General features: G+C 43.6%; 1 protein-coding gene, 1 long non-coding RNA gene and 1 pseudogene across 2 annotated transcripts; 2 read left to right on the top strand and 1 right to left on the bottom strand.

Annotated features, from left to right (window-relative positions):
* Positions 1-47,986: 47,986 nt before the first annotated feature.
* On the bottom strand, positions 47,987-48,809 carry LOC115684388 (peroxiredoxin-2E-2, chloroplastic-like; annotated as a pseudogene).
* Positions 48,810-53,236: 4,427 nt separating this feature from the next.
* On the top strand, positions 53,237-60,701 carry LOC115684370 (sister chromatid cohesion protein PDS5 homolog C-like). Its single transcript, XM_056318917.1, has 13 exons — positions 53,237-53,609; positions 55,324-55,527; positions 55,626-55,807; positions 56,405-56,531; positions 56,612-56,794; positions 57,057-58,049; positions 58,126-58,236; positions 58,590-58,663; positions 58,812-58,863; positions 58,959-59,042; positions 59,132-59,175; positions 59,695-59,772; positions 59,844-60,701. The coding sequence occupies exons 1-13, from the start codon at positions 53,499-53,501 to the stop codon at positions 60,367-60,369; spliced, it is 2,769 nt and encodes a 922-aa protein (XP_056174892.1). The 5' UTR covers positions 53,237-53,498; the 3' UTR covers positions 60,370-60,701.
* A 5,863-nt stretch (positions 60,702-66,564) lies between these two features.
* Positions 66,565-71,008, top strand: LOC130140136 (uncharacterized). The gene is made up of 2 exons (XR_008818133.1): positions 66,565-70,017; positions 70,654-71,008. It is a non-coding gene; the product is annotated as an uncharacterized LOC130140136 (long non-coding RNA).
* The last annotated feature ends 1,081 nt before the right edge of the window (positions 71,009-72,089 follow it).

Below are 72,089 nucleotides of genomic sequence, written 5' to 3'. Positions count from 1 at the left end.
TTCAAAAAATTTAATGGGGTCAATACATAAAAACTAGTGGGTCCCATTGACCTATTCCAAAAATATTAATAGGTACAAACGAATGCGTTTGCCATTAACATGGGGCCAATTGCCCCTACTCCTTTAAACATGGCCTTGCCACTTCTTTTCTCATATTGGTTTAGGAAAATGATACTTTCAAACTTATTAGTATGGAATTTATTACCAACGGTGTAGTTTATAGCATACTTCCGACCAAAAAAAAAAGAGTTTATAGCATGCTACTATTTATAGCCACTCGTTTATCATATTCTTTTGGGATAATTACAAAAGCCATCCTCAATTTCGCTCTTCATTTCGAATATTCTCATCACATGTTAAACCTACATTTTGCATTTCTGCAACTTAAAAAGACCTATTTCTTCTCATGCACACCAAAATCGGGAAAAATATCAAAAAAAGTCCTAAACATATTGCATTGGTACTTTCGACCAAAAAAAATATATTACATTCATACCAATTCAGTTATTAAACATTTCAATTGGATCAATTTAGTCATAAACCTTTACACATTTTGTCAATTGAGTCCATTCGACCAATTTAAGCTAAAATTACTGACGTGGACGTCGGCCATCTTTTGTGGCACGACTGGCGCTAATGTGAATATTTTTTTTTGTAACTTTTTTATTTTTTACAAAAAAAATTAATTTTTTATTAGTTTTTTCTTTTCTTTTTCCTTTTCTTCTCTTTTCCTTCTTTTCTTTTCTTTTTTTCCCCATTGAGGGTGGTGAGGGTAGCGTTGCCATGGCTTAGCCGGCCACAGGCGAAGACAGCCTCGCCGGTGGCTAGCGAGACAATGGCCACGACGGCGAAGGTGATGGTCAGGGCGAGGCGCAAGCTGTTGTGGACAAGGCTGCCCTCTGCTACCACAACCATGGCCTTGCCAATCGCAAGCAAGTCCGCCTTTGCGCACGACCAGCTAGGCCATGGCAAGCCGAGTGAGGGCTTCGCGGCCCTTGTCCAGTGGCCGACGAGCTCCAATGACTGCACCAGCCATAGTGGCAAAAAAAAAAGAAGGAAAAGAGAAGAAAAAAGCAAAGAAAAGATTAATAAAAATTTTGAAAAATATTTAAAATTAAAAAAATGTCACATAAACACCAATGCTGCCACGTATTATGATCAATGTCCACGCTAGCAAATTCTAGGATAAATTAGCCGAATGGACTTAATTGGGAAAACGTGAAAAAATTTAAGACTAAATTGATCCAATTGAAAGGTTTAAAACTGAATTGGTATCAATGTAATAGGTTTAGGACTTTTTTTGTATTTCCCACCAAAATCTACACTCAAAAAATGATGCGGGAGCATCCGATTCTAAGGAACATTCCTGAAGTTCTGATTCGATTCCATCGACGAGCCCAACACAATCAATGATCATTTAGGCCAAAATTGACTTTGGTTATAACTTGCTTCGTTGAGTCAAAGAATTAAGTTGTTAATGACGAGACTATTTACCAAGTTATTGATTAAATAAGTTGTCGATTCTTGACTTAGTCAATTTAGTATCGTTTCACCAATATTAGTTGCTGATTTTATTGTGGATCAACAACATATCGATGAGAGGTTGGTCCAAGCAATTTCCCATGACATTTGCTGACTTATTGAAGTGGTTATCCTCTGGTCAAAGTTGGTGAATGAATTTTGGAAGATGAACTATAAGGCTGAATAGTCAAGATTACAAGTCTCCATGCCATTAATGCATTTTATAGTTACTAGACCTTTAAATAGCTTCCTAGTTCCCATTTCCTTAAATATTTGGGTAGTTCCTGTGTTTTTTTTAATGTTTGGTTATTTCCTATGTCTTAGTCCCTCTATAAAAGAAGGAGAGATCTCTATTGTAAGACATAAAACTTTGATGAATGAAAATACATGAGATTTTATTCTATGTGAGCGAATATCTTTAGAAAGTGGATAATTCCTATATCGATTTCTTTATCCTTGGAGAATTGATTACTCCTTAGTGGTGAACCAAGAAGCGCTGTATCCTCGGCTGGTGGTTTTCCCTTTAGGCCCTAGTGGTGAATTTCTCATATCCCGAAGTTCTCTATCCTTGGCGGGCGGCTTGTTCTATAAGCCTTGGTGGTGAATTTCGTCAATCTCGATCTTCATCCTTGGTTAGTGGCGCATCCTCTATACCTTGGTGATGATTGTAATTACATTTTACCCATCGACATATTTCCCGCAAACACACACCCATCCATACAAGTAATACATAAAGCCCCAATTTCGGAATCACTCGCCCACGTACGCATCAAAAAATGAAATCCAATGTTGAGGATGAGGTGATTTGAAAAAGAAAATGGCAATTTTATAAATTATGTGTAGGTGGGAGATACAACTTAAAAACCAATGCAAAAAATGAGGATGGTAATTGTGGTTTTTGAAATTTGACGAGGATAATTGATATAGGGAGCAAAGTTGAGATGGTATTTTTAAATTTTGTCAATTGTTTTTATAGTTACTCGTGTAAAAAGTATGCATATGAATGGTCAAAATTTTTTATATCTTATGCATATGAATCAACATGTAATGTATCTTTTTGTAGAAAGTATATCCATATGTCCATATACCTACATTGATGCAACAGAGTTATTGAGAAGTTTTAACTTCGCTAACCTTTCGAACCATAAAGAATCGTCGATTTTTTTTTTTATATTTCTGAACAATTAAATTACCCTGATTGTTTACATCACTTTATCGGGAATGATCATTGTCACGCCCCGGACCTTAACTGGCTCGCGACAGCCCTACGACAGTCGTATCGAACGCGACGTCCCAGGACTCGTCGCCGACCCAAATGAAACACCCCACAGATGTACGCAAGCAGGAGCGGATCATGACAACCCAGACGGTAAATAATGACAAAGGGATAGAACTTGCACAGTTCAATAAAGGCATAACATAAACATGACAGTTACTTACAATATTCATTTACGCCATAACAACCCAGGCTACCAACGAATAAACCGCATTCAACAAAAGGGGACGGTGGTTGGATAATCTACTTCACTATACAAAAAGGAGGCATTCAAAAGATGGAATGAAGCATCAAATGCCCAAAGTCATTCCCGGTCTCTGAATTGTACATGACGACTATCCGTCACTCCAAACCTGAAAATATTTAACAATGGGGGATGAGATAAATCTCAATAAGCAGACCCCCACGCAGGACAATGCGTACCCAAACAAGTTTCCACATGCAATCTAACATTCGACGTATTAGAATTCACACAAACATACTTACATCGCCTCAATTCACACGCTAACTCTGCATATTAGTCAATTCACATTAATGCAATAACATCTCATGTACATATCACTATCACTCGAGCACCATACACACGTACGTTCACCCAATTCAATCAAGTACATTACACGTGCGCATCCGTCTAACTTTCTCACAACCCGGGTCAACACTCCACGGGTCCTTTCTCGCCACCCGCATCAACACCCCACAGGTCCTTTCTCTCCACCCGTGTCAACACGCTCTAGGCTGGCAGCCCTCTGATTAATCCGGGCTTTGTCCCGCGTCAACACGCTCTAGGACCTTTCTCACGACCTGGGTCAACACCCCACATGTCCTTTCTCACAACCCGGATCAACACCCTATAGGTTGGCAGCCCTCCGATCGATCCGGACTTAGTCAAGCAAACACACATGTCACTTAATTCAATCAATTTTCACGCCATAGTCAAGCTTCAAGATCATTGAGTCAACTCAACCCACTACTCACACAAACCAACCATACTTAGCACCCAAATTCACTCCCAAGTGCCACAATGAACCGGTCACGCACACAATCACCAACACATCACATTTCCATGTACTTTCCAACCATAGGCTCCACAACATTAGTCCATAATCCCAGCAATTCAATCAGCCAAGAATAGCCACTAATTGGCCTCTAAATCACCACAAATCATTCTACAAATTAGCCATGTTCAAACCACAATTCAGCTATATCCATTAACCACTAAACCAACCCTAATAACCCCTAAACAAGTCTATTAATACCCAATGTACTAGATAAAGTTTAGGGAGTCACTTACGTAAGTTTGGCCCAGGGAAAACCGGCAATGGGCCAAAATGGCCCGATCGGGGTAGCGGCGGCTCTGCGTGGCACGGGCGCAACGAGCACGGTGGCCAGCCACGGCTCAGCACAGCCCTCGGCCACGCCCAGGACTCTCGGCCACGGCTGGGCAAGCGGCCAGGCGAGCGGGCGACGGCTGGGCAGAGCCGGGCGAGCAGCTGGGCAACGCCGGGCAAGCGGCTAGGCTGGCCGGTGAGCGAGCTGGCAGGCGAGACGCGTGGCGGCGAGCTGGTGTTGGGCGGAGACGAGCTCATGGGTGGCTTGGTCGGACCGACGATGGGCGATCATGAGGCGACGGCGGACGAGCAGGCACGTGGCCGGGCTGGCTGGCGACGGCGACAGCATACGACTGATGGGCGGCAATGAGCTCGGCCCGGTGAGCTGCGAGCTGCTGGGCGAGCGAGCCGACGACGGCAACAGCGTCTGGTGGTTGGGTGGTGGCGACGGTGGGGGTGGTGGCTGGTCAAGCAAGCGACGGCGCAAGGTGGACGGTGAGTGGTGGTCGGCAGTGAGCAACAAAGAGAAGGAGTAGAAGCAGCGGCAGCGGAGAGGAAGGAGGAAGAAGAAGAAAAAAAGGAAGAAGAAAGAAGAAAGAAAAAGGAAGAAGAAAAGAAGGAGGAGAGAGAGAGAGAGAGAGAGAGAGAGAGAGAGAGGAGGGGACGTGAGCGTGAGGGGGTGGAGGAGACGTGCATGGGGCAGAGGCGCGGCAGAGGAGAGAGAGAGAGAGAGAGAGAGAGAGAGAGAGAGAGAGAGAGAGAGAGAGAGAGAGAGAGAGAGAGAGAGAGAGTCAAATAAACACTCAAGTGTAAATCCAACGGCCCACAAACGATCTCGCGAGCTTGATCCGACGATCACGAAAAATCCCAAATTATAAATTAAGAAAAGGCCAAAAGACACTAAATAAAACACACTACAATGGAGGTCTACTAGTCCAAATCCGCACTCGATCCAAATTTCACTTTTCACTAATTTCGGGCAATATCTACACTGCCCACAATAATATCGACACCGTCCAATTAAATTTGTCACGAAATTTCGAGAAATTCGACACCCAAGTTCGATTTCTAAATAACGGTCATATTCGATCGAGTGCAATTCTAGCGAAATCTCTAATTTAAAATAACCCAAAAGTGATCAGTTCCGGGCGAGATTTTACTATAAGCATACTGACGAAATACACGCTTTATAAATCCCAAAAAATGAGTCGAAATTCGGAATGTCACAACTCTTTCCTCCTTACAAAAATTTCGTCCTCGAAATTTACAACCCAACCCAATTATTTGAACAAATGGGGGTATTGATGTCACATCAACCCTTCGCTTTCTCATGTCGCACCTTCGGTTCCATGATGCTCCCAAATCACTTTGACCATCGGAATCGTCTTGTTCCGCAACACTCGTTCCATTCTGTCCTCGATCCTTATTGGCCTTTCCACGTACGACACTCTGTCGTGCACGTCTATTTCTTCATAATTCAGTACGTGGGTCGGATTCGGTTCGTATTTCCTTAACATAAACACATGGAACACATTGTGAACTTGGGACAAATTCGGCGGTAGTGCGAGATGATAGGCCAAAGTACCAATTCTCTCTAAGACCTCGAATGGACCCACGTACCTCGAGCTCAACTTCCCTTTCTTGCCAAACCGTGACAATCCTCTCATCGGCGATACTTTGAGGAAAACGTGGTCCCCCAATTTGAAATTCCAAAGACCTACGTCTCCGGTCTGCATAATTTTTTTGGCAGTTCTGAGCGGTCTTAAGCCTTTCCCGAATCACCTTAACTATTTCGACTGATTGCTGAGCTAACTCTGGACCAGTGATGCTTCTCTCACCAACTTCATCCAAATAAACCGGTGTTCTGCAAGCTCTGTCATATAACGCTTCAAATGGTGCCATTCTGATACTCTGCTGATAGCTATTGTTGTAGGCAAACTCAACCAGATGCAACTATTCCTCCCAACTACCCTTAAAATCCAATACACATGCCCGCATCATATCTTCCAAAGTCTGAATCGTCCTTTCAAACTGATCATCCGTTTGGGGATGATAAGCCGTGCTAAACTGTAACTTCGTTCCTAATGCCGTATAAAGACTTTTCCAAAAAGTGGCAGTAAACTTAGGGTCACGGTCTGAAGTAATCGTCACTAGCACTCCGTGAAGACGGACTATTTATCGCACGTATATCTCGACATACCTTTCCAAGGCGAAGTCCTTTCACACCGGTAGAAAATGTGCTGACTTTGTCAATCGGTCGACTACCACCCAAATTGAATCATGACCCCTCTGGCTCCTTGGTAATCCCATTACAAAGTCCATAGTGACGTGTTCCCACTTCCACTCAGGGATTTCCAATGGCAGCAACATTCCACCCGATTTGCAATGTTGTACCTTCACTTGTTGGCATGTTAAACACTTAGCCACGTGCTTGGCTACATCCACTTTCATGCGTTCCACCAATATGCTGTCGCAAGTTCTGATACATCTTTGTGCTATCCGGGTGAATACTGTAATTGTTACGGCGAGCTTTTGACAAAATCTCCTCCTTCAATTCTGCATTACCGGGTATACACAACCGTCCACGAAACTTCATAATCCCATTCTCGGATACCTGAAAGTCCGATTTCCTTTTTGTGACATCCATTTTCAGAATTCTCTTAATCTCCGGGTTCGTCGATTGTAAAGCCTTAATCTTAGTCTGGATTTTCGGTTCAATCCTCAATGTGGCAAGCAGACTTGAGACATGGCTCACTTCAAACTTAAACTCCGAATCCCGAACTCCCTCCAATAGAGTCCATTCCTTAACCATCATATGCGCGATGCTCGATTTTCGGCTCAGTGCATCCGCTACTTTATTAGCTTTTCCAGGGTGATACAAAATATCACAATCATAGTCCTTAAGGAGTTCCATCCAACGACGCTGTCTCATGTTCAATTCCTTTTGTGAGAACAAGTACCTTAAACTTTGATGGTCCGTATAAATCTGAAATTTCTCCCCACACAAGTAGTGTCTCCAATTTTAAGAGCGAAGATAATCGCGGCCAATTCTAAGTTGTGAGTCGGGTAATTTAGCTCGTGCAGTCTCCATTATCGCGATGCGTATGCCACTACTCTTTCGTGTTGCATTAGCACGTATCCCAATCCCTTTAGCAACGTGTCACTGTAGATCTTATATCCTCTCGAACCTGACGGGATTGTCAACACTGGGGCGGTCGTCAATCTCTGCTTTAACTCTTGGAAACTCCTTTCGCACTTATCCGTCCATTCAAACCTCGTCTCCTTCTTTGGTAACCACGTCAACGGTGTTGTTAATATCGAAAACCTTTCCACAAAGCATCTGTAATAACCTGCTAGACCCAAGAAGCTCCGAACCTTGGTTACTGTTGTCGGCCTCGGCCAATTTGTGACGGCTTCGATCTTCGTCGGATCCATTGCAATTCCTTCTCTAGATACTACATGTCCTAAAAACGCTACACGATGAAGCCAGAATTCGCACTTACTGAACTTAGCTTAGAGTGCATGTTCCCTTAGAGTCCGTAGAGCATTTTCCAAATGTAACTCATGCTCGGCGGAACTCTGTGAGTATACCAAGATATCGTCTATGAATTACTAACTGATCCAGAACTTCTTTAAATACCCTATTCATTAAATCCATAAAGGCTACATGGGCGTTAGTCAATCCAAATGGCATCACCATAAACTCGTAGTGCCTATATCTCATTCTGAATGCCATCTTCGGCACGTCCTCCTTCTTAATCCTCAGTTGGTGATAACCCGTCCTCAAGTCGATCTTAGAAAATATCGATGCTCCTTATAATTGATCAAATAGGTCGTCTCTCCTTGGTAGGGGTACTTATTCTTAAGGGTCATATGATTCAACTGTCTGTAGTCGATGCACAACCTCAAAGACCCATCCTTTTTCCTCACGAATAAAAATGTCGCTCCCCATGGAGACACACTCGGGCGAATAAAGCCCTTATCCAACAACTCCTGCATTTGAACCTTTAATTCCTTCAATTCTGACAACAATATTCTATAGGGCGCTTTCGAGATCGGTTTTGTATCGGGGGCTAACTCAACTACAAACTTTACTTCTCTATTAGGTGGCAATCCCGGCAATTCCTGAGGAAAGACATCGGGAAAATTGTGCACCACGGCTATGTCTTCTAACCTCAGCTCTCCAGCTGTCGAATCAACTACATTCGCCAGAAATCCTTAGCACCGCTCGTCTAACAGCTTAGTCACCTCAAGTGATGAGATCCAAGGGATCGAGGTTCCTCCTCGGTTCCCCACAAACTCGAATATAAGGTGTCCAACCGGATTAAATTGGATCACCCTGTTGCTATAGTCCATTACGACTTTCTATTTAACTAACCAGTCCATAACGACAATCACATCAAAGTCATACATAGCTAAAACCGCCAAATCTATCCTTTCTTCCCTATCACCAATCACTATCTTACAATCAGGGCATCCAAACACAATTAGCACTTTATCATTCAACGGAGTAGTCACACAGCATAACTTCAAGCGGTTTCAGCTAAATTCCAGACAATTTAACGAATTGCTCAGATATAAACGAATGCGATGCCCTCGGATCAAATAAAGCATATGCAGCATGATCACAGAGAGAGACCGTACCAGTGATCACGCTAGGCGCGTCCTCAGCTTCCCTTCTCGCCATTTCATATACTCGTTCTTGGGCCGGCGGCCTATTCTGATTGGCTGGCTGGATAGCTTCGAATTGATTTTCATTCCGGAGCGGCAGTGGCAGCAGTGCAGGCAACCCAGCCTATCTGTCATCGGGGCATTTCCTGAACTGATGGCGCATTCCGCCATATATATAACACGCCCTGCCCCTATTTAGGTAAGGTCCATTCCCATGTTTCCCTCCACATAATTGACACGGGGCGTTCTGAAAGCGATTCGGCTTCCCGATATTTCTTTGAACGGGAGGGATAAAAAGATTATTTCCTGTCATAGGTCTCTTCCCAAAACGACGGTTGTCCCAAGCCGAGGCCTGCCGCGATCTAGAGGCGACAGCCCTATCCATCATATCACGCTCAATTGCCTGAGCTTGGTTAAATATCTCATGATAACCCCTAAGATTCAACGATATCATTTGACTGTGAAGGTCCGGCTTCAACCTGTCTTAGAACCTCTTGGCTTTGTCCACTGGGTCCTGTACCATTCTTGGGGCAAACTTGGACAGCCTTGCAAACTCGGCTTCGTACTGATCCACCGACATCTGATCCTGGCGAAGTCTCATGAATTCAGCCAACTTCTGCTCTCGGGCACTTTCCGAGAAATACTTGCCATTGAAGGTCTCGGTAAAAAAAGTCCAAGTCAGGGCAGTACCAGTGGGAAACACTTGACCTATGGTGGCTCTCCACCAATCGTATGCATTTTCCTGAAGCTAGTAGACTGCCAGGGTTACTTTTCCCTCTTCAGTGCATCCCAGCACTTCGAAAGCTTTTTCTAGCTCTTCCACCCATCGAGGTGCAACCTCAGTATTACCTCTACCATCAAACCTCAGAGGTTTCAGCTTCAAAAACTGCTCAACCAGCTTAGACATCGGCATGTTTGCATTTACTTGGCCCTGAGCTTGATGCCCACCATTCCCGTTGTTCCCATTATTTCCATTATTTCCATTGGCTCCATTTGCGGCAGCAACAACGGCCTTAGCAGCAGCGGCAACAGTAGCATTCCGCTCTTCAGTCTGTCTACCCATTAAAATCTCGACTTCTTGTAGTGCCCTCAGAATTCCATCCACTGGGGGATCCTCTGCAACTCTAGCTTGTGGGGCCACATGACCTCGACCTCTTCCTCGACTGCTCATTTTCACTGGGTTCTCACACTCGTCTACCTGCTATAATTCCATTCAGAAATTAGAGACCTAGGCCAACTATACCAGTCTAAAGTCCTAGGCAGTGAATCACAACAACAATTCACTAAGCAGGTAGCCAATCGCATACAACACTCAATCGCAGCCAACATGGTTCGTGCACTTACCTCAAGTCCTGACGCACCTGCACTTCACACATTAATGCATAAAATCACTCAGCAATCAAAATCACACAGTCTGGGGTACGCATGGCACACGAGTTTCCCTAATTGGCTACCCCAAAGTCATCGCTCCTTATCACTCCAGGCTTCGACCAACTTGGATCGAGCTGACCTTGCTCTGATACCAAATCAACGAGGATGTCATGCCCCGGACCCTAATGGGCTTGCGATACCCCTACGATGGTCGTATCGAACGTAACGTCTCAGGACTCGTCGCCGACCCAAACGAAACATCCCACAGACGTACGCAAGCAGGAGCAGATCATGACAACCCAGACGGTAAATAATGACAAAGGGATAGAACTTGCACAATTCAATAAAGGCATAACATAATCATGACAGTTACTTACAATATTCATTTACGCCATAACAACCCAGGCTACTAACGAATAAACCACGTTCAACAAAAGGGGACGGTGGTTGGATAATCTACTTCACTATAGAAAAAGGGGGCATTCAAAAGATGGAATGAAGCATCCAATGCCCAAAGTCATTCCCGATCTCTGAATCGCACATGACGACTATCCGTCACTCCAAACCTGAAAATGTTTAACAACGGGGGATGAGATAAATCTCAATAAATAGACCCCTAAACCCCACATAGGACAATGCGTACCCAGACAAGTTTCCACATGCAATCTAACATTCGACGTACTAGAATTCACACAAACATAACTTACCTCGCCTCAATTCACACGCCAACTCTGCATATTAGTCAATTCACATTAATGCAATAACATCTCATGTACATATCACTATCACTCGAGCACCATACACACGTACGTTCACCCAATTCAATCAAGTACATTACATGTGCGCATCCATCCAACTTTCTCACGACCCGGATCAACACCCCACAGGTCCTTTCTCGCCACCTGCGTTAACACGCTTTAGGCTGGCAGCCCTCCGATCAATCCGGGCTTTGTCTCGCGTCAACACGCTCCAAGACCTTTCTCACAACTCGGGTCAACACCCTATAGGTTGGCAGCCCTCCGATCGATCCGGGCTTAGTCAAGCAAACACACACGTCACTTAATTCAATCAATTTTCACGCCATAGTCAAGCTTCAAGATCATTGAGTCAACTCAACCCACTACTCACACAAACCAACCATACTTAGCACCCAAATTCACTCTCAAGTGCCACAATGAACCGGCCACGCACACAATCACCAACACATCACATTTCCATGTACTTTCCAACCATAGGCTCCACAACATTAGTCCATAATCCCAGCAATTCAATCAGCCAAGAATAGCCACTAATTGGTTTCTAAATCACCACAAATCATTCTACAAATTAGCCATGTTCAAACCACAATTCAGCCATATCCATTAACCACTAAACCAACCCTAATAACCCCTAAACAAGTCTATTAATACCCAATGTACTAGATAAAGTTTAGGGAGTCAATTACGTAAGTTTGGCCCAGGGAAAACCGGCAATGGGCCAAAATGGCCCGATCGGGGTAGCGGCGGCTCGGCGTGGCACGGGACGCGCGGCGGCGAGCTGGTGCTGGGCGGAGAAGAGCTCGCGGGTGGCTTGGTCGACTGGCAACGGGCAGTCGCGAGGCGACGGCGGACGAGCAGGCACGTGGTTGGGCTGGCTGGCGACGGCGACGGCATGCGACTGCTGGGCGGCCACGAGCTGCGAGCAGCTAGTTGGTCTCGCGGCGGCGAGCTGCTGGGCGAGCGAGCCGACGATAGCGACGGCGTCCGGTGGCTAGGCGGTGGCGACGGTGAGGGTGGTGGCTAGTCGAGCAAGCAGCGGCACAAGGTGGACGGCGAGTGGTGGTCGACGGTGAGCAGCAAAGAGAAGGAGCAGAAGCAGCGACGGCGAAGAGGAAGGAGGAAGAAGAAGAAAAAAAGGAAGAAGAAAGAAGAAAGAAAAAGGAAGAAGAAAAGAAGGAGGAGAGAGAGAGAGAGAGGAGGGGACATGAGCGTGAGGGGGGGGGAGGAGACGTGCATGGGGCAGAGGAGAGAGAGAGAGAGAGAGAGAGAGAGAGAGAGAGAGAGAGAGAGAGAGTCAAATAAACACTCAAGTGCAAATCCAACAGCCCACAAACAATCTCGCGAGCTTGATCCGACGACCACGAAAAATCCCAAATTATAAATTAAGAAAAGGCCAAAAGACACAAAATAAAACACACTACGAGGGAGGTCTACTAGTCCAAATCCGCACCCGGTCAAAATTTCACTTTTCACCAATTCCGGGCAATATCGACGCTGGCCACAATAATATCGATACCGTCCAATTAAATTCGTCATGAAATTCAGAGAAATTTGACACTCAAGTTCGGTCTCTAAATAACGGCCAAATTCGATCGAGTGCGATTCTAGCGAAATCTCTAATTTAAAAATAACCCAAGAGTGATCAGTTCCGGGCAAAAGCACACTGACAAAATACACGCTTTATAAATCCCAAAAAATGGGTCGAAATTCGGAATGTCACAATCATTTTTATGATAATAGTAACATTTTCATATTGGTTCAATGAACAAATTATGTTTGCAAAAAGTTATAATTTCCAAGCAAGAATTATCCCAAGCGTAACATCGTGCTCTGTCATTCAGTAATAACAGCAAATTATATCATGCCTTCCTTTCCCTTGGGAAAAAATTGTTATGCATACGGAAATGATGAAAAGAGGAGTTATACAATTATTAGCATGGTTTAACTTTATTACTTGATCACATCTAAATCAGTTGGATCAAGTGAAAAATTGAAATGCCTGCATAATTTATTAATGTTCGTTTTATTTATTTGCAGATACATACAACACAAAATGAGATTCTATTCGATTAACCGTGAAAAGAGTTGCATCACGTTCTCAAATAATTCATTATTTTTGTCACGTTAATATTAGGGTGGTGTTTCTTTGAAACATGTTTATTTTGAAATTGTTATTGATATCGGCAATGCGAATAACACTTCTTGCTCTTTAGAGAAAGTCTATGTCATGAAAGACAGATTAACATATAATGCTTCTTTTTTCAAAGGTCTATATAAATATATATTCCGATAGATATAAATGGAGACAGTTGTATTTCCAATTCCTCCATAACCATTAGAGGTAAACTTAATTATGGGTTTGGTGGCTCAAAAGTTCATCTAGAACTAGCTCAAGTCACAACGTCTCGAGGACTTTTTGGGAGGGTTTGGATAAGGTCATTTAGTGAGAAAGTCTGGCCTGCCAGATAGAGCATGAACCAAGCCTTGCGTGGCCCGAGATTTGTAATTAAAAAGTTTATGATAGGCGGGTTTGAAATAAAAATTTAAGCCCGGCGTGGCCCAATATTTATACATAAAATGTTTATCTCTTTCAAATTGTTTAATATAAAACCATAGTTGATTTAACGGTGAAAATTATTACTTGTTTTTCTTTAGAGAAAGTCTATTAAAATATGGGTTAATGTCATGAAAAACCCCAAACTGGTATACATGTGACAAATTTACCCGAAACTAATTTTTCGACCACCAAAAATCCCAAACTGATACACATGTGATAAATTTACTCCAAACTAATTTTTTGACCACCAAAAACTCTAAACTGGTACACTTGTGACAAATTTACCTTCCTTTAAATTGGATTAATACCACGAAAATCCACGAATTGATCAATCCATGACAAACAGAGGGGTAAAACCCTAAACTGGTACACCCATCAACTGTCACATATCATTTAACTTAGCAATTTGACGATAAAATTTAACGAAAACTAACGGAGGGTAAATTTATCATAGGTGTATCAGTTTGAGGTCTTTCATGTTCAAAAAATTAGTTTCGGATAAATTTGTCACAGTTGTACCTATTTGAGGTTTTTGGTGGTATTAACCATTTTCTCTTATGCTATTCAACATTTAAATGTGAAGTTACTAATGTGTCATGAAAAAGAATAAAATGAACGGAGTATTTCTAAAGTATAAGCCATTTGATGTTCTTGATTAGTATTGCTTGATAATTTGCGTATAGATTAATTGAATTAAAGTGAATGGCCGTGCAAGTTCACCAACTACCTTTTCATAAATTATAAGTACACATTCAACGCATTTCTATCCATCTAATAGTATATTATAAAATATTTTTTTACAGGAATTATAGTATGTTTTCAAATATTTCATACTATGTTTCTTTGTCTCGTTATATTCAAACAAGATCTTTAAACTTATGTTACTGATTTTAAATGTTAACAACAATAACTTATTATTTTCGTACAAACCCACTCGTGTATCTTATATCTACCAATTAAATTATTACTAGATGTTTACCTGCACATTGCACGGATTGTCATACAAAAATATAGTTAAAGTAGAGCATGAGACATTCTATTTTAAATACAGTGTTATCTTAACGCATCATTAGTTGTAAATGATACACATAAAAACCAAATTATCAAAGTATAAAACAACTAATTAGTATAAAAATAAAAATTCACAAAATAATTAAAATATATCGTAAATATTATACTATCTCTAAAATGCTTATAAACAACAAAAGCTTTGTCTACTAACTAATACGGGAAGAATGTTGTAGAAATAATGAAGAGAGATGAGAAGAACGGAGGATAATAAATTAGTGTATATATGTCTATCTGTTTTTGTGGAGAAAGAACCAAAATCTGTTCTTCCAATGTGGAGAGTTCTAGTTTTAACAATCTACAATTGTAGATGGCTCACTTAGAGGCAACACTTGAAAGAAGATTTGGTTATAATTTATTTATATAGATGTTTCTTTTGAGAGGAAATATATATTTACGCCACTATACAATAGAATGTACATGACCACCGAATTTTTTTCTTTTTTCTTTTTAGCTTTTCCTTCATATATAGAATGACCGAATTATCAATATTTCAACAATCACTCTATATCACACAGTTACTGTGACTTTCCGAATTTCAACCCATTTTTGGGATTTATAAAATGTGTATTTCGTCAGTGTGCTTATAGTATCAATATTTCAACAATCACTCTATATCATACAGTTACTGTGACTTTCCGAATTTCGACACATTTTTTGGATTTATAAAATGTGTATTTCGTCAGTGTGCTTATAGTAGAATCTCGCCCGGAACTGATAACTCTTGGGTTATTTATAAATTAGAGATTTCGCTAGAATTGCACTCGATCGAATTTGGCCGTTATTTAGAGCCTGAACTTTGGTGTCGAATTTCTCGGAGTTTCGTGACGAATTTAATTGGACAGTGTCGATATTATTGTGGCCAGCGTCGATATTGCCCGAGATTAGTGAAAAGTGAAATTTGGACCGGATGCGGATTTGGACTAGTAGACCTCCCTCGTAGTGTGTTTTATTTAGTGTTTTGGCCCCTTAATCCTAATTTATAATTAGGATTTTTCGTGGGCCGTTGGATCATTTTCAGGTTTGAACGCGGGCCGTCAGATTGCACTCGAGTGCGATATTTGACTTTTGTCCCTTCTCTCTCTCTCTCACCGGTCACCTCCCCCCCTGCGCACGTCCACTCCCCCCCTTCTCCATGCAACTCTCTCTCTCCTCCTTTTTCTTTTCTTTTCTTTTCTTCTTCTCTTCTTCTTCTTCTTCCTCTCTTCCACCCCGCCGCTGCTCCTGCTTCTTGCCCGACCACCGCGCGCGCCCAGCCGCAGCTCGCTGGCCGTCCGCCTTGCGCCACCGCGTGCCTAGCCGCCAAGGCCGCTGTCCGTCCCGCCGTCCGCCCCCGTGCTAACTGCCCCTCTCCCTCTTTCCCCTCCATGTTGCACGCGGGCAGCAAGCTCGCCCGTCGCGTCGCTATGCCAGCTCGTCGGGACCAGCCCAGCCGCCACGACCATCCGCCTCAGCCGCCCCGACCACCGCTGTCACCCCAGCTGCTCCGACGACGACGTAGCTGCCCCCTGTTCCGGCCGAGCTTGTCGCCGCCCAGCAGCAGCACGCCTTCGCCTCGCGACCGCCGCACGACCAGCTCGCCACCGCTCACCGTCCGCCCGTCGCTGTCGTAGTCGCCGTCGCCATCGTTCGTCGCCGCCGCTGTCGCTTGTCGCCGCCGCAGTGCCGCCCAGCTAGCTGGCCAGCCAGGCCACTCACCCAGCTCGCCGGTCGCCTGCTCGGGCCGTGGCCGAGCACGCCTGGCCGCCATCCCGGCCGTGGCCGGACAGCCCAGCCATTGCCCCTGCCCGTGCCGAGCTCGCCCAGCCGTCGCCCATCACCCAGGCCGTTGCCCCGCCTGTGGCCGAGAGCCGTGCCGAGCGTCCCAGCCATGGCCGAGCGCCTTGCCGGGCACTGTGCCCGTCGCGCCTTCGCCCACGCCGAGTCGTTACTGTTCACCGTGCCATTTTGGCCCCTTGCCGATTTTTCCCAGGCTAAATTTAGGTAAGTGACTTCCTAAACCCTACTTAGTATAATGGGTATTATTTAGACTTGTTTAGGGTGTGATTAGTATCAGTTTAGTGGCTAAACTTGGAATAGGATTGTTATGTGAATGTGATTAATTGTTAGATTAAATTTTGGTGATTGTGTGGCTTAATTAGTGGCTGATTTATGTGGGTTCAATGACCGGATTGTCGTGGCGTTTGTGGGTGAAATTGAGGCTTGAATGTGGCCGACTTGAATGTCGGATTGGTAGGCTAATGTGGTGAGTTCGTGAATTGAATTTGAATAGTACGACGGGTTAGAATGGCGAATTGTGTTGTGGTCGTTTGGAATTGGTTGTGTGATATTTGATTATGTGAAAGACGTGGAAATTGATTGAATTATTGGGCGTGTGTGTTTGCTTGAACAAGCTCGGATCGATCGAAGGGCTGGCAACCTGTAGGGTGTTGACCCAGGTTGTGAGAAAGGACCTGTGGGGTGTTGACCCGGGTCGTGAGAAAGGTCTTGGAGCGTGTTGACGCGAGACAAAGCTCGGATTGATCGGAGGGCTGACCTGTGGGGTGTTGACCCGGGTCGTGAGAAAGTTGGATGGATGCGCGTGTGTATTGTACTGGATGGAATTGGGTGAACGTACGTGTGTATGGTGCTTGAATGATTGTGATACGTACATGAGATGTTATTGCATTAATATGAATTGACTAATATGCAGAGTGGGCACTTGGTTTATGGCGAGGTAAGCTTGATTGTGTGGATTCGATTGTGTTGGCTGTTAGATCGCATGTTAGACTCGTCTGGGTATGCATTGGCCTAGGTGGGGTATAGGTTGTCTGCTTATTGAGGTTTATTCTCATAGTTGATTTATAAACCATTTCAGACCCTCGACCCAGAACTTGACCATGCCGTCTCGGCTTTTTGGAATACCCGTGCATATCGATCACATGGTGACGGAGTATTCGGTAGGGGAGACCATGGTGTACTATAGGCATGCTAGTGTGGTGTACGTAGACGTGGGCTCCGTGAACTGGAAACCCATGGTGTTTTTGGCTTGGCTGTATCGAGAGAATGACGGGGAATTGGTGGGACCGATAGAAGGATTTGATGTTCCCCAAGGAGGCTTAGTAGCAGGACTTGGGGACTGGGACCCAATGGAAGTTGTCCCTCTCAACAGTAAAGTCATCGATCCGGAGTTCGTCCTTGAAAACCCTGACCTGGAGCCGGAACCTGTGGTCGAGCCCTCTGAGTCCGAGTCCGAAGGAGAGCCCATGGAGCTGGAGCCCGAAGAAGAGCCGATCGAGATCGAAGCTGATGCGGAGTCCGAGTCTTCAGGGTCTGATCCTGATTGGGCACCGTAGGGGCGTCTGGGTGTCGGGCTTAGAAGCCTTTTTAGTATAGCCCTTTTTGTGCAGATAGCTAGCCTACCCTACCACCTATCCATTTTTGATGATGAAGGTGGATGCTGACCCTAGAAGCCTATTGTATGAATTTTATGGTCTCAAACTAATGAGATGAGTTTATTGATTTGTGCAAGTACTACCCCTTTTATCATTGTTTATTGTCTGGGTTGTTTGATTTTCGCTTCCGCTTGCGTTTGTCTTCGTGTGATTCGTTTGGGTCGGCGACGCGTCCTGAGACGTCGCGTTCATTACGACCGTCGAAGGGATGTCACGAGCTCGTTCGGGTTCGGGGCGTAACAGTTACCATCACACCTTAAAACTACTAAAATCTTATGTATGGTAACTATTTCCATTGCCCCCATTTTATGGAACTAATGATTGGCTATGTTGACAAAGATTTTGGATTTGCTCACGATGATTTGGTTTTGTTTCCACTTTTCCGGTCATTATGAATACGTTTTTTAAATATTATATCTTCCGTTATTTAAATCACATGTCTTCATCACTTGTGTAACTAAAAATGAATAACTAAATATCAATCGTGATTTATCATTCATTGAATAATTGATCCAAGTATAATATTTGTTATTTTGTACATAAGGTATATAAGTAAAGCATTTCAATTTAAGGACGTACTTAAATGATTGGACCATGTAAACTAAAAACAACTTTTCGTGAATTTAGCAATTATAATTTTCTCATACAAAGAGAGCAAGACCAGCATTGTCAATTTATATTGACAAAGCCAACCAATCAACATCATTTACATATCCGTGTCACATTTATCCAAGCTAATTTTCCGATTACAAAATATCCTAAACTGATAGTCCCAAATTAGTTTTTTTGTCACAGAAAATCCAAATTGGTACACTTGTATCCAATTTAACATCCATTAGTTTTTGTTCAATATTCCCATCAAATTGCCAATGTAAAAACACGAGTGGGAAACAATTCATATGATAAGTGTGTGATGTGGATCCGATATAGAAATTCAACGTAAATGAGTCTCCCAGAAACGTTGTTTTGGGGAAATTAGTGTAGGAGAAATGTGATATGGGTGTACTAGTTTTGGATTTTTTATGGTATTAACCCTAAAAAATATGATGCATTTTTATATGTAAAGGACACACATGCATTTATATAGAAGCAATCGTCTGCTGTACTATTTTTGCTTGATTGCATGTAGATCGGTTGGATCAAGGGAAAATTTGAAATGACAGCATCATTTATTAATATTATTTGTATTTATATGTAATAAGATTCTGATTTATTAACTGTAGACAGAGTAGTATTGCGTTTTCAAAGAGTTCATCATGCTTATCATATCAATTTCACGGTAATATCTCTTTCGGATATTTTATTTAGAAATTATTTTTGATTTAGTGATGAAAATTATTACTTGCTTTTCTTTAGAGAAGGATTAAGATTGCCTCTTTTTTAAAAGTCTATCCATTTCTTGATGCATACAAATAAATACATACGATTTTAGTAAAGTTTTCAAATAACTCATTCAATAATTGGTTTTTGCAAAAATGGTATATATATATATATATATATATATATATATATATATATATATATATATTATGAATTTGGAAATTGTGTTTTTAAGAAGGAAGTAATTGTTTTTGTCCAATTTTTAATGACAAAACCATAGAATCTGCACGATGTAGATTTAGAAGAATATTGACCACAAATGTTGAGGATGAATACTTCTATTTCTATTATACTATTCAACAATCAATTATAGGAAGACTTTCTTTTCTCTCGTCCAGAAATTACCAAGCTGTTATGTGAAAAAGAAAAAAAAGTATTTCTACTCAAAGTATGAACCACAAAATATTCATGACTATTGTTGCTTGATAATTTACAAATATATAATTCAATATCATTTTTTTTATTCTCTCATCAATTTTTAGATAAACCCTCGCTCTCGCTTGGGCTAGCAAGGCCAAGGGTCGCCCTCACTTGACGCTAAAGAGGGTGGCCCTTGTCCAAGGTCGGCGGAGGTCGCCGGTGATGGCAGGGGAGGAAAGAGGGAAAAAAAGCAAAAAAGAAAAAAAGAGTAAAACAATCGAAAAATTAAAAATATATATACTGTCACGCCCCGAACCCCAACGGACTCGCGACACCCCTCGAAGGTCGTATTGAACGCGACGTCCCAGGATGCGTCGCCGACCCAAACGAAACACGTGAAGACAAACGCAAGCGGAAACGGAAATCAAACAACCCAGACAATAAACAATGACAAAAGGGTAGTACTTGTACAAATCAATAAACTCATATCATTAGCTTGAAACCATAAAATTCATACATTAGGCTCCTAGGGTTAGCATCCACCTTTATCATCAAAAAAGGACAGGTGGCGGGGTAGGCTAGTTAGCTGCACAAAAAGGGCTCTACCAAAAAGCTTCTAAGCCCGGCACCCTAACGCTCTTACGGTGTCCAATCGGAATCAGACCCCGTAGACTCCGATTCCGTATCAGCTTCGATCTCAATCGGCTCTTCTTCGGGCTCTAACTCCATCGGCTCTCCTTCGGGCTCGGACTCAGAGGGTTCAACTACAGGTTCCGGCTCCGGGTCAGACTCTATCGGCTCCGGTTCCGAGCCAGGGTTTTCAGGGACGAACTCCGGATTGATGACTTCACCGTCGGGAGGGACAACTTCCATTGGGTCCCAGTCCCCAGGTCCTGCCACTAAACCTCCTTGGGGAACGTCAAATCCTTGTATTGGGCCCACAAATTCTACGTTATTCTCTCGATACAGTAGAGCCAAAAACACCATAGGTTTCCAGTTCACGGAGCCCACATCTATATACACCACACTAGCATGCCTATAGTACACCATGTTCTCCTCACCGGATACTCCGTCACCATGTGATCGATATGCAAAGGTATCCCAAAAAGCCGAGACGGCATGATGAAGGTCTAGGCCGAGGGTCTGAAATGGTTTATAATTCAATTATGAGAATAAATCTCAATAAGCAAACAACCTAAGCCCCACCTAGGCCAATGCGTACCCAGACGAGTTTAACATGTGATCTAACAGCCAACACAATCGAATCCACACAAACATACTTACCTCGCCTTAAAACAAGTGCCAACTCTGTATATTAGTTAAATCACCATAATGCAATAATAACTCAAGAACATAACATAAACACTCGAGCGCCATATACACACACATTCACCTAATTCAACCAAGCACATTTCGCAAACGCATGTCCAGCCACTTTCCACGACCCGCGTCAACACGCCTCAGGTCCATTCTCACAGCTCACGTCAACATGCCTCAGGCTCAGTCCTCTGATCAATCCGGGCTCAGTCCTGCGTAACCACGCCTCAGGACATTTCTCTCGACCCGCGTAACCACGCCTCATGTCATTTCTTGCCTTTCTAGCCACACCTGCGTAACCACGCCTCAGGTTGGCAGCTCTTCGATCAATCCGGGCTCGATCCCGCGTAACCACGCCTCGGGACATTTCTCTTGACCCGCGTAACCACATCTCAGGTCATTTCTTGCCTTTCTAGCCACACCCGCGTAACCACGCCTCAGGTTGGTAGCCCTCCAATCAATCCGGGCTGAATCCCGCGTAACCACGCCTCAGGACATTTCTCATACACATACACCACAACACAATTCGTCATTCTAACACGTCATAATTTCCAAACTTAATTCATGCTCCCCACATTAGCCCACTAACCCGACATTCAAGTCGACACATTCAAACATCAATTTCACCCACAAACGCCACGACAGCCCAATCATCAAACCCATCTCAATCAGTCAATAATTTAGCCACAACTCACCACAATTTAATCCACCAACTAGCCACTAAACCGATACTAATCAAAACCTAAACAAGTCTAATAATACCCATTATACTAAGTAAGGTTTAGGGAGTCACTTACCTAAGTTTGGCCCGGGGAAAAATCGGCTAGGGGCCAAAATGGCCCGGTGGAACAGTGACGGGCTCGGCGCGGCACGGGCACAACAGGCACGGTGGCCGGCCACGGCTCGGCACAGCCCTCGGCCATGCTCGGGGCTCTCGGCCACTGTCGAGCGAGCGGCCTAGGCGGACGGGCGACAGCTGGGCAACGACGGGCGAGCGGCTAGGCTGCTCGGCCATGGCTGGGACGGTGGCCAGGCGCTCGAGCGACGAGCTCGGCCACGACTGGGGCAGTCCGGCCACGGCAGGGACAGCTAGGCGTGCTAGGCCATGGCCCAGGCAGGCGGTTGGCGAGCCAGGCGAGTGGCCGGGTTGGCTGGTGCGCTAGCCGGCCGGCTAGCTGGGTGGCACGACGGTGGCGGCGACAACGGCGGCAACGGGCTCGGCCAAGCGAGCAGGAAAGCGGCCGGCGAGCTGGGCTGTACGACGACGACGGCGACGGGACGAGCGGCTGCTGGGCAGCGACGACGATAGGCTTGGCTAGAACAGGGGGCGAAGCAAAGGCAGCCGCGTCGTCACCGGAGCAGCAAGGGCAACGGCGGCCTGAGGGGGACTGCGGGGGCGGTGGTGGCGAGGCGGCAGAGATCGAGGGCGGCACGGCGGCGTTGTAGGCGGCTGGGCGAGGCCGGACGGGTGATGGCTGGCGGCTCGGCAGCGCCGGACCACGGCGGACACGGTGGCGAGCTGGTCGCCCGCGCGCAAAGGGTAGGGAATGAAGGGGAAAGGCAGTCGGGTCGGGGAAGATGGCTGGATGGACGGCGAGGCAGCTGGGCGAGCGGCGGCGCCAGGCGGACAGTCGACGACGGTCGAGCGCGGCGAGCGGCGGTCAACAAAGGGGGGGCAGGAGCAGCGGCGAGGGAAGGAAAAGAAAAGAGGAAGAAGAAGAAGGAAAGAAAAGAAGAAAAGGAGGAGAGAGAGAGAGAGAGAGAGAGAGAGAGAGAGAGAGAGAGAGAGAGAGAGGGAACTCTGCATGGGGAAGAGGGGGGAGGGGACGTGCACAGGGGGGGATGTGACCGGGGGGAAAGAGAGAGAGAGAGAGAGAGAGAGAGAGAGAGAGAGAGAGAGAGAGGGAAAAGTCAAACACTCGAGTGCAATCCAACGGCCCACGTTCAAACTCGAAATCGATTCGACAGTCCACGAAAAACCCTAATTATAAATTAGGAAAAAGGCCAAAAGACACTAAATAAAAACATACTACGATGGAGGTCTATTAGTCCAAATCCGCATCCAGTCCAAATTTCACTTTTCGCTAATCCCGGACAATATCGACGCTGGCCACAATAATATCGACACCGTCCAATTAAATTCGTCACGAAACTCCGAGAAATTCGACGTTAAAGTTCGGGCTCTAAATAATGGCCAAATTCAATCGAGTGCGATTTTAGCAAAATCTCAAATTTAAAATAACCCGAGAGTGATCAATTCTGGGCGAGATTTAACTATAAGTGCACTGACGAAATACACGTTTTATAAATCCCAAAAATGGGTCGGAATTCGGAATGTCACAACTCTTCACCCCTTACAAAAATTTCGTCCTCGAAATTTACAACCCAACCCAATTGTTCGAACAAATGGGGGTATTGATGTCGCATCAACTCTTCGCTTTCCCATGTCGCACCCTCCGTTTCATGATGCTCCCAAATTACTTTGACCATCGAAATTGTCTTGTTCTGCAATACTCGTTCCATTCTGTCCTCGATTCTTACTGGCCTTTCCACGTACGACACTCTGTCGTCCACGTCTATTACTTCATAATTCAGCACGTGGGTCGGATTCGGTTCGTATTTCCTTAACATAGACACGTGGAACACATTGTGAACTTGGGACAAATTCGGCGGTAGTGCGAGACGATAGGCCAAAGTACCAATTCTCTCTAAGACCTCGAATGGACCCACGTACCTCGGGCTCAACTTCCCTTTCTTGCCAAACCGTGACAATCCCCTCATCGGCGATACTTTGAGGAAAACGTGGTCCCCCACTTGAAATTCCAAATGCCTACGTCTCCGGTCTGCATAATTCTTTTGGCGGCTCTAAGCGGTCTTAAGCCTGTCCTGAATCACCTTGACTGTTTCGACTGACTGCTGAACTAACTCTGGACCTGTGATGCTCCTCTCACCAACTTCATCCCAACATACCGGCGTTCTGCAAGCTCTGCCATACAGTGCTTCAAATGGTGCCATTCTGATACTTTGCTGATAGCTATTGTTATAGGCAAACTCAATCAGATGCAACTGTTCCTCCCAGTTACCCTTAAAATCCAATACACATGCCCACAGTATATCTTCCAAAGTCTGAATCGTCCTTTTAGACTGGCCATCCGTTTGGGGATGATAGGCCGTGTTAAACTGTAACTTTGTTCCTAATGCCGTATGAAGACTTTTCCAAAAAGCGGCAGTAAACTTAGGATCACGGTCTGAAGTAATCGTCACTGGCACTTTGTAAAGACGGACTATTTGTCGCACGTATATCTTGGCATACCTTTCCAAGGCGAAGTCCTTTCGCACAGGCAGAAAATATGCTGACTTTGTCAATCGATCGACTATCACCCAAATTGAATCATGACCCCTCTGACTCCTCGGTAATCCCATTACAAAGTCCATTGTGATGTGTTCCCACTTCCATTCGGGAATTTCCAATGGCTGCAATATTCTACCAGGCTTGCAATGTTGTGCCTTCACTTGCTAACATGTTAAACACTTGGCCACGTGCTTGACTACATCCACTTTTATGCCGTTCCACCAATAATGCTGTCGCAAGTTCTGATACATCTTCGTACTACCCGGGTGAATACTATAATTACTACGGTGTGCTTCAGACAAAATCTCCTCCTTATGTTCTGCATCATTGGGCACACACAACTGTCCACGGAATTTCAGAATCTCATCCTCGGATACCTGAAAATCCGATTTCCTTTTTGTGACATCCATACCCAGAATCTTCTGAATCTCCGGGTTTGTCGATTGTAAAACCTTAATCTTAGTCTGGATTTCCGATTCAATCCTTAATGTTGCAAGCAGACTTCAGACTTGAGACATGACTCACTTCAAACTTAAACTCCGAATCCCAAACTCCCTCCAATAGAGTCCATTCCTTGATCATCACATGCACGATACTCGATTTCCGGCTCAGTGCATCCGCTACTTTATTAGCTTTTCCGGGGTGGTACAGAATATCGCAGTTATAGTCCTTAAGGAGTTTCATCCAACGACGCTGTCTCATGTTCAATTCCTTTTGGGAGAATAAGTACCTTAAACTTTGATGGTCCGTATAAATCTGAAATTTTTCCCCACACAAGTAGTGTCTCCAAATCTTAAGGGCAAAGATAATTGCTGCTAATTCCAAGTCGTGAGTCGGATAATTCAGCTTATGCGGTCTCAATTGTCGCGATGCGCATGCCACTACTCTTCCGTGCTGCATTAGCACGCATCCCAATCCCCTTAGCGACGCGTCACTGTAGATTTCACATCCTCCCGGACCTGACGGGATTGTCAATACTGGTGCGGTCGTCAACCTCTACTTTAACTCCTAGAAACTCCTTTTGCACTTATCCGTCCATTCAAACCTCGTTTCTTTCTTTAGTAAACGTGTCAACGGTGTCGCTAATGCCGAAAACCTTTCCACAAAGCATTGGTAATAACCTGCTAGACCCAAGAAGCTCCGAACCTCGGTTACTGTTGTCGATCTCGGCCAATTCGTGATGGTTTCAATCTTTGTCGGATCCACTGCAATTTCTTCCCCGGATACCACATGTCCTAGGAAGGCCACTCGATGAAGCCAGAATTCGCACTTGCTGAACTTAGCGTAGAGTGTATGTTCCCTTAAAGTCCGTAGAACCTTTTCCAAATGTAACTCGTGTTCGACGGAACTCTTCAAATATACCAGGATATCGTCTATGAATACGATTACAAACTGATCCAGAAATTCTTTAAATACCCTATTCATTAAATCCATGAAGGCTACTGGGGCGTTAGTCAATCCAAACGACATTACCGTAAATTCATAGTGCCAGTATCTCGTCCTGAATGCCGTCTTCGGCACGTCCTCCTTCTTAATCCTCAGTTGGTGATAACCCGTCCTCAAGTCAATCTTAGAAAATATCAATGCTCCTTACAGCTAATCAAACAGGTCGTCTATCCTTGGTAGTGGGTACTTATTCTTAATGGTCACCTGATTTAACTGTCTGTAGTCAATGCACAACCTCAAGGACCTATCCTTCTTTCTCACGAATAGCATTGGTGCTCCCCATGGAGACGCACTCGGGCGAATAAAGCCCTTATCCAGTAACTCTTGCATCTGAACCTTCAATTCCTTCAACTCTGACAACGACATCCTAGAGGGCGCTTTCGAGATTGACTTCGTATCGAGGTCCAACTCGACTACAAACTCCACTTCTCTATCGGGTGGCAATCCCGGCAATTCCTGAGGAAAGACATCAGGTAAATTGCGCACCACGGCTATGTCTTCTTGCCTCAGCTCTCCAGCCGTCGAATCAACTACATTCGCTAGAAATCCTTGGCACCCTTCGCCTAATAGCTTCGTCACCTCAAGTGACGAGATCCAAGGGATCGAGGTTCCCCCTCGGTTTCCCACAAACTCGAATCTAGGATGTCTAACTAGATTAAATTGGATCACTCTGCTACTACAGTCCATTATCGCTTTCTGTTTAACTAATCAGTCATACCAACAATCACATTGAAGTCATACATAGCTAAAATCGCCAAATCTATCCTTTCTTCCCTATTACCAATCACTATCTTACAATCAGGGCATCCAAACGCAATCAACACTTTATCACTCAACGGAGTAGTCACACACAGCATAACTTCAAGCAGTTTCGGCTCAATTCCAGACAATTTAACGAACTGCTCAGATATAAACGAATGCGACGCCCCCGGATCAAATAAAGCATATGCAGCATGATCACAGAGAGAAACCGTACCTGTGACCACGCCGGGCGCGTCCTTAGCTTCCCTCCTCGCCATTACATATACTCGTCCTTAGGCCGGCGGCCTATTCTGATTGGCCGGTTGGATAGCTCCGAACTAATTTCCATTTCGGGGGGGGCGGTGGCAGTAGTGCAAGTGACCTAGCCTGCCTGTTGTTGGGACAGTCCCTCATCTTATGGCCCCTTTCGCCACATTTAAAACACGCTCCGTCCCTATTTGGGCAAGGCCCATTTCCATGTTTCTCTCCACATAATCGACACGGGGCGTTCTGAAAGCGATTCGGCTTCCCGATACTTCTTTGAACAGGAGGGACAAAACAATTATTTCCCGTCATAGGTCTCTTCCCAAAACGACGGTTGTCCCAAGCCGGGACTTGCCGCGATCTAGAGGTGGCAGCCCGATCCATCAAATCACGCTCAATTGCCTGAGCTCGGTCATAAATCTCATGATATCCTCTCAAGTTCAGTAAGATCATCTGACTGCGGAGGTCCGGCTTCAGTCCCTCTCGGAAGCTCCTGACTTTGTCCACTGGGTCCTCTACCATTCTTGGGGCAAACTTGGACAGCCTTGCGAACTCGGCCTCATACTGATCCACCGACATCTGATCCTGGCAAAGTCTCATGAATTCAGCCAACTTCTGTTCTCGGGCACTTTCCGAGAAATACTTGCCATCAAAGGTTTAGGTAAAAACAGTTCAAGTCGAGGCAGTACCAGCGGGAAACACTTGACCTCTTGTGGCTCTCCACCAATCGCTTGCATTTTCTTGAAGCTGGTAGGCTGCCAGGGTTACTTTCTTCTCTTCAGTGCATCCCAGTACGTCGAAAGTTTTTTCTAACTCTTCCACCCATTGAGGTGTAGCCTCAGTATTACCTCTACCATCAAACCTCGGAGGTTTCAGCTTCAAAAACTGCTCAACCAGCTTAGACATCGGCCTGTTTGCCTGTACTTGGCCCTGAGCGGGGTGCCCACCATTCCTGTGGTTCCCATTGTTTCCATTATTCCTATTGGCTCTGTTGGCAGCGGCAACAGCGGCCTCAATAGCAGCATCGACAGTAGCATTCCGCTCTTCAGTCTGTCTACCCATTAAAATCTCGACTTCTTGTAGTGCCCTCAAAATTCCATCAACCCGGGGATCCTCCACAACTCCAGCTTACGGGGCCACGCGACCTTGACCTCGACCTCGACCTCTTCCTCGGCTACTCATTCTCATAGGATCTCACGCTCTCCTACCTACTATAATTCCATTCAGGAATTAGAGACCTAGGCCAACTATACCAATCTAAAGCCCTAGGCAGTGAATTACAACAACAATTCACTAAGCAGGCAGCCAATCACATACGGCACTCAATCGCAACCAACAAGGTTCGTGTACTTACCTCAAGTCCTGACTCATCTGCACTCCACACATTATTGCATAGCATCACTCAGCAATCACAATCACACAGTCTGGGGTACGCATGGCACACGAGTCTCCCTAACTGGCTACCCCAAAGTCATCGCTCTTTATCACTCCAGGCTTCGACCAACTTGGATCGAGCTGACCTTACTCTGATACCAAATCAACTGGGGATGTCACGCCCCGAACCCCAACGGACTCGTGACACCCCTCGAAGGTTGTATTGAACGTGACATCCCAGGACGGGTCGCCAACCCAAACGAAACACGTAAAGACAAACGCAAGAGGAAAAGGAAATCAAACAACCCAGACAATAAACAATAAACTCATAGCATTAGCTTCTAATGGACAAATCAATAAACTCATATCATTAGCTTGAGACCATAAAATTCATACATTAGGCTCCTAGGGTTAGCATCCACCGTCATCATTAAAAAGGGACAGGTGGCGGGGTAGGCTAGCTAGCTGCACAAAAAGGGCTCTACCAAAAAGCTTCTAAGCCCGGCACCCAAACGCTCCTACGGTGCCCAATCGAAATCAGACCTCGTAGACTCTAACTCCGTATCAGCTTCGATCTCGATCGGCTCTTCTTCAGGCTCCAACTCCATGGGCTCTCCTTCGGGCTCGGACTCAGAGGGTTCAACTACAGGTTCCGGCTACGAGTCAGACTTTATCGGCTCCGGTTCCGGGTCAGGGTTTTCAGGGACGAACTCCGGATTGATGATTTCACCGTCGAGAGGGACAACTTCCATTGGGTCCCAGTCCCCAAGTCCTGCCACTAAACCTCCTTGGGGAATGTCAAATCCTTGTATCGGGCCCACCAATTCTCCGTTATTCTCTCGATACAGCCAAGCTAAAAACACAATGGGTTTCCAGTTCACGGAGCCCGCGTCTACATACACCACACTAGCATGCCTATAGTACACCATGTTCTCCCCCACCGGATACTCCGTCACCATGTGACCGATATGCAAGGGTAGCCCAAAAAGTCGAGACGGCATGATCAAGGTCTGGGCCGGGGGTCTGAAATGGTTTATAATTCAACTATGAGAATAAATCTCAACAAGCAGACAACCTAAGCCCCACCTAGGCCAAAGCGTACCCAGACGAGTCTAACATGCGATCTAACAGCCAACACAATCGAATCCACACAAACATACTTACCTCGCCTTAAAACAAGTGCCAACTCTGCATATTAGTTAAATCACCATAATGCAATAATAACTCAAGAACATAACATAAACACTCGAGCGCCATATACATGCACATTCACCCAATTCAACCAAGCACATTTCGCATGCGTGTCCAGCCACTTTCCACGACCCGCGTCAACACGCCTCAGGTCCATTCTCACAGCCCGAGTCAACAAGTCTCAGGTTCAGCCCTCTGATCAATCCGGGCTCAGTCCTGCGTAACCACGCCTCAGGACATTTCTCTCGACCCGCGTAACCACGCCTCAGGTCATTTCTTGCCTTTCTAGCCACACACGCGTAACCACGCCTCAGGTTGGTAGCTCTCCGATCAATTCGGGCTCGGTCCCGCGTAACCACGCCTCAGGACATTTCTCTCAACCCGCGTAACCACGTCTCAAGTCATTTCTTGCCTTTCTAGCCACACCCGCGTAACCACGCCTCAAGTTGGCAACCCTCCGATCAATCCGGGCTTAGTCTCGCGTAACCACGCATCAGGACATTTCTCATGCACATACACCTTAACACAATTCGCCATTCTAACACGTCATAATTTCCAAACTCAATTCATGCTCCCCACATTAGCCCACCAACCCGACATTCAAGTCGGCACATTCAAAGATCAATTTCACCCACAAATGCCACGACAGCCCAATCATCAAACCCATCTCAATCAGTCAATAATTTAGTCACAACTCACCACAATTAATCCACCAACTAGCCACTAAACCGATACTAATCAAACCCTAAACAAGTCTAATAATACGCATTATACTAAGTAAGGTTTAGGAAGTCACTTACCTAAGTTTGGCCTGGGGAAAAACCGGCTAGGGGCCAAAATGGCCCGGTGGAACAGTCACGGGCTCGGCGCGGCATGGGCGCAACGGGCACGGTGACCGGCCACAGCTCGGCACAGCCTTCGGCCACGCCCGGGGCTCTCGGCCACGGCTGGGACGGCGGCCAGGCGCTTAAGCAACGGGCTCGGCCACGGCCGGGGCAATCCGACCACAATAGGGATGGCCAGGCATGCTCGGCCACGGCCCGGGCAGGCAGCCGGCAAGCTGGGCAAGCGGCCGGGCTACCTGGTGCGCGAGTCGGTCGGCTAGCTGGGCGGCACGGCAGTGGCGGCGACGATGGCGGCAACGGGCTCGGCCAGGCGAGCATGAGAGTGGCCGGCGAGCTGGGCTGCACGGTGACGACGGCGACGGGACGAGCGGCTGCTGGGCAGCGATGACAACAGGCTCAGCCAGAATAGGGGGCGAAGCAGAGGGAGCCGCGTCGTCGTCGGAGCAGCAGAGGCGACGGCGGCCTAGGGGGGAAAGCTGGGGCGGTAGTGGCGAGCCGGCGGTGGTCGGGGGAGGTACGGCGGCGTTACAGGTGGCTGGACGAGGCCGGACGGGTGGCAGCTGGCGGCTTGGCAACGCCGGACCACGGTGGATGCGGCAGCGAGCTGGTCGCCCCCGCGCGAAGGGAAGGGAATGAATGGGAAACGCAATCAGGTCGGGGGAGACGGCTTGACGAACGGCGCGGCGGCTCGTCGAGCGGCTGCGCCAGGCGGATGGTCGGCGACGGTCGGGCGCGGCGAGCGGCTATAAACAAAGGGGGGGGGCAGGAGCAGCGGCAAGGGAAGGAAAAGAAGAGAGGAAAAAGAAGAAGAAGGAAAGAAAAGAAGAAAAGGAGGAGGGAGAGAGAGGGAAGTCTGCATGGGGAAGAGGGGGGGGACGTGCGCAGGAAGGATGTGACCGGGGGGAGAGAGAGAGAGAAAGAGAGAGAGAGAGAGAGAGAGAGAGAGAGAGAGAGAAAAAAGTCAAACACTCGAGTGCAATCCAACGACCCACGTTCAAACCCGAAATCGATCCGACAGTCCACGAAAAACCCTAATTATAAATTAGGAAAAAGGCCAAAAGACACTAAATAAAAACACACAACGAGGGAGGTCTACTAGTTCAAATCTGCACCCGGTCCAAATTTCACTTTTCACTAATCCCGGGCAATATCGATGCTGGCCACAATAATATCGACACCGTCCAATTAAATTCGTCACGAAACTCTGAGAAATTCGACGCCAAAGTTCGGGCTCAAAATAACGACCAAATTCGATCGAGTACGATTTTAGCGAAATCTCAAATTTAAAATAACCCGAGAGTGATCAGTTCTGGGTGAGATTTAACTATAAGCGCACTGACGAAATACACGTTTTATAAATCCAAAAAATGGGTCGAAATTCGGAATGTCACATATACTTTAATTTTTTTTACTAAAATGCCCCTTCTCCGATGGTCGGAATAGTCATCGGCTGGCCAAAGTCATTATTTGAGATGATTTGGCCACTTCAGACCCTTATTTGAAATAATGGCCACTTTAGACCCTTATTTGAGAAAATAAAGGGCACTTCAAGCCCTTATTTGGAATTTTCCCTTGGAAGATTCATGTTGTTGATAATTCTTTTTGGGGCTTAACTATTCTACCCAGCATTATTAACATCAATAAATTGTGAGGGACTAACAATACACCATGTTAAAATGGATTGACTTTGGAATAGTGGTGGTGGATGGGATGATCCGACCTCGACAGAGCATCATTCGAAGCATTAATGATAAGTGGCTTGATCACATCCGACATGTGACTCAGAATATAACTTAGCCATATCATTTTGCTGTTGTTCGAGCAATTTTCTCATGTTAGAGAGCATGTTCGAATTTAGAGCAACATCCCTTAATTGCTCTCCAGTAATATGCCTGGGAAGATCATCCTCTTCGCGTTAATTTTCTTCTATCGCCCTTCTAGCGACTAAGGACTTTAAATCTATAGCAACATCATTTTCAGATTGTGATACTAGATTATTGTTGCCACCAACATTATTGGACTATTGTTGATTTATGGAGTTTGCCATCATAGTCTCCTTAAATTATTTTGACTTACTCAAACTACGTAGAACAAATGAACTTTCGATATTTGAATAGTCATCACATCACACACCATCACATTAAAATTACTCAATCTTACGATTATGAGAATGCTTTCAATTGATTTGACGGATAGTCCACTTTTTCATAAAGGGACATATTCACGTTTTTAGTAACCAAAATCCAAAAAAAAAAATCATAAAGAGAAATTAACATTAATTTAAATCCCTTAAATGAAAATCTGGCAACCAAAAAATAAAGGGTTAATACCATGAAATACCCCAAACTGGTACACCTATGACAAATTTACCCAAAACTATTTTTTTTTACCACAAAAAACCCAAACTGGTACACCTGTGACAATTTTATCCCAAACTAATTTTTTTACTACAAAAAACCCAAAACTAGTACACTTTTGAGAATTTTACCCCAAACTAATTTTTTGATCATAAAAAATCCCAAACTGGTACACCTGTGACAAATTTACCCTCCATTAGTTTCTGTTAAATTTTACTGTCAAATTGCTAAGTTTGATGACACGTAGTAGTTAACGAGTATACCGGCTTGGGGTTTTACCTCTCTGTTTATCACAAGTTTACCAATTTGTGATTTTTCGTTATGATAATCCAATTTAACGGATACTGACGGAGGGTAAATTTATCACAAATGTACCAGTTTGGGGTTTTTGATGGTCAAAATATTAGTTTGGGGTAAAATTGTTATAGGTGTACCAGTTTGGGATTTTTTGTTGTTAAAAAAATAGTTTAGGATAAATTTGTCACATGTATACCGGTTTGGGATTTTTTGTGGTTAAAAAAATAGTTCGGGGTAAATTTGTTACATGTGTACCAGTTTGGGATTTTTTGTAGTTAAAAAAATAGTTCGGGGTAAATTTGTCACATGTGTACCAGTTTGGGATTTTTAGTGATCAAAAAATTAATTCGGGATAAAATTGTAGCAAGTGTACCAGTTTAGCGTTTTTCGTGGTATTAACCCAAAAATAAAACCTTCCTTCTGAAGAGTCTATCCATTTTTCTATCTATGCATAGAAATAAGGACAGTTGTATTTCCAATTCTTCAACAATTATTACAAAGTTTTTCAATTCAACTCAAACACATGAATTTAGTCAAATTTTCAAGTAACTCAATAAATAATTGGCTTTTATAGAAATAGTGTACATATATATGAATTTGGAAATTGTGTTTCTAAGAAGGAAGTAACCATTCTTATCCAATTTTCAATGACAAGCCCATGTAACCTACAATATGAAGAATTAGAAAAATATTAACAATCAAAATTGAGTTCGAATATTTATATGTCCATTGTACTATCAAACAAGCAGCTGTAGGAATACTTTTTTTTCTCTTGTCTAGAAATTACGAATGTACTATGAAAAAAAACGAAATGATAAAGTATTTCCACTCTAAGTATAAACCATAAAATATTAGTAATTGTCATTTGCTTGATAATACACAAATATAGATTAATTGAAATTCGAAATGCCCGTGAAAGTTCACCTATTAGTTTGCAATTTATGTTTACATACATATGCAATGCATTCTATCCATTCAATAAATATTTTACACAATACTTTTCGACAGATTAAAATATTTTCTTAAGTAATTCAATGTTATTTTTTTATTATCTCATTATTTTTTAGATAACTTCCGTTTTAAGATTATTCACATTGAAACAACTGAATTTAACGGTAAAAACCGTTAACTAATCATTTTTCGGAGGAACTACCCATGTGTAGAAAGTTATGAATTAATACACAATGTTTCCTTTAAGAAGACATACTTCCATACACTGACATATAAATATGCGTCCCGCGATCATCGTTAAAATTTTAATTCTTTTAACTTACTCCAACTGAGTAGGACAGGCAGACTTTCGATATTCGAACAGTCATCACACCACACACCACTAACATCATAACCAACTTTCTCGATTATAGTAAGAACCATTTTGAGTTGATTCGACCAACAGTTTACTTTTGCATAACAGGCATATTTTACGAATTCAGCAACCAAAATCCTCATTTTTCAATGACAAACCCATATAATCTACACGATAAAGAATTTGAAGAATATTGACAACCAAAATTGAGAACAGATATTTCTATTTCTATTATAGTATTGAACAAGCATTTATATAAAGAATTTTTTTTCTCTTGTCTAGAAATTAACAATTACTATGAAAGAAAGAAAGAATAAAATATTTCTACTCAAAGTATAAAACACAGAATTAGTAATTGTCATTTGTTTGATAATTCACAAATATAGATTAATTTAAATTTGAAATGCATGTGTAAGTTCACCTCTTATTTTTTTTCATTTATATCTATGTACATATGCAATGCAATCTATCCGTTCAATAAATATTTTACACAATATTTTCGGACAAATTATAAATTTTCTTAAGTAATTCAATATTATTTTTTTAGTGTCTCCTTTCTTTTGAGATAAGTTCTGTTTTCAACTTATTCACTTCGAAATAAATGATTTTAACAGTAAAACTGTTAACTTATTATTTTTTAGAAGAATTATCCATGTGTAGTAAGTTATGAATTAACATATAATTTTTCCTTCGACAAAAAAAACATCCGTACGCCGATAGATAAGCATACCACGATCACCATTAAATTTTAATAGTTGTAGCTTACTCAAACTACGTAGAACAGGCGGACTTTCATTATTTGAACAGTTATCACACCACTACACCAAAATTACTCAATCTTACGATTATGGTAACGCTTTCAATTGATTTGATGAATAGTCCACTTTTGCCTAAAGGGACATATTCACAAATTAAGTAACCAAAATCTAAACAAAAATTCATAAAGAGAATTTATTAAATTAAATCCCTTAAATGAAAATCTAGCAACCCAAAAATGAAAACCCTCCTTTTGAAAAGTCTATCGATGTTTCTATGCATAGAAATAAAGACAGTTGTATTTCCAATTCTTCAACAATTATTGTAAAGTTCTTCAATTCAACTCCAACATACAATTTTAGTCAAATTTTCAAGTAACTCAATAAATAATTGGCTTTTGCAAAAATGGTATATATGTTTATGAATTTGGAAATTGTGATTCTAAGATGAAGTAATCATTCTTATCCAATTTCTAATGACAAATCCATATAATCTACGAGATAAAGAATTTGAAGAATATTGACAATCAAAGTTGAAGACAAATATTTCTATGTTTATTATACAATTGAACATTCAAATGTTAGAAGAATCTTCTTGTCTTGTTTAGGAATTACCAATCTACTATGAAAAGAAAAAGAAAAAGAATAGAGTATTCTACCCCAAGTATAAACCACAGAATATTAGTAATTGTTATTTGCTTGATAATTCGCAAATATAGATTAATTGAAATTCGAAATGCCCATGCAAGTTCACGTCTTTGTTTTTCATTTATATTCATATACATACACAATGCAATCTATCCGTTCAATAGATATTTCACACAATTTTTTTTGGACAAACTATAATATTTTCTTAAGTAATTTAATGTTATTTTTTTTTATTGTCCTATTATTTTTCAGATAAGTTCTGTTTTAAACTTTTTCACTTTGAAATGACTGAATCTAATGATAAAGACTGTTAACCAATCATTTTGCGGAGTAATTACCCATGTGTAGTAAGTCATGAATTAACACCTAATGTTTCCTTTGGAAAGACTTACGTCCATATGCCGAAATGTAAATAAGCGTCCCACGGTCACCATTAAAATTTTAATTTTCTTAACTTATTCGACCTACACAAAATAGGTGGACTTTCGATATTTGAACAATCATCATACCATGCACCGCCATATTAGAACTACCCAATCTCCCGAATATGGTAAGAACTAAGGGTGTTAATGGGTTGGGTCGGGTCGGGCTTTCTTGATACCCGACCCGACCCGAAACCTACAGGGTCATACTTGACCCGCCCAGACCCACCCAGGACCGTGTTCACCGTACACCCCAAGGCCCGGGGCCGAGCCGGGTCGGGTCGGGCCGGGCTTTGGGTTTTTTTTTTGCGACTGTGAATCGCAATTCGCAATGCGATTCCCAGCACCAGAACACCCGTTGACTCTTATACTGCTGAACTCAGGAACTGACATCCCGAATTTCGGCCCATTTTTGGGATTTATAAAACGCGTAATTTGTCAGTGTGCTTATAGTAAAATCTCGCCCGGGAACTGATCACTCCCGGTTATCATTTTAAATTAGAGATTTCGCTAGAATCGCACTCGATCAAATTTGGCCGTTATTTGGACCCCGAACTTGGCAGTCGATTTCCGGGAGTTTCGGGACAAAATAAATTGGACGGTGTCAATATTATGGTAGCCAACGTTGAGATTGTCAGGAATGATGGAAAAATGGGAGTTTTTGACCACGTGCGAATTTGGACTAGTAGGCCTCCCTCGTTATAATTTGGTCTAATTAATTTGGCCTTTGTCCCTTTTTATGTGCGAGGCTTATTTTGGATCGGTAGACCATTTTCGATTTTTAATTTGGGCCATCAGATCGCATTTAATATTTGAATGAAGTTTATTTTCTTTTATTTCTCTCCCTCTCTCTCTCCTCCGCGCACACGCTCCCTCCCCCTTCTGACCGCGCACGTTCCCTCTCACTCTTTCTCTCTCTCTCTCTCTCTCTCTCTCTCTCTCTCTCTCTCTTCTCTCCTCTCTGCCGCACGCAACCCCCCTGCAGAAGTCCACTCACGCCCATTCTCCCCCCTCCTCTGACACCCTCTCTCCTCTCTCTCTTCTTCTTCTTCCTTCTTCTTCTCTTTCTTCTTCCTTTCTTATTTTCTCGCTTCGGTCTTCTTCCTCCCCGACGAGTCGCGTGTGGACTCCGCTCCGCCCGACGCCGTCCCGCTCGTCGCCACCGCGCTCGCCGCCACCGCGCGTCGCCCGACCGTTGCGGCACCACTGTCGCCGCCACCATAGAAGCCCCCACTCTCTCTCCTCCTCCCGCCGACCGGGTCTCGCTTCACCTTTGCCCGGCTCGCCGACCTGGGCACGCCGGACCGCCGCGTGCCTCGCCGTCGCCGGCCAGCTCGACCGCTACGCCGCGCCCGCGCCCGCCGCCCGATCGTCGCCTTCTCTCTCCTCGCTCGCGCGCAGCAGCCGAGCTCGCCTCGCGCCTTTCGCGCCCGACCGCGCCGCTTTTCCGGCTCGCCGCCGGCCCCGCCGTCGCCGCGCTCCGTCTTCGCCGCCGCCGCGTGTTCCACCACAAACAACCGGCAAGCCCCTTCCCTCCCCTTTCTCTCTCTCTCTCGGTTTGGCCGTGAGAGGCCTTGAGCCGGAGGAGCTCCGCCGCCGCCGCCACCGTTCCGGCGCGGATCCGTCGCCTCGCCCGTGGCTGTCCGCCGTTCCATTTCTCTCTCTATCTCTCGACCGCGCCCTCTCTCTCCCTCTCTAGGCCGTGGATTAGCTTAGACCGTCGCCGTCGCTCGCGTTGTTCGCCGGAGCCGCCGCCGCCGTTACTGTTCCGGCGAGGGACCGCCGCTATCCAGCCGCCATTACCACGTGTTCAGCTCGGTTTGAAGCTTAGGACATCCGGTGAGTTTGACCCTAAGCCCTAATTAGGACAATTTGCATTTCTAGATGGGTTTTAGGGGTTAATTAGGGTATTTTAGGGGTTAAATTGTGGAGGTTGTTAGAGGCTGATATGGTGGCTGATTTCGAGGCTTAGTGTGATGATTTAATTGAGATTTAGAGGCCCGTATTGTGCTGTGAGTCGGCTGGGCATAGGCGCCTTAATTTGGGCGAAAATGTGAATTTGGCGGGTGCAAATTGAGGACCGAGTGGAGGCCGCTATGGGCTGATTTTTGTGGCCCGTTTGGTGACCGAGAATGATGATTTAATTGAGGTTTAGTGGACTATAGTGTGCTGTGATGTGGCGAGGCATAGGTGCCGTGATTTGGACGGAATTGTGGATTTAGCGGGTGAAATTGGGAGACCGAATGGTGGCTGTCTTGGTGGCTATTTTACGGGCTTAGTGCGACAATTTAGTTGAGATTTAGTGACCCGCGAGGTGCCGTGAGATGGCTGGACAGATTGGTTCGGAGTGGTCCAAGTTTGGAGTAAGTTCGGGCTTTAAATATGGATTTTAGTGCGCGCCTCATTTGATCTTTGTGGTGGCTGATTAGAATGATGGTTTGGGGAGTTTAATGGGGCATTTTGAAGATATTTATTGGCCTAGACATTGCGGTATAGTGGCTGGCCACGACAGGATTTGATTTAGGCGAGGCGTGATCAATTTGAAGTTTAATTGTGCAATTACCGGGAATGATCGCATTGATCAATTGACTAGCTAAATGAGCCTTGTTGTGATTGATTTTAGGATGCCATGTTGCTTGTTTAGTGGGACTAAGAATGGAATAGCTTGGCGGGCCTCGAATGCGAGGGTTCTTGTATCCCGGTTGTGTGGATTGTGCATGGATTGTGTGTCAAGTTGATGCCATGACTGATTTGAATTGATTGTCTGATTGGGCATGTTGATTTATGAAATTGAATATGCGTGGTGCAAATGCGCATGATTGCATCATGATTTGAGTAAGTGGTGCGGTGCAAGTGAATGCCCGAGTGTGAAGTTTATGGCCATGAGTTTGCATCACGAGCATTGGCACGTCATGTGCATTTACAAGTGTGCTCGAGTGACATGTGCATTGTGATCACCTAAAATGCCCTGATACGTTTAACGCGGGGTTCAGATGAAAATTGGTGCTTGTGAATGTGTGATCACAATAAACCCTGATGCGTTTTACGCGGGGTAGTGAACCCGTCCTGAGGCGTTTAACGCGGGACGATGCCCGGATTGCCGGAAGACGGCCAACCTGATGCGTTTACGCGGGTTCGGTCCGTATATGGAGATCGGTGTTGCGCCTGATGCGTTTACGCGGGCTAGAGACACTGGGCCTGATGCGTTTACGCGGGCCAGGAAGTGTTGGATAGTGATAGACCTGATGCGTTTTACGCGGGTCGGACCTGATGCGTTTAACGCGGGTCGGAGGAGAAATTGATAAATGGCAAGTATGCTAGAGTGCAAGCGTGCAAAAATGCATTGATGAGGCGTGAGCACGCGTATGAGCACGAGCATAAGCATGACATGCGTTGTGACCAAATGATGTGTACATGTGCTGCGACTGGGTCCTATGTTTTATGCTTGAACTGTAAGTGCCTAACATTCAGGGCAAGGTGAGTGTTGGATTTGGGCCCGAGGGCCTAAGTCAATTATGATTTGCTTGGGGTGTTGATTTAGTACTCGTCAGGAGGTGCACTTTAGCCTAATTTAGGTTTAGGGAATTACTCGCTGAGATTTATTCTCACTGTTGTTGAAACCCAATTTTTCAGACCCCTAGCCTTGAGGATGGCAGGCGTATTGAAACGTTTTGGGAGGAGCCCCGGCTAGATATAGTGTTTGATCGCCTAGCCACGTACCCGCTTTTGATTTTTGAGTGTGGGCTGTATATGAATATTGTATATGTTTCCCAATGTCAAAACAAGTGTATATTTATCCGTCTTGGTTGTTGTATGGCTATCCTTGGTTAGGTGTATTTTAATGTACGGGTGGTTTTAATTACTTCCGCATGTGCTTTAAATCTCTGTGTTGGGTGTTGGGTCGGCGACGCGTCCTGGGACGTCGCACACGAATCGACCTTTGCGAGGGATGTGGCGCGCCGAGCAGTGCGGGGCGTGACATCCCCGTTTGATTTGGTATCAGAGCAAGGTCAGCTCGGTCCAATTAGGTCGAAGCTTGGAGTGATAAGGAGCGGTGACCTTGGGTAGCCAGTAGGGTGACCTCGTGTGCTGTGTACCTCCTGACTGCTTGTGTTTGATTGAGTGCTTGTTTTAGTTGATCGTAAAGTGCAGGTGCGGCAGGACCCGAGGTAAGTACGCGAATCTCCTTGGTTGAGATGTCGTGCTATTGTGTAAGATCGCATGCTGGTTGCTTGACTGCTGTTGTGTATACCTGCCTAGGACCTTAGACCGGTTTAGCTTGGTTTAGGTCTCTAATTCCTGAATGGGATTATAGCAGGTAAGTGAGTGGTGTGACCTTGTGAGTTTGAGTAGTTGAAGTTGAGGTCGAGGTAAAGGTCAAGGTCGAGGTCGAGGTCGCATAGGTCTGCAAGCTGGAGTTGCAGAGGATCCCAGAGTGGATGGAATTCTGAAGGCACATGAGGAGGTTGGAATTTTAATGGGAATGATGGGAACCAAGGTTGAGAGTAAGTTAATGCAGTTAGATAGACGCAATAGCTAGTTGAGCAATTTTCGAAATTGAAACCTCCGCAGTTTGATGGGAAAAGTGACTCCGAGGCTACATCACTTTGGATCTAAGGGTTGGAAAAAGGCTTTGCAGTGTTGGGGGATGCTTTGGTAGGGGACTTCAATGGGAAGTAATTTTCGGAGAGTGCACAAGAACAGAAAAAGACAGAGTTCCTCCTAGATGTCAGTCGATCAGTACGAGGTCAAGTTTGTAAGGCTATCTAAGTATGCACCAAGGATGGTCAAGGACCATGTGGATAGGACAAAGAGGTTCGGGGATGGATTGAAATCGGAACTTTGCAATCAATTAGTACTCTTGAGTTTTAAGGGATTTCAATGAGCTGTGTGAGACGGCTCAATGGGTAAAATGGATATGAGTGAAATGGCTGCTGCTTTGGGACCGCGGTACGCGCCGGTTAGGGACAATAGGAACTTGGGAAAAAGGTCTATGATAGAGAATATGAGACTTGTCCGTCCGGTAAGAAAGAACTGTGGAGAGCCGAACTACTACTCCGACGCCGTATGTAGGTCTTGTGGAAAAAGGCATAGAAATAGTCATTGTCAAGGTATAAGTGAAGCATGTTGTGGATGTGGACAGCAAGGTCATCGAGTGAGAAATTGCTGAACCGATAGATTAGACCACTGATGCAATCACAGTGATCGCAGGTAGGACATTAAGCGAGAGCTGCCCTGAAGATCAATCAGAATCGGCTAAGGATCTAAGGAAAAGTATATGTTTTGGCTGAGAAGGAAGCGAAGGATGTGCCGTGAAAGTCGGTATGCGTTACGAGGTGATATTGGGTGCAATAGGAGATGAATTTGAAGTTATCGCTTGAGTGGTCACGAGAGACTTATAATTAATTTTATGGTGAATAGGCGCAATCGGTCTAAGGATATATGGATTACTGCTGATATTCTTGGACGAGTTTGGAAAGATGAGTATTGCTTAGAAATTTCAGATTTTGTAAAGGATCGATGTGATTCGTTTTTGGGAGACTGTTGGATTGGAATTGGATGGATTGAGCTTGGCCTTGAAGTATAGAAAGATAATGATTTGGTGGCTAACTAGTCGGTTGAGGAACCAAGGCTAAAGGACATAAACGAGATGTGTAATCTTCCCGATGTCTTTCCTCAGGGATTGCTGGGATTGCCACCTGAAAGGGAAGTGGAGTTTGTGGTTGAATTAACCCTAGGGACTGAGCCAATCTCGAAGCCGCTCTATAGGATGTCGCTGTCAGAGTTGAAAGAACTTAAGGTTCAGATGCAAGAATTGCTAGACAAAGGTTTTATCCGACCGAGAGCGTCTCCATGGGGAGCGCCAGTCCTGTTCGTCAGGAAGAAGGACGGGTCGTTGAGGCTGTGTATCGATTACCGTCAGCTGAGTCAAGTGACAGTCAAGAATAAGTATCCCTCCCAAGGATTGACAACCTGTTCGACCAATTGCAGGGAGCCTCGGTATTTTCTAAGATCGACCTAAGGACAGGGCATCATCAGTTAAGGATCCAAAAGGAGGTTATCCCAAAGACGGCATTCAGGACGAAGTATGGATATTATGAGTTCACGGTAATGCCGTTTGGACTAACTAATGCCCTGCTGCTTTCATGGACTTAATGAACTGAGTATCCAAGGAATTCTTAGACCAGTTCGTCATTGTCTTCATCGATGATATCCTAGTGTATTCAAAGAGTCCCGAGGAACATGAGGCACATTTGGAAAAGGTTTTAAGGATGCTAAGAGAGCATGCACTGTATGTTAAGTTTAGCAAGTGCGAATTTTGACTGAATCGGGTAGCGTTTGTCGGACATATAATTTCCGGAGAAGGAATCTCCGTGGATCCGGCAAAGATTGAAGCAGTGATGGATTGGCCGAGACCGACAATAGTTACTGAGGTGCGGAGCTTCCTAGGACTGACAGGGTATTATCGACGATTTGTGGAAGGATTCTCAGCGATAGCCACTTCATTGATGATGTTGCTTAAGAAGGAAAACGAAATTCCGATGGACGGAAAAGCGCAAAGAGAGTTTTCAGGAATTGAATATGAGCCCAAGGCGTTGGATGGAGTTGCTAAAGGACTATGATTGTGATATATTATATTATCCCGGAAAGGCCAATCGGGTAGCGGATGCCTTGAGTCGGAAATCGAGCATCGCGCAATTGTTGGTCAAAGAGTGGATTTTATTGGAGAGATCGCGGCATTCAGAATTTAAGTTCGAGGTAGGACACCTCTCTAGTCTGATGGCGACATTAAGGATTGAACCGGAAGTGCAAGCCAAGATTAAGGCGTTGCAGTCTACAGACCCTGAGATTCAGAAGATTTTGGAGATGGATGGCACTAAGAGGAAACCGGACTTCCAAGTGTCCGAGGACGGAATTCTTAAGTTTCGAGGACGTTATGTGTGCCCGATGATTGGGGACTTAAGGAAGAGATTTTGTCGGAGGCTCACGGGAGCAATTATAGCATTCACCCGGCAAGACTAAGATGTACCGTAATCTCCGACAAGCCTACGGTGGAATGGAATGAAAGTGGACGTGGCCAAGCATGTGGCCAAGTGTTTGACGTGCCAACAAGTGAAGGCACAGCATTGTAAACCTGGCGGAATGTTGCAGCCGTTGGGAATCCCATAATGGAAATGGAAGTACATTACAATGGATTTTGTAACGGGACTGCCAAGAAGCCAGAGGGGACACGACTCTATATGGGTGATAGTGGATAGGTTGACCAAGTCAGCGCACTTCCTGGCGGTGCGAAAGGACTTCGAGTTAGAAAGGCTGGCAGAGCTATATGTACGACAAGTTGTTCGTCTTCATGGGGTACCGGTGTCAATCACTTCAGACCGTGATCCCCGATTTACTGCGAATTTTTGGAAAAGTATGCAATCGACCATGGGGACTAAGTTGCAATTCAGTACGGCCTATCATCCGCAGACGGATGGCCAGTTTGAGAGGACTATTCAGACTTTGGAGGACATGCTGAGAGCATGTGAGTTAGATTTTTCAAGACAAGTGGGAAGAACAGTTACATTTGGTGGAATTTGCCTACAATAACAGTTTTCAGCAGAGTGTCGGGATGGCACCGTTTGAGGCACTATATGGCAGGGTGTGCAGAACACCATTGTGTTGGGATGAAGTGGGGGAAAGAAGTATAATGAGTTTATTCGGCAATCGGTGGAAACAGTAAAGGTTATCCGGGAAAGGTTGAGAACTGCTCAGAGCCGTCAAAAGAACTATGTGGACCGGAGACGTAGGCCTTTGGAGTTTCAAGTAGGGGATCACGTTTCTCTCGAGGTATCGCCGATGAGAGGACTGTCTCGGTTTGACAAGAAAGGGAAACTAAGTCCAAGATATGTAGACCCATATGAGATTTTGGAAAGGATTGGATCGTTAGCATACTGCCTAGCCTTACCACCGAAATTGTCACAAATTCATATCATCTTCCACGTGTCGATGTTAAGGAAGTATGAACCAGACCCGACCCATGAGCTGAATCATGAAGTAATGGACGTGGACGACAGGGTGTCGTACGTGGAAAAGGCAGTTAGGATCGAAGATAGAATAGAGAGAGTGTTGTGAAACAAGAAATTTCCATAGCCAAGGTAATTTGGAAACACCATGGGATTGAAAATGCGACGTGGGAAAGTGAGGAGCTGATGCGACACCAGTACCCCCATTTGTTTGGATAACTGGGTTGGATTGTAAATTTCGAGGACGAAATTTTTGTAAGGGGGGAAGAGTTGTGACATCCCGAATTTCGGCCCATTTTTGGGATTTATAAAACGCGTAATTTGTCAGTGTGCTTATAGTAAAATCTCGCCCGGGAACTGATCACTCCCGGTTATCATTTTAAATTAGAGATTTCGCTAGAATCGCACTCGATCAAATTTGGCCGTTATTTGGACCCCGAACTTGGCAGTCGATTTCCGGGAGTTTCGGGACAAAATAAATTGGACGGTGTCAATATTATGGTAGCCAACGTTGAGATTGTCAGGAATGATGGAAAAATGGGAGTTTTTGACCACGTGCGAATTTGGACTAGTAGGCCTCCCTCGTTATAATTTGGTCTAATTAATTTGGCCTTTGTCCCTTTTTATGTGCGAGGCTTATTTTGGATCGGTAGACCATTTTCGGTTTTTAATTTGGGCCATCAGATCGCATTTAATATTTGAATGAAGTTTATTTTCTTTTATTTCTCTCCCTCTCTCTCTCCTCCGCGCACACGCTCCCCCCCCTTCTGACCGCGCACGTTCCCTCTCACTCTTTCTCTCTCTCTCTCTCTCTCTCTCTCTCTCTCTCTCTCTCCTCTCCCGCACGCAACCCCCCGCGTAAGTCCACTCACGCCCATTCTCCCCTCCTCCTACACCCTCTCTCCTCTCTCTCTCTCTTCTTCCTTCTTCTCTCTTTCTTCTTCCTTTCTTATTTTCTCGCCTCGGTCTTCTTCCTCCCCGACGAGTCGCGTCCTGGACTCCGCTCCGCCCGACGCCGTCCCGTTCGTCGCCAGCCACCGCTCGTCGCCACCGCGCGCCGCCCGACCGTTGCCGGCACCTGTCCGCCGCCGCCACCATAGAAGCCCCCACTCTCTCCCTCCTCCCGGCCGACTGGGTCTCGCTTCACCTTTGCCCACTCGCCGACCGCCCGGGCACGCCGGACCGCCGCGTGCCTCGCCGTCGCCGGCCAGCTCGACCGCCACGCCGCGCCGTCCGCCCGGCCGCCGCCCGATCGTCGCCTTCTCCTCCTCTCGCGCGCGCAGCTGGCAGAGCTCGCCTCTGTTGCCTTTCGCGCCCGACCGCCGCTGTTTTCCGGCTCGCCGCCGGCCCGCGTCGCCGCGCCGCCTCCGCTGCTTGCCGATCGCCGCCGTGTTCCACCACAAACAACCGGCAAGCCCCCTTCCCTCCCCTTTCTCTCTCTCTCTCTCGGTTTGGCCGTGAGAGGCCTTGAGCCGGAGGAGCTCCGCCGCCGCCGTCACTGTTCCGGCGCGGATCCGTCGCCTCGCCCGGCTGTCCAGCCGTTCCATTTCTCTCTCTATCTCTGACCGCGCCCCTCTCTCTCCCTCTCTAGGCCGTGGATTAGCTTAGACCGTCGCCGTCGCTCGCGTTGTTCGCCGGAGCCGCCGCCGCCGTTACTGTTCCGGCGAGGGACCGCCGCTGTCCAGCCGCCATTACCACGTGTTCAGCTCGGTTTGAAGCTTAGGACATCCGGTGAGTTTGACCCTAAGCCCTAATTAGGACAATTTGCATTTCTAGATGGGTTTTAGGGGTTAATTAGGGTATTTTAGGGGTTAAATTGTGGAGGTTGTTAGAGGCTGATATGGTGGCTGATTTCGAGGCTTAGTGTGATGATTTAATTGAGATTTAGAGGCCCGTATTGTGCTGTGAGTCGGCTGGGCATAGGCGCCTTAATTTGGGCGAAAATGTGAATTTGGCGGGTGCAAATTGAGGACCGAGTGGAGGCCGCTATGGGCTGATTTTTGTGGCCCGTTTGGTGACCGAGAATGATGATTTAATTGAGGTTTAGTGGACTATAGTGTGCTGTGATGTGGCGAGGCATAGGTGCCGTGATTTGGACGGAATTGTGGATTTAGCGGGTGAAATTGGGAGACCGAATGGTGGCTGTCTTGGTGGCTATTTTACGGGCTTAGTGCGACAATTTAGTTGAGATTTAGTGACCCGCGAGGTGCCGTGAGATGGCTGGACAGATTGGTTCGGAGTGGTCCAAGTTTGGAGTAAGTTCGGGCTTTAAATATGGATTTTAGTGCGCGCCTCATTTGATCTTTGTGGTGGCTGATTAGAATGATGGTTTGGGGAGTTTAATGGGGCATTTTGAAGATATTTATTGGCCTAGACATTGCGGTATAGTGGCTGGCCACGACAGGATTTGATTTAGGCGAGGCGTGATCAATTTGAAGTTTAATTGTGCAATTACCGGGAATGATCGCATTGATCAATTGACTAGCTAAATGAGCCTTGTTGTGATTGATTTTAGGATGCCATGTTGCTTGTTTAGCGGGACTAAGAATGGAATAGCTTGGCGGGCCTCGAATGCGAGGGTTCTTGTTATCCCGGTTGTGTGGATTGTGCATGGATTGTGTGTCAAGTTGATGCCATGACTGATTTGAATTGATTGTCTGATTGGGCATGTTGATTTATGAAATTGAATATGCGTGGTGCAAATGCGCATGATTGCATCATGATTTGAGTAAGTGGTGCGGTGCAAGTGAATGCCCGAGTGTGAAGTTTATGGCCATGAGTTTGCATCACGAGCATTGGCACGTCATGTGCATTTACAAGTGTGCTCGAGTGACATGTGCATTGTGATCACCTAAAATGCCCTGATGCGTTTAACGCGGGGTTCAGATGAAAATTGGTGCTTGTGAATGTGTGATCACAATAAACCCTGATGCGTTTTACGCGGGGTAGTGAACCCGTCCTGAGGCGTTTAACGCGGGACGATGCCCGGATTGCCGAAGACGGCCAACCCGATGCGTTTACGCGGTTCGGTCCGTATATGGAGATCGGTGTTGCGCCCGATGCGTTTACGCGGGCTAGAGACTTGGGCACGATGCGTTTACGCGGGCCGAGGAAGTGTTGGATAGTGATAGACCTGATGCGTTTTACGCGGGTCGGACCTGATGCGTTTAACGCGGGTCGGAGGAGAAATTGATAAATGGCAAGTATGCTAGAGTGCAAGCGTGCGAAAATGCATTGATGAGGCGTGAGCACGCGTATGAGCACGAGCATAAGCATGACATGCGTTGTGACCAAATGATGTGTACATGTCTTTGCGACCGGGTCCTATGTTTTATGCTTGAACTGTAAGTGCCTAACCCGGGGCAAGGTGAGTGTTGGATTTGGGCCCGAGGGCCTAAGTCAATTATGATTTGCTTGGGGTGTTGATTTAGTACTCGTCAGGAGGTGCACTTTAGCCTAATTTAGGTTTAGGGAATTACTCGCTGAGATTTATTCTCACTGTTGTTGAAACCCAATTTTTCAGACCCCCAGCCTTGAGGATGGCAGGCGTATTGAAACGTTTTGGGAGGAGCCCCGGCTAGATATAGTGTTTGATCGCCGAGCCACGTACCCGCTTTTGATTTTTGAGTGTGGGCTGTATATGAATATTATATATGTTTCCCAATGTCAAAACAAGTGTATATTTATCCGTGCTGGTTGTTGTATGGCTATCCTTGGTTAGGTGTATTTTAATGTACGGGTGGTTTTAATTACTTCCGCATGTGCTTTAAATCTCTGTGTTGGGTGTTGGGTCGGCGACGCGTCCTGGGACGTCGCACACGAATCGACCTTTGCGAGGGATGTGGCGCGCCGAGCAGTGCGGGGCGTGACAGGAACAACATCATCATCCTCATCATCATCCTCACGAAATCAATACAAAAGAAAGGCAACATCTTGGAATCCCAGAAGCAAAATCCCTGTTCATTGTGTCTGCATCAAACCGCAGTTCCAACTCCATCTCAATTTATTAGGCACAAGTCAGGAACGAAAACTTCATCAAGCTCAAAACCTAACAAGAACCTCACCCCTCAACACCAGCCAACGACAGCCAAGTTCAAAGCCCCAAAAAGAAAAGAAAAAAAATGGAAACTTGAAAGCATCTACAGGACTTTGAGCATATCCTTGGCACCACTGAAGGTGAAGGCCCCGCCTTCCTCCAGGTTGAGCACCTTCACGAAGCCGTCCTTTGCGAGCAGCGCGTACCGCCGCGACCGCACCCCGAGCCCCACCAGCTGGTCGTTCAGGTCGAGCTCGCACCCGATTGCCCTCGTGAAGTCCCCGTTCCCGTCCGACAGCAGCATGACATCGTCGCCGATGCCCAGGTTCTCCTTCCACGCCCGCATCACGAAAGCATCGTTCACGGAGATGCAGGCGATGTTGCCCACGCCCTTGGCCTTCGGCTCCCGGGCGCACGCACGAACCCCGGCAGTGCTTCACGCGAGCGGTCGGGGTGAAGGCCCGGGACGGCGAAGAGGATCGACTTCTTCCGGCGGTGAGGCGGAGAGACGGTGGTGGTCCGGGCTCGCCGGCGGGGTCGAAGTAGGTGAGGGTGGCGTCGGGGAGCCTGTCGCCCACGGAGATGGCGGCGCGGGTGGCGGCGGTGGAGAGGCGGAGGGGCTTGCCGGGGGACCGGCGGCAGGGGACGGCGAGGGGGGAGGAGCGGCGGCGTAGCGCCAGAGAGGGGAGAGAGAAGGGAAGAGAGACTGAGAGAGGGAGATGGGTCGGCCCAGAGTGTCAATGGGCCGACCCCCCAACCCTAATGAAACCCCAAATTTTAGGGCCATATTTGAATAAAATTAAGGCCCGACCCCAAAATACCCCAAATTTTAGGGTTGGACCGGGCCGGCGCGGGTCGAGCCGGGCCGGCGCGAGTTTGATTGACACCCCTAGTAAGAACCCTTTTGAGTCGATTCGACGAACGGTCCACTCTTTGCATAAACGGGCATATTATGTGAATCCAGCAACCAAAATCTATTTTTCAATGACAAACCCATATAATGTACACGATAAAGGATTAGAAGAATATTGACAACAAAAGTTGAGGACAAATATTTCTATTTCTATTATACTATTGAACGAGCATTTATATAAAGAATATTTTTTATCTTGTCTAGAAATTAACAACTACTATGAAAAAAAAGAAAAAGAATAAGGTATTTCTACTCAAAGTATAAACCACAGAATTAGTAATTGTTATTTGTTTGATAATTAACGAATGTAGATTAATTGAAATTTGAAATGCCCGTGTAAGTTCACCTCTTATATTTTTCATTTATATTTATGTACATATGCAATGCCATCTATCCGTTCAATAAATATTTTACACAATATTTTTGGAAAATATATTTTCTTAATTAATTCAATATTATTATTTATTGTCTCATTAATTTTAAAATAAGTTCCGTTTTAAACTTATTCACTTCAAAATAACTGATTTTAATGGTTTTTTGTTTAGGACTGTAGTAAGTTATGAATTAACATATAACATTTCTTTTAGGAAAAAAACGTCTGTGCGCCGACAAATAAGCATACTACGATCACCGTTAAATTTTTATTTTTTTTAAAAACTCAAATTACGTAGAACAGGCGAATTTTCGATATTTGAACAGTCATCACACCACTATATCACAACTACTCAATCTTACGATTATGGTAACGCTTTCAATTGATTTGACGAATAGTCCACTTTTTTGCCAAAAGGGACATATTCACAAATTAAGTAACCAAAATCCAATTTTTTTTTCATAAAGAGACTTTATTAATTTAAATCCCTTAAATGAAAATATGGCAACCCAAAAATAAAAACCCACCTTTTGAAAAGTCTATCCATATTTCTATGCATAGAAATAAAGACAGTTGTATTTCCAATTCTTCAACAATTATTGCAAAGTTCTTCAATTCAACTCAAGCATACGATTTTAGTCACATTTTCAAGTAACTCAATAAATAATTGGCTTTTGCGGAAAATGGTATATATGTTCATGAATTTGGAAATTGTGTTTCTAAGAAAGAAGTAATGATTCTTATTCAATTTCTAATGGCAAATCCATATAATCTACGCGATGAAGAATTTGAAGAATATTGATAATCAAAGTTTAGGACGAATATTTCTATGTCTAATGAACTATTGAACAATCAATTGTAAGAAGATTTTTTTTTCTCTTGTTTGGAAATTACCAATGTACTATGAAAAAATAGAAAGGATAGAGTATTTCTACTCCAAGTATAAACCATAGAATATTAGTAGTTATCATTTGCTTGATAATTCGCAAATGTAGATTAATTGAAATTCAAAATGCCCGTGCAAGTTCACGTCTTTGTTTTTCATTTATATTCATATACATATGCAATGCAATCTATTCGTTCAAGAGATACTTCACACAACTTTTTTGGACACACCAGAATATTTTCTTAAGTAATTCAATGTTATTTTTTTTTATTGTCTCATTATTTTTTAGATGAGTTCCGTTTTAAACTTACTCACTTTGAAATATCTAAAAATTTAACGGTAAAAACCGTTAACTAATCATTAGTCGGAGGAACTATCGATGTGTAGTAAGTTATAAATTAACACACGATGTTTCCTTCGGGAAGACATACGTCCATATGCCAACACATAAATAAGTGTCCCGTGCTCATCATTAAAATTTTTAATTCTTTTAAGTTACTCGAATGGTGTAAAACAGGCGGACTTTCGATATTCAAATAGTCATCACACCACACATCGTCAACATCAAAACCAACTCAATTTCCCGATTATGGTAAGAACCCTTTTGAGTTGATTCGACGAAGTCCACTTTTGCATAAACGGGCATATTTTGCGAATTAAGCAACCGAAATCCCTATTTTTCAATGACAAACCCATATAATGTACATGATAAAGGATTAGAAGAATATTGACAATCAAAGTTGAGGAAAATATTTCTATTTCTATTGTAGTATTGAACAAGCATTTATATAAAGAATTTTTTTCTCTTGTCTAAAAATTAACAATTACTATGAAAATAAGAAAGAATAAAGTATTTCTACTCAAAATATAAATCGCATTTGCTTGATAATTCACAAATATAGCTTAATTTAAATTTGAAATGTTCGTGTAAGTTCACCTCTTATTTTTTTCATTTATATCTACGTACATATGCAATGCAATCTATCCGATCAATAAATATTTTACATAATATTTTCGGACATATTACAATATTTTCTTAAGTAATTCAATATTATTTTTTTATTGTCTTATTTCTTTAAGATAAGTTCCGTTTTAAACTTATTCACTTCGAAATAAATGATTTTAACGGTAAAGCTATTTTTTTTTTGGGTCAGTAACGGTAAAATTGTTAACTTATCATTTTTTTGGAGAAACTATCCATGTGTAGTAAGTTATGAATTAACATATAATGTTTCCTTTGGGAAGAAAAACATCCGTACGCCGACAAATAAGGGTACCACGATCACCATTAAATTTTAATTTTTTTTAAGTTACTCAAACTACATAGAGTAGACGGACTTTCAATATTTGAACAATCATTACACCACATACCACCACATCAAAACTATTCAATCTTAATGGTAACGCTTTCAATTGATTTGACAAATAGTCCACTTTTGCCTAAAGGGACATATTCACAAATTAAGTAACCAAAATCCAAAAAAAAATTCGTAAAGAGAATTTATTAAATTAAATCCTTTAAATGAAAATCTAGCAACCCAAAAATGAAAACCCTTCTTTTGAAAAGTCCATCGATATTTCTATGCATAGAAATAAAGACAACCGTATTTCCAATTTTTTTAACAATTATTGTAAAGTTCTTCAATTCAACTCCAGCATACCCATCTTAGTGAAATTTTCAAGTAACTCAATAAATAATTGGCTTTTGCGAAAAATGGTATATATGTTTATGAATTTGGAAATTGGGTTTCTAAGAAGGAAGTAATCATTCTTACCCAATTTCTAATGACAAATCCATATAATCTACGTGATGAAGAATTTGAAGAATATTGACAATCAAAGTTGAAGACGAATATTTCTATGTGTATTGTACTATTGAACAATCAATTGTAAGAAGATTATTGAATTAACAATGTACTATGAAAAAAAGAAGAAGAAAGAATACAACATTTCTACTCCAAGTATAAACCACAAAATATTAGTAATTGTCATTTGCTTGATAATTCGCAAATATAGATTAATTGAAATTTAAAATGCCCGTGCAAGTTCACGTCTTTGTTTTTCATTTATATTCATATATACATGCAATGCGATGTATCCGTTCAATGGATATTTCACACAATTTTTTTTGAACAAGCCGTTATATTTTCTCATGTAATTCAATGCTATTTTTTTATGGTCCCATTTTTTTTTTCAGATAAGTTCCGTTTTAAACTTATTTACTTTGAAACAACCGAATTTAACGGTAAAAACCGTTAACCAATCATTTTCCGGAGGAACTTACCCATGTCCAGTAAATCATGAATTAACGCACAACATTTCCTTTGGGGAAGACATACGTTCCGTACGCCGACAAGTAAATAAGCGTCCCGCGATCACCGTTAAAAATTATAATTTTCTTAACTTAACAGCCGGACTTTCAATATTCGAACAGTCACCGCACCACATTAGAACTACCCAATCCCCCGAATATGGTAACAGCTCCTTTCAACTCGATCCGGCGAACGGTTCACTCTGTGCAAAAATGGGCATGTCCGACGAATTCAGCAACCAAAATCCCCCACCTGCTCTTTTTCGAAAGGGGAAACCCGCATTAAATTCCAACCCATGAAATGGAAGAACCCCCCCGGGGCAATATAGAAAGGGCAAAATCCGGGGCAGGGAAAAACAGCTGGGCATCGATCCGACGGCCAGGAACCCCCCCACCCGGGTCGATCCAACGGCGGACGCGAGCCCCCCGATTCAACTCCAGTTCATAGAGCCCGGCGGAATCCGTCGCCTGGCCTCGGTGGATTCACCTATAAAAGCCCACCCAAACAGTGCCTCCAAACACTCACATTAAAAAAATCCCTCCCCCCCAAAAAAAAAAAACAAGGGCAAAAAAAAAAGAAAAGAATCCTGCTGAATTTCGCTCGCCGAAAAAGAGAGGAGGAGAAAAAAAAAATCGAAAAAGAAAAAACCCTAAAACTCCCCCCTGCAACTCGACAGCTCTCTCTCTCTCTCTCTACCCCCTGCTCGTGGTGCGAAAATCTGGTTCTTGCTCCTTCGTCTTCGTCGTCGTCGTCTTCACTCGATTTCCGATTCGCTTGCCCTCTGCTGTGCGCGCGCGTGTTCTCTAGGGTTCCGGCGGCGGGTGCGGGCGGCGGCGGCGGCGGCGGCTCGCGAGGTCGATGTGAAGATCGGCCCTTCGGGAAGGGAGCGGGTGTCGGAGTTCGCGTGTGGGAGGGAGGGCACGGGGTGTCGTCATGTCGTCGTCGTCGTCCGATAAGGAGCTGGAGGAGCAGCTCGCGGAGGCCGGGAGGAAGCTGCTGCTGGAGCCGCAGGCCCCCGTCGACGAGCTCCTCCCCCTTCTCGACGTAAGCTCTCCTTCCCTTTTCGTCCCCCGTTCTGATTGTTGTCCCGCTCCCCCCTTCTTTCTCGTTTTGTTGTTCGGTGGAACGGGTAATTGGTTGGTTCCGCGGCGAATGTCGCGCGTGGTTTGATCTGCGGGCGGCGTGGCGGCTGCTGTGGGCGGTGCTAGGGCTTTTCCCTGGGGGATACGGTTCGTCTTCGTTTGGCTCGGTTAGGTTTTTTTCCCGGTCGTGCATGGTGCGGTCGGCGTGCATTGGGTCGAGAGTGCGTTGATTCGGAGCCGTTCGGGGGGCGGTGATTGCGCGGCGGGGGGGTGGGGGGGGAGGACTTCAATTGTATGGGGATTGTGGGTTATCGATCATGTTCCTGCCGTTCGTGTGTGAAAATATCTTTCTTGCTTCTTGGAACCTTGGGTGAATGTGGGTTCTCGCTCGTTGCGCAATCTGGTTGCTTTTTTGCGAGAGCTGCATGGTGTTGCTGAGATGGATCTGTCGATAATTGCTGTTTGTTAGGGGCGACACGTGTTCGTAGTTGCATGGATGTGTTGTTGCAGTAAGTGAAGGTTGAATCGAGAGGCAATACATGTTGGTAGTTGCACGGATGTTTTGTTATGGTAAGAGAAGGTTGAATTGAGAGGCAATACGTGTTCGTAGTTGCATGGATGTGTCGTTACAGTAAGAGAAGGTAGAATTGAGTAACCCCTCGTTCTTTTGGTAGGGTAGCCGTTATGACCGTTGATATCGTTGAAGAGGTGTCTGTTGTGAATTCTACTTGTATTTATCGCTGTCAGTTGATTATTTCCTTTTGTATCGATATTTACATTAGGATAAGGTCGAAATTGCTAATCCTTGCGTTGTTGTCGCGTGGCCACTATGACCGTTAAGGCCGTTGGAGAGGTGTCTATTGTGGATTTGTTTCTGTCAATTGATTGTTTCCCGTTATATTTCAATTTATTTCATTAAGAGAGAAGGTTGAATAGAGTAATCCTTGTTTTTTTAGGTAGGAGGCCGTTATGACGTTAGTATCTTTTGTGATTTCAATTTGAGCTTTCCGTAATACGTTGAATAGGTGCCCTTTTGAACTCACTTGAATTTATTGCTGCCAGTTGATATTTTCCTTCGACTTGAGTATTTATGACGAGTTTTTAAGGAAGAATTTTAAGGAATATGTCGATTCAGTAAATGTACGCTTGACTACGGTCCAAAGTACGGACAGCTTACCCAGTTGTTTGATCTTTTCCTTATTCGGAAATTTGCATGTTGATTTTGGTAACCACAAACACGTAAGAATTGGTATTTTGCGTATCTTTGCGTCAATTGATTGCTGATTTTTTCCGCATTGCTTTGGTATTTCGGCAACTTTGAATTTATGATTGGCTATTTGCATGTTTCTTGGAAATTCTAACCGATCTTCTCATTCTGTTTTTGCTTGGCCGTGAAGTTATTTCTTTCCTATTCGTACATCCTCCAATAAGGTGATCGAGTGTTTGATTGTTGTCTTAGGAAACTTATATTCTCTATTTAGCGTTGCCCTTATGTTTGCGTCCATGTCCTTTGTTTTTGAACTTTCTGCGTGCTTCTACGAAGGATAGAAAAGAGTTTATACGGTAGATGGTGCTTTACATATTTTCATGTTGTTCATATTGCGCATGACTATTAGAGTGGATGGTACTATTAACTACTAATTCACCTTTATTTTGCTTTTGCCTGGCAAATGAAGCGAGTTGAAACTTGTCTCTCAAGAGTAGAACAATCCCCAAGCAAATCAATGCAAAAGGCGCTTTCTCCGTCGCAAAAGGCATTAGTGGCTAATAGACTTTTCAGGCACTCAGATGTTGATGTTAAAGTTGCTGTTGCCTCATGCATTAGCGAGATAACAAGGATTAGTGCACCGGAGGCTCCTTATGATGATGACCAAATGAAGGTAATGACCGATCTTATATTAATGATGTTCCTGGATCATTGTGGCCAAATGTTTGGTGACCTAACCTTTAAGCTGTTTTAATTTGAATCTGGCAACAGGAAGTTTTTCAGTTGATCGTGTCATCCTTTCAAAATCTATCTGATAAGTCGAGCCGATCATATGTGAAAAGGGCCTCAATTTTGGAAACTGTCGCAAAGGTCAGGTCCTGCGTTGTAATGCTGGACCTCGAGTGCGATACTCTGATACTTGAAATGTTCGAGCATTTCTTAAAGGAAATAAGGTACGTCAATGCCTGATCCAGGCTTCATGGATAGTTGGGCATAGCTGGTCCTCCACTGTCTTCCTTTTTCTTTTATGGATTTGAATGATCATTTTCCAAGGTGGCATCTGTATAATCTCGCATAATGAATTCTTACTTGTGCCGACTTTGAATCATATTTGCTTAGGAGTTTGTGTCCTTTAGCAATTAAAGTTAGTTCATTTTGGTTGTGAAGGTACCACAAAAGTTTGATTGCAGTTGTGTGTATTGACAACTTGATGTGTCTTATCGGCTTTTTGTCTTTTCTTCTCGTTTCAGTCCTTTGGTTTTCAGTTGTCTCACTTTCCGTTCTATGATGTCTGTTTGGCATATTTATTGTTCAGTATCTGTGTCGGATGCCATTTGTGTGCTTGGAGGAAGTTTTGGATCTATTTGTTATTGAATTAATTGAGTGCATTGGGTGTCCCTATATCCCGATGGGGATTCCAGAATTAGCCTTTTTGGTTTGTATCTTGCAGATTATAAAATTATTGGCGTTCCTTTGGTGGTTTTAATTTCACCTAATATAACAGCATCTATACTTATGTGTTTAACTAATGTTCAACGAACAACGTTCAGGGAGTACCATCCAGAAAATGTCTTTGCATCAATGGAGACAATTATGACACTGGTTATAGAAGAAAGTGAAGATATTTCACCAGAGCTTCTCTCCCCGGTCTTGGCCAGTGTAAAAAAGGACAATGAGGTAAACGTCTTTTCAAGCCAGCTAGATCTCTTGCTTTATTGATGATTCTCCATAACATTATAAATCACACTATTTTTCAGGATGTGCTTCCTATTGCAAAGAAGCTCGGGGAGAAAGTGCTTGAGAAGTGTGCCGTGAAACTGAGACCTTACCTGGCCCAAGCATTGAAATCGTCTGGTGTTGTTTTAGATGATTATAGTAAAGTAATTGCTTCCATATGTCAAGACACAAATGGTGGAGTTGAGCAAACTGATATCCAGGATGTAAGTGAATATAAGTTCCACCTTTAATTTTGGCTGTGTTTGGTTTGTAAGATGTTCTCAGTTTTCATTTTCACGTTAAATGAGAATTTAAATGGTTCTCCATTTTGATTTTCATGAACCCACGAGATGATCTACTCTCCATCTTCAACAAGATATTCCGATATCTATATTTAGTTGCATCTCTTTGTTTTCTTTCTTTCTGTTCTGGCTTGGTGACATTATTCGCATAAATTCTTTTAACGTCCGATTTATGCTTGTTTAGATGGAAAAAGAGAGGTTAGCTGAAGAGCCTTCAACTCAAGATGTTCCTGCACCCGGCGAATCTTCAAAGACAGTTGTGAACAACGGATCTACCCAGCTGGGCAAAGATGATTCTATGGTGGATCCCGTGTCATTGAAGAAGGAAGAAGACGGTAAGGAGAGTGCATCCAAAACTGCTGATGCATCTAGCAATGGTGACCTTGATAAATTGGACAATGAGAAGGCACAGAAAGAAGAATCCAAGCCAGAACAAGCTACCAAGAGAAGAGGTAGGAGAACCAATATTTCATCTAAATCTGTGAAGTCCTCCAACATTTCTCGGGTTGATGATAAGGATGCTGAAAATGTCAAAGACGCTGAGAAAGAACCTGGCAATGATGCTCCAAGTCTGCCACTCGAAGACCTGAAATGTGAGGCAAAATTGCCATCACAAAGTGAAAAGGAGGGTGCCTCTGAGCCATCTACGGATAAAGTGGCTGATGATGAATCCAAAGATGATGTGCCCAAAGATGATGAATCCAAAGATGATGTGCCCAAAGATGATGAATCCAATGTCTCTGCTTTGCCTACCTTAACTAAGGAGATACCTGATGACAGTCAGCCCCAGGAGGCTGGATCACCGAAGGATAAAGAGGATTCGGCTGAAGAGGTGAAACCATCCTCTGTTGACATTTCCAAAAAGGAATCTGCAGAAACAGCTGGTCTTCTAGTAGAAACAGATACGAAAGGAGTGGATGATAGCGCTGATGATATGTCCAGCAAGGAGAGAACCATAACAATAGAGGAAACATCCAAGGAAACATCCAAAGAAGATGATGCGACCAGTGGATCGGATGTAAAAATGTTGAAGCAGTCAGAGAAGAAAGTGAATGCAAGCACCAGCGGTGGGGAAGGTACCTCTAGAAAGAAGCCAGAGGACAGAAGGAAGCTCGCCAAAAGTAGATTGGCTTCTGAGAAGAATGTCAAGAAATCTGCTGGGAAATATGATAAAAAGGTACTTCCACATTGAAATTTGTCTATAATATAAATATTCCTTCACTTGTTTAGTGATGAATATTTTTGCCTATCAGGGAACTCCTTCCTCCCCTAAGGTGGTGAAAAGACCAGTTAAAGATGAGAAGTACCTGGGTGAGACCTCTAAGGACAATTTCAAGAGGAAGCGTAGTTCAGGCAAAGAGGAGGTATGATATGCACTCTGTCCAACTATCTATTTTACATTTTCAACCTTTTCTTGTTTTGCATTTGCAAGTCTTAGAATTGAAGGGCTTGATTAGAGAAGAACTTAAGGAGGAAGTTAGAATCTTAAGCGATAAGAACCATCTATTTGATGGTTCTGATCTTTGTCCTTTCTCCCACCATCTCTGCAAGCTTGTGTTGTACTTAAAGTGGATAGTAGAAGTGCGTATTACTCATTCCTCCCCCAGCTCTACACCACTCCCGGCACTAAAAAGAAAATAGAAAGACTATTCCATAGGATGAAAATCCAGGGTTCTTAGTGACATGATTACTGATTGGTTGGTCATTGGTGTCCCAGGATTCTGAAGCTAAGACTAATGGAGAGGATCTGGTGGGTTCGAAGATTAAAGTTTGGTGGCCTCTTGATAAACAGTACGTATAGATTTTCTGTAGTCTTTCCCTGTGTGCCTGTTCTATTTTGCTAAGTCAAATATTTTAAGTGCTGGCTCTACATCTAACCAAACCGAAAGCCGGTTCTTGTGGTCTCAGTTTTGCTTCTGACTATTTCATAACCTTTCAGGTACTATGAAGGTGTCATTGAGGCTTTTGATAATGTGCAAAAGAAGCATAAGGTGAGATGGCAGTTATGGTTATTACATGCTCTTTTCCTCTAGTATTAGAAGTTGGGGCATTATGTCCAGAAAATTACACCTGCATGCTTTTACAGGTTCTTTATGAGGACGGTGATGTTGAGATATTAAATCTTGAGGCAGAGAAATGGAAGTTAGTTGAAGGCGATTCTGGAGATAAGGTGGGTGCTACTGGATTCAATAACATTAACCTTGTAACCTCAATGTTGTTATTTCTTATGGATAACTGAGTGATGGTTTCTCTCCACAGGGCCAAGCTGCTGATCGTGATAGTTCGGATGCTTCGCCAGAAATGTATGTCTCTTTATTTTTTCCCGACTTCTTGTTTGAGGAAATGATACATTTGACATCATGGAAATTTTTATTTGGTGGAAAATTCTTAATTTAGAGTTTATTTTGGGAAGGCTGCTTCAATATTTTTGAAATCGATACATCTGTAGGATACACGGAACATCCGACTTTCTAGTCTGAATTCGGGGCAGATTTTCTTGTAGTTCATGAATATATTATTCTCCCTTTAAAGCTTTTGGGGCATTCCTTTTTTAAGTGAAGATTTTAGGGAGTTGTCTCTTGTTTTTGGAGATGGATGCCATTGTCTGTTTTAATGCTCTTCTGAAGGACTTTATTAAGATATCTTTTCAGCATGGATAGGTTGTGGCACTTAGATCTCTATATTTGCTTCCCCTGATGTGTGATTGCTGTATCTCATACACATTGTACCGTGTTTTTATTCTTCACTTGATTCCATTCTCCTTTGTACATTCTATAATAGTAGATAGTGTTGTACTGATATCATCTGGTTGCTTCATTCAGGCCTCTTAAGAAAAAGGCGAAAGTGAAGCCTGGGCTGGCTTCAGCAAAGAAAGTGAAGATCGATATGTCGCCCAAGAAGTAAGTTAAATTTTAGATAGACTATTATTGTCCTTGGTTCGTTACATGACTGTTTGACTTTTAATTGCTAGGAGTGGAGGTGCTTCTTCTGGCAAGTCCAAAGCTTCTGCTGCTACAACATCTGGTCACAAGTCTAGGGATGGCAGGAAAACAGATGGCAATGTTGAGAAAGACCGAACCCCTAAAAGTTCTGGTAAGGCAACTTTGAAAACGTCTGGGAAATCCAAGGATACTGAACTCATGACTCTCAAAACCGGCAAATCGAAAGCCAATGATGCCAGTGCAAGAAGTGTTTCGACTAAGTCTGACCGAGAAATCCAGAAAAGTGACAAGTCCATGCGAGCCGATAAGAGTACTTCCAAGGGGAAAGGTCCGAGAAGCCTTGGCAAGGCTAATACCAGTAGTTTCGGAAAGCTCAAACTGGGTTCGGCCAAGCCAAAAGAGGATGAAAGTGAGGATGAAGATTCAGAGGAGACACCTGAAGTCCCTCTAAGTAAGAAAGCAAGGCTGTTGGAGTCTTCAAAGGCGCTGTCAGAGTCTTTGAAATCGCAGGGAGGCAAGTCGAGTACTGGGAAAAAGCGTCGAAAAGGAGCTTAAAATCTGAAAGGGGGGCCTTTGCTGTCTGAATAGAAGGTGTTTTCTCCTTGAGGCACCGGTCCATCTCTCTGGAACTCGTAGGATTTTGCATGTTTGTGGATCTTCCCGAGCTGTGCAGTATTTAAGCAAACAATTCTCTTGGTGGTAGTTAATATTATGGCCAGCATTATATTCAGATAATCTAGATCATTAGCGGTTGTAGAGGGTTAGCTTAGTTTTCCTTTTGCTGTTAGAGAGGAATGCTGTTGTTGGAACTTGACTGCAGAGCGCATTGCTTAGCTTTGTTTCCTTTTGGAAAAAAATGGGGTTATTTACAGATGGCATTAGCTTCATGTTGGTCGACTTAAAGAGGCTTTTCTTTGACAGTAATGTATTGTTAGCGTGCCTCATGATTGATGAGATTTTCGGCCGAATTATTCATCCAGGTCCTAGCACTTGCCCGTTCGATTTGCAAGGTGGGACTGCGGTGGGTATGTGGATGTTAAAGAGTTTCGCGGGTTTCTATAGCGCTTTTGTTCCTGAGTTCTACTTTGACGTGCTTGTAAAATCGATGCCACAAAGATAGCCCACTCTAGTGGCACCAGATTTGCCGAGGTGTCAAAAGAGCAGCTGTGAGAAACGACGGTTGTTCGTTAAGGTTGACGCATAAAGACCCCTTGGGACCTCTTCTCATTACATCTACTACGAGTTAATTGAATGTTTTGCTTCAAATTTCTAGCTCGGCAACAGAACAGCAAGTGGTATTTCGAGGCATGTTTCTGGGACCGGAAAAGATTGTTTAGACCGAGTCATCGGCACTCGACCCGACCTAAGAGTATGGTACTTCGGTCTCGATCGCAGCCTTCTTACTAGCATTTGTAGTGTCAAGTAGGCAGCTGTCCAAGAATTACTTGTCTAGGAGCAAGCTCACGAGAGAGCTGGAGAGCAAATTGATATTGAATTCACGCGATCTCGTGGGTTTTCTGGATTGGAGTTGGGCTCTCTGTTCATCGTCTACGAAGTTGAATTAGCCCCTGGAGCTTCCTTCATGCCTCACGTCCATGTCCAAAATACCGAGAACGTGTGGCCATGTTCTCGTGGCATAACCGTTGGCAAAACATCGGATTCGACATCACCGGAATCCTTGGATAACACTATCGTAGAGGCTCCTCGGTCCGTCTTGGTTTGAAGATTGATATCCCGGGGTTTTCCTAGTGCACAGCCGTTGGTGCTTAAAGATTGAAGCCGATGGCTGCTCGCTTAATTATCTTCTGAACTTTCGGCAATTGAAATGCCATTTGCATCAAACCAATTCACGCATCATCTCTCCTTGCATCGGCTTCTGTTTCTTATTTCAAGACGCGACATCTCCTCCAAGTGGAGTGGTGGAATCTGTTCGACGGGACGAAAATCGGCATGTTAGACCTTGTACTGATGGCGGGCTGACTACCACTGGTCTCCAACTTCTGTGGAGACCCGAGATACTCCTCTCATCTGATTCACTCTTGAGTATCGCCAAACCAATCGCATCTCCTAGATACTCTTAAATTTCATTGACAATTGCACCGCGGCGAACAATAATTACACCGCTAATTGCGAAATCAGGCACGGTGCATCACGCGAATGAAATGAGTCTTAAGAAGACAATTCATCATACGACGCAATACATGAAGTTGGAATATGCTCATGTAATTAATGATACCATCGTTCGTTCGTTTTCCGGATCGGAAGATTTCAGATCAATGGGTACACTTCATCCATCGGTACGAGCACGACACAGGTTATATATATTTAATTAAACCTGGGGTTCTTATCGGGGTCGACGAGTGGCCTTTCTTGATAAATTGAATATTTTCTCAGGGTGGTCCAGTCCTAGTAGCCCCAATTGTGGTCCTTCCAACTACACTAATGTAAGGGTATTCCCGAAGCCTCCTTTATTTTTTGTTTATCTTTTTATTCTTTTTTGGATGATTTTAATTCATCCTTCCCAAACTTTTGCTGGTTGGGGCTTGTTGTCAGGGTCAAAGAAAACCCTAAGGAGGACAATACACATCAGGAAAAGAAACTTGGGTTGATTTCTCTCGATTTGCCTTGCCCCTTATTGGACAATTGAGGGAGGTAGGTGTAGGCAACAAATACAGAATTATGAAATTAGCGGGTATTTCGTGATACTGCGAACTTATCTGAAGTGAGCTTCCTCCTTGTAAAAGAATAATATATAAGATTAGGGTTTTTAAGAGAAGATATTCGAAATGTAATTTATTTACAGGTGGTTTCCTTGAAGCGCGATTGAACCATAGACGGATTTGTCCAAACATCGAAACGAGTGAGCTCTTACATGTTATGCTAACCAAGTTAACGTTAACCGATGCAGAGAATCCGAGACCTCACGCTTCTTGCATCTCTAATTGTGTCATCGTATCGTCCCCATCAAACCCTTAGATATTATTGCATTTCTAATTGTGCCATCTTATCGCCCCCATCGAAACGAGTGAGCTCTACATGTTATGCTAACCAAGTAAACGTTAACCAATGCAGGGAATCCGAGACCTCATGCTTCTTGCATTTCTAATTATGTTATCTCATCACCCCCCATCAAACCCTTCGATATTATTGCATGAAAACTTTCACGAGCGCAGCAGTTGGAAACAAAGCTTTGGCGCATTAAATCTGGATTAACGACAGTACAGTCTTAGAAAGACCGTTGGGAATTATTTGATTATACGGTGTCTAGTGGGTGGAACACGACCATAGGCCTTTGGACAAAGAGATCATGCACCAGCAGCACTTAACATCGGGAGAAACTTTCCAAATGTTGCCAGAATTAGAATCGTGGGTACACCCTATTTACCCTAAACGGAAAAAAAGAGAGGCAAAAGCAGGAGAGCGGCTCGATGCTCATCAGAACCATAGCGTTTTTCCCTTTGTAGCCCATTTACCTATCATCTTTTGTCGGTTCCTTATCCAGATGTGCGTGACAATTACCGCATTTCATGGCCAAAAGACAAATTCTTGTGAAGTGAAAAATGAAACTTTAATTGGGTGGTCCATGGCTCATGCGTGCGGTCCTTACCTATGCCCTAATACTGACAAGTTTGATGTCCTCCATTCAATAAATTTGAGCTTTGATATGTGACAATTACATTACAAAATGGGAAAATTACCAAAAAAGTCCTAAACCTTTTGCAATTGTGCAAATTCAGTCTATCCGGTCACTTTTGACCGGCCGACGCTGACGTGGACGCCGGCCGGACCGGCTAGGGGGAGGCTTGCAGGCGAGGCCGACCTCGCCCAGCGACGGCGAGGCCTCGCCCAGATCTGGCGAGACCTCGCTATTGCTGGGCGAGCTCGACCTCGCTGTTGTTGGGCGAGCTCAACCTCGCCCATGGCCGGCGAGCTCGACCTCGCCCAGCGACGGCGAGGCCTCGCCCAAATCTGGCGAGCCCTCGTCGGCCATGGGCGAAGTCGAGTTTGCCGTTGCCGGGCGAGGTCGAGCTCACCCAGCGACGGTGAAGTCTCGCCAGATCTGGGCGAGGCCTTGCCGTCGCTGGGCGAGCTCGACCTCGCCCATGGCCGGCGAGGTCGACCTTGCCCAGCGACGGCGAGGTCACCTCGTCGGCAAGCCTCCCCCTGGCCGGTCCGGCCAGGGGAAAGAAGGAAATAAAAAAAGAGAAAGGAAAAAAAAAAGTAATGCCACGTCAGCCGACCGGCGTCCACGTCAGCGCTGGCCAGCCAAAAGTGGCCGGATGGACTGAATTGGCATAATTGCAAAAGGTTTAAGACTGAAATGGCTAAAAAAAAGATTTAGGACTGAATTAGCACAATTGCAAAAGGTTTATGACTTTTTTGGTAATTTTCCCATTACAAAATCTTAACCCCATATCTCTCTCTCTCTAATGTGAAAGATGGAATGGGCATTTGTCTTAATCATCTGTACCTTGTGGACTTAAGTACCTCTCTTCAAACGGACAATACAAATCATGTGTTGCACATTGCTTTCCATTCAAATGCTTTTCATTTTGCTGCTGCCAGCAATTTACTTCTTACGAGTGGATTAGCGTCGGTTTTATCCCATTCTATTCCAATCCGTGCTTGGTGCAACAATTTGGAGCTATGTTATCTTCATCTTGCTTGCTTGCTTGCGTGTGCTTGAGAATCGAGCCACGTTAATTTCGAGTTTCTTTTAATGGATAATTACAAATGAAAATTCTCCTATTAAGTTAATAATAATTCATAACTAGAAAATATCAATCTCTTACTTTTTTCTTTTTTCGTTTCTTCTCTTCTATTTTCATCCCAATTCAATCCCAACCAACCATGTCTGATTCACGGGGCCAAACCCTCAAAGAAAGTGCTCCCAATAGTTACTATTCGAGGTGAGTTGCACTTATGAATCAAGCCACAAGTCTCCTAATCAATACAGGATATAGATGGAAAAAATTCTCTCATTCAAATTAGGGATCCACATTAGGCGGGTAGAATCCTAGTGAGGGCGGGCCTTGCAAGTTTGCAGCCGTTTGTATCAAACGATCTAAGAGATGACTCTCACAATATAACACTCACTTTCCCCTGCCGTCCGACATTGCTTTGGGCTATTTTTAACTACCTGCTTGATCTATTTCGGTCAAATTTCCAAAAGAAGTGCTCCAAGTGATGACATGAAATTCGCAAGTTTTTATGAGTCAAATGACAAAAAATTTCAATCTGGAATCGGGGGGCGGCACATTGGATCGTGCCGTCTATGCCTCCCCCAAGTGAATCTCTCTGACTAATCAAATAAATCTTTTACGAATGCTGCAAATTATGTGCGAGTTGGTCATCGTGGCTACATCTTGGGAAGGCCCGGCTCGAGTCGTCTAGGCCCGCCCAGTGAGAGTATCAACAAAAGAAAAAATTTCTAAAAGATTTTATCTAAATGATGTAGAAATGCAGCAAGTGGGGATCTAAAGGGCTACTATAAACATAAGCCCCAAAGATAAGGGTGTTAACCTCACTCTGATTCATTCGTAAAGATGTTGTACATCGGATTAATGAGTGTTTTCAAATTACTTGTTGAGCATATCTAATTTAGGATGATTGGGTTTCCAAGACATTTAGAATATTAATAAATTCATAATCGGTCAAAGATTAACCAGATTTCATTGCGTCTTCAATTGCTAAATTTTCTTAACTAATTACTCAAGAAGTATCTTGAGAATAACAAAATTCTTAACATCGAAAGGATTTTATTAACGAGTGCTTTCAAGACGCTTGTTAAACGTGTTTGATGAGATTTTGAAATACTGATTTTTAAAATGTCCATATCACATCATGAGTATTGTCACTAAACCGACAACTGTATACTTCCTTATCTGGTTTAGCAAAATACATGATGATAATTTAATCTGTACTTTTATAAAAACTTATCCGCGAGTTAGTCGCAGGTAGGACCTATCTCCCGGGTTGACGCAGTCCCATTCTGAAGTGCCAGATTGCCAAGACGACCACACCACTCGAAAGTAAGTTTACATGCACGAGGAATTGACGACACCAATCGAATCGACGGCTAGAAATCAATCCACCAGCGTCTGTTCTTCCCAAGAAATACATCCTGGGGAAGAGGAGAGGAAAGAAAAAAGAAGCTTTTTAGAAAGCGTTTGGACAATTTCTTCAATGATCAAATAAAAAAAAGATAGTGTCGTTTGTTCCCGCGACTTCTCGTAATTCATCTTGTCATACTCAATATTTTTTTCTTATGTCTGACAAGTATTTGTACGCTGACAATTAGGATGGAAGATTTGTGCGAAAAAAAATGACACTTATCAAGCTAACTCGGTATGAAATAGTCTAAAGTAGAGCCTGACTTGGATCCTTAGTGGTGATTACCAAGGGTTCCTCACCAAAGCAGGTGAAGCCGAAACTTTCGACTAGGGCTGCTCCGCCTGTCTAGGTATATGTACCTAAAAGGCTGATAGGATTGTGTTTCTTATTTTAACGTACCGGTTCTTGCACGCCCAACCTCCTAATTAAGAAGAAAGTTATTCTTCCCTCTCCCTAAGGAATACTCCCCGGTTTAATGTCCCAAAGTTCAGACAAAACAGTTTAAGGTCAACGGTATGAAATAACCCAATTTTCAAAATATAAATTTTCTTTAATGGTGTTATTTAACAGGTGTCCAGAGGTTATTAAAATCTTTTTCTTTTGCCTGTTTTGGGTAATTGGCAATAGAAGTGAACCTTCAATCGCTCCGGTTTCCTCATTTAACCAAAAGGGCAAAGACGAGCACGCTCTCTCTCTCCACAGTCCACACACACATTTTCTCTTTCCTTTTTTGCAGTGGTTTTGCCATTTTCGGTCCATGGCCGTCGTTCACTGTACGATTCATTCTGCAACATCTGGTACGCTATCCCCGAAACCTGTAGACACCTTGCATGTGTGTTTGTGTGCCTGTGTCTCTGGAGACAGAGAGAGAGAAAGAGAGTGGGGTTTGGTTTTGTTGCTCTTGTTTTGGGTGTTCTTGACGGGGGGGAAAACCCTAGCTGTCACCGACACGCGATGATGAATCTCTTTGATGTTTAGAGACTCCTAAAGTAACTCTCCTCAAATGGGTATCTCCACCATCTCCACAGATCTGATTTCTCCTCCTCCTCTTCTTCTTCTTCTTCTTCTTCTGAATTCTGCTCCATTGTCTTGCTGTTCTCTTGCATCATCTCTTTGTTAGGGTTGATATGGGGCATAACAAGAACTTGACAGAAGAGAGTGAGCACACAGAGGTAATTGTATAGAGGCTATACCTTTGCTTTTGTGTGCTCATTTCTCTTTTCGTCAAGCTTCCCGTTGCCCGACTCTCTCTCTCTCTCTCTCTCTCTCTCTCTCTCTCTCTCTCTCTGTGGCTTTCTATGTGGGACTGGCAATGAGCCAAAGCAAAAGAAAACTGAGAACGCGCGACTGGTTCACATGGGTTCTGTGAGTCTGGGTTTGATTAAGCTGTGAAAGCTTTTTCCTTTGTTTCCTTTTGGATTTTTTAAGCTTGATGATCAGCAACAGTTAGCAGCTTCAGAGAGCGTGACTTTCGATGGGGTAATTAATGCCCTTTACTGTGCGGATTTAACGGAAAATTGCATATTTTATGCGAGACCGTTCAGGTAATTAATAATCTTCATTGTTATTTATTTATTGCATTATTTTGGTCTTAGACTCAGAGAGGAATACCCTGTCCTTCGACTCTTCTACAGTTTGATTTTCTTGCATGCAATATGGAACAGGGAAAGCATGACATAGTTAATGTCCATAAGAATGCTTATTTTCATGTCTTATAATCTGTTCTAGTTCTTGGTCTCTAGCCAGATTAAGTGGCTTTTTACTGTATTTTTCAAATTAACATGCTAGAAAACCTTCTTAGCTAGTTCATACTCCCTCTTCCATTCTCAATAAATATAGGATTTGGAGAAGGACAACAGTTCTAGAGCCATCAAACTGTGGGATGAGAGACACTTCGAGTAAACAAGATGTAGTCTGATGATCAAGCCACTACTGGAATATGTCTTGGCGAGTTTGTGGATTATATTCATCGTTTATCTCTCATCTTCTCTGGGTTCTTGCAGATAAGAAATGCTCCTTTGGAGTCCCGTTGAAAATAATCGGGTGAAAGAATTGATGGCACCGAGAGAGCAACTGTTTACTGTCGGTTTAATTTTCCCTCATTTGTTTGCACGGCTAATTTTGTTTGTGTTAATAAGGAGAGGCGATTTTTATCTTTTTGATGGATTATAGCTTGATAGGAACCTAGCTATAGGAGTCCCGTGAGGAAACTCACTTAGTATTTTCGTTCTTTTAAGTCATTTCTTTCCTTCTTTTGATGGTTCAAGGATGATAAGGATGATGAATAATTGAGTTCTCTCTCTCTCTCTCTCTCTCTCTCTCTCTCTCTCTCTCTCTATCATGCGCACGCTAGCGCAAAATATGATAGCCTTGGTGAGGTACCACATTGATATCAAAGCATCGGGCTTAAGCCCTCCACCAAGAGCCAAGGGTAAATCCCTTTCACAAAGAAGGTAGGCCCAACTGGGCGGTGGGGGTATTAGTTCCATGATTTGGGAATCTTCTTGAATCTTGGCACAAGCAGTTATACAAGGCTGATTTGGAGTCAAGTCTCTTACATATTTAGATGGCGTTCTGCTAAAGTATGATTACTGTAGAAATGGTACTTCTCAAGCTATGAAATATAGTTTATGTGAAGTATTGACCTTCTTCCATGTCTCTTGGGGATCAGAATTTGAGATATATAGTTTTCATGGACAAAAGTAGAAGAATACTGGGGCGAATATTTTCTTCTTTGATCGATCTAGCTTTGTTCCACTAAATCCTTTGTTTGTTTGCTGCAAGAGTTTGTAGATTCTTGGCTACTACTTAGCAACCCCTAGTCTGTCCTTATACTTGCTCCTTAACATACATCAACTGAGATGTCCCACCAACTAAAATAGTTGTTTCTTCCAAGAAACATGCTTGACATATACTGTTTTTATCAGAGAAGCAGTCTAGAGAGCAATTCCACACATTTTTATTGTCCTTTTTGTGATTTTCTTGCATATAACTTGTGTTTATTCTCTCATTCTCTTGAGGATGAAAATATGTCCTAGTAGTACAAGCAAGTCGTGGCTTACACACAAGGTAGAGTTTCCTGAGAAGCAAGGCAAAGAAATGAAAGATAAGGGTAGTGGCACAACAGAGGTATGTATGAGGTTGCTCTTCTATTTCCGAACATTATATCATGGTGGCCGCTGGGTTTTACAATTGGGAGTCGAACAGGCTGTAGGTACTTAATGAACAAACCTTGTGGTGAAAGGGTTCGATAGTGCTTAATTTTTCATGATTTGTGTCATAGTGAGTTGTTGGCTTTACTAAATTTGCACGCTGTGATATATGAATATATGAATAGAACAGTTGCTTCATCATTTTGTGAAGGTGTGTAATATTCCATGATTTATGACATCATACATATATATGTAGTTTAACATTTGGATGATCACTTTGTATGGTAGAGATAGTTTTTTAGGTGGCACTTTTACGGAAAAAAGAAGAAATGCTTTGTTGCTTATCCTATCTTCTGTTCTCACACATCACATGTTTCCTGTACATTTAGTGTTTCCCTTGTAGCTTGTCTAACATATCACATGTTTCCTGTTCCATTAGCGTCTCTTTTGTGGTACTTATAGAGCATTATTATGGTGCATAATTTGCTGATGCATATGTTGACCGAAGAGACTTTGAGAGAAATTTTGTGGTTTACCTGCTTGTAGAGTTTGTCGATGTCATCTACATTTGGCCAACTATATTAATCAACATAAAATTGATCCTTTGAAGGACTTTGTGCTTATTCCTTTTCATCTTGCACTAATCAATTGCTTTTACGATGTGGAGATACTTTTTATGGAACTTATCTATCCATCTTTCCTTTTCACCATATGTTTGTAATTGGGTTTTCATCCTACTTTGCTAGTTGGCAAATTCTCATTTTGATGATCTAATCCATGATATGATAGTCGAAGTGGTTTCTTTAGTTTTCATTTGCTTGTCCAATTATTGAAATTTGGAGCTAGAACATTTGGCAAAATGCTCGATGATAACGAGTGTGAATCCCAGAGAACTGCTTCTCGAACCTAAACCGGTGGTGGTATTAATACGGCACATGTAAGTTGTGATGCATTATTCAGGTGAAGATATGGTACTTCTTCAATGTATTCAATTATATTTTTCCATTGTTGGGTGCTTCTGTCTTATTTCTTTCTGGTGTACTTGTTGGGAAGGTTTTGTATTGATTGTTATTTTCTCCATCCTGCTATTTCTGACTGAGAGTCACGGGATGCTTCAGTGTTGATTGGGATTACAGTTCATAAGAATTACATTATACGGGCTTTTATTGGAACATTATCGTAAATTACTTCATGAAATGGAACAGTATTGGTCTTATTTAAGGTGAAGAACTAGTTTTTTTCCTTTTTACCTTTTTGCCATGAAGAGGTAGATAGGCTTTGACATGATATGAAACCTTGTCTTCTTACTTTTGGTATTGCTGCTTAAGGTTCTTCTTTTACTTTCTTTGCCTTAACAGCTTATTATGAATTTTTAGTTATAGATGGGGGACTTCTCTAATTGCATATCCCCTTCTACATTTCAGATTTAGTTCTTTAGGTCTCAAATAAAAGTGGTGATCCCATAAGAAATTCTAGTACTTAATCACACATTTGACATGCTTGTACTGGACTTGCACAAGGATATGAGTGCATTTGGGCTCAAGTCTCATGTCTTACCTGTTCATTTTGAAAGTGAACGAACAGGTGAAGAACGCGGGCCTTTGCGTCCATTTTCTGGGGAAATGGACGAGAAGGGGATGAGCAAGGGGGAGAGAGAGAGGGGCGACGGCTGGTGGCTGGAGGGTGGGTGACTCAAGGTGGTGTTGTGCGTGCGGCGGTGGTGATTGGGACTCCAGTAGTTTGGTAGCTTGGTCACAGTACATGTTACGAGGTGTAGGAGCAACACCTCACATTACAAAATTTGCATTTGAGTAGTTGGAAATTATGTTCTTCTTATTGTTTTTATTTGCCAATGAAACTTTTAGTAATTGGAAGAATACCATGTGCACCAGAGGCTTAGAAAATTAATCACACAAGACCTTGTTGCATCCTTCATTAACTTAGCTTATCTTAGATTAGATGTTCTATCATCATGTGTAACATTGCATAACAAAAGTATAGGGTGATGAGAGTCACAACTATCAATCTGCATACGTATTCTACATATTGTAAATGCTAGGTCTACCAGAAGTTGGTATTACTCTCGTGGTTGCGTCGCATGGCACGCCCAGGTGTGAACTTTATTCATTAAGTTCTCTATCCTAATCAACTTTAACCTATTGTCGAATTTGGCAACTTGTACATCATATGTATCAATCTTTGCAAACGATTGTAATCATTTGATGGGAGACCGACTGTGTTTAATAATATTAATCAGTCTACCATGGAATTCAATATAAACAAGAAGAATTTTAGTGAAATTAGGAAAGTTGCTGCAAATCATTTATATGTTAGAATTCATGCATGCCCAAGTTGTGGAGAAGTCTAATACAATGGAAAATGGGATGGATAGCAATGAAAATATTGTATGGTATGGTAAGCAAGTTTTGCTTTTTGAAAATTTAACTTTATGTAATTGTTAGTGTGCATCATAACTTTACCATACTTAATAAGAGGTACTCGAAAGAAAGAAAAGAAAGAAAAATTTACCTATGAAGTGCGCTTCTTATTTTATATTTAGTATATTTATCAGTATTGTAACTAGATAAAACCGGTGTGACCAATGAAAAAGGTTATAATGTTATTTTAATATCTTGATGCTATGTCTGGGACACCATCATGAAGAAAATTATGAGAGTAAACACTACAAATTTGAAATTTTCCTCCTCTCTCCTCTCACAATATTTTCAAATTTTTAATTATTTTGCGCCCAAATTTTGATTCCATTCACTTTCTCTCCTTTTCCAAACAGACTCGAAAAGTAAAGAAATAAAACAACAAATACTTTTTTGAAAGTCCCATGAGATATTCTACTGATCGAATGAAAATGTTGTCCGTCATATTCGTTGAGCTGTATCTATGTTGCTAGTATAGGTTGAGATATATAGTATTCGAGATATATATATATATATATATATATATATATATATATTGTTTACATATATATATTATTTATCTGATGTGTAACTT

The sequence above is a fragment of the Syzygium oleosum genome, unplaced genomic scaffold (genome assembly GCF_021117445.2).
Source record: "Syzygium oleosum isolate NSW1041296 unplaced genomic scaffold, Sole_v2.1 Sole_v2.16, whole genome shotgun sequence".
NCBI classification, from domain to species: domain Eukaryota; kingdom Viridiplantae; phylum Streptophyta; class Magnoliopsida; order Myrtales; family Myrtaceae; genus Syzygium; species Syzygium oleosum.
The sequence above is the reverse complement of the archived record's forward strand: the minus strand, read 5'-3'. Positions and strand labels throughout refer to the sequence as shown.

Bases quoted from the DNA above. Each gene is read 5' to 3' on its own strand.
- LOC115684370 (XM_056318917.1), top strand. From the start codon at position 53,499: ATGTCGTCGTCGTCGTCCGATAAGGAGCTGGAGGAGCAGCTCGCGGAG. The intron at 58,664-58,811 runs GTACGTATAGAT...ATAACCTTTCAG, and splicing joins TGGTGGCCTCTTGATAAACA to GTACTATGAAGGTGTCATTG. The intron at 59,773-59,843 runs GTAAGTTAAATT...TTTAATTGCTAG, and splicing joins ATCGATATGTCGCCCAAGAA to GAGTGGAGGTGCTTCTTCTG.